The sequence below is a fragment of the Erithacus rubecula genome (assembly GCF_903797595.1).
Source record: "Erithacus rubecula genome assembly, chromosome: 2".
NCBI lineage: Eukaryota > Metazoa > Chordata > Aves > Passeriformes > Muscicapidae > Erithacus > Erithacus rubecula.
Window position 1 is genome coordinate 69,111,129 of NC_136685.1, and position 71,289 is coordinate 69,182,417.

General features: G+C 43.4%; 2 protein-coding genes across 5 annotated transcripts; one reads left to right on the forward strand and one right to left on the reverse strand.

Moving 5' to 3' along the window:
- Positions 1 to 6,129: 6,129 nt before the first annotated feature.
- TAF5L (TATA-box binding protein associated factor 5 like) lies at positions 6,130 to 25,541 on the reverse strand. Of its 2 annotated transcripts, none has more exons than XM_079330380.1 (5): positions 25,408 to 25,541; positions 21,299 to 21,443; positions 16,641 to 16,745; positions 13,157 to 13,881; positions 6,130 to 8,153 (listed from the first exon to the last, which is right to left on the reverse strand). In XM_079330380.1, the coding sequence occupies exons 2-5, from the start codon at positions 21,438 to 21,440 to the stop codon at positions 7,356 to 7,358; spliced, it is 1,770 nt and encodes a 589-aa protein (XP_079186506.1). In that variant the 5' UTR covers positions 21,441 to 21,443; positions 25,408 to 25,541; the 3' UTR covers positions 6,130 to 7,355. The 2 variants fall into 2 exon arrangements, with proteins under 2 accessions (XP_079186506.1, XP_079186507.1); XM_079330381.1 differs by lacking the exon at positions 25,408 to 25,541 and adding an exon at positions 25,137 to 25,153.
- Positions 25,138 to 42,720, forward strand: URB2 (URB2 ribosome biogenesis homolog; the record flags this gene model as incomplete). 3 transcript variants are annotated; one of them, XM_079330280.1, is made up of 10 exons in its annotated part: positions 25,138 to 25,154; positions 25,979 to 26,144; positions 27,322 to 27,498; positions 28,721 to 32,087; positions 33,481 to 33,641; positions 34,803 to 34,913; positions 35,789 to 36,031; positions 36,398 to 36,488; positions 38,109 to 38,248; positions 42,007 to 42,720. In XM_079330280.1, 9 exons carry the CDS (start codon positions 26,019 to 26,021, stop codon positions 42,202 to 42,204), a joined length of 4,614 nt encoding a protein of 1,537 aa, XP_079186406.1. In that variant the 3' UTR covers positions 42,205 to 42,720. The 3 variants fall into 3 exon arrangements, with proteins under 3 accessions (XP_079186406.1, XP_079186404.1, XP_079186405.1); XM_079330278.1 differs by lacking the exon at positions 25,138 to 25,154 and adding an exon at positions 25,668 to 25,767 and having other exon boundaries at positions 25,978 to 26,144; XM_079330279.1 differs by lacking the exon at positions 25,138 to 25,154 and adding an exon at positions 25,684 to 25,812.
- Positions 42,721 to 71,289: the final 28,569 nt, after the last annotated feature.

The window sequence follows — 71,289 nt, forward strand, 5'->3', positions numbered from 1 at the left end:
CCTGGGCAGCCCATTCCAGGGTCTAACCACCCTTTCTGTGAAGAAAATCCTCCTAATGTCCAACTTTACACCTCCGTGGCACAGCTCAGGACTGTGTCCTCTTGTCCTGTCGCTGGCTTCCCGGGAGAAGAGGCCAGCTCCCACCTGGCTACGCCCTCCTCGCAGGTGGCTGTAAAGAGTCATAAGGTCACACCTGAGCCTGCCGTAGGCTAAACAACCCAGTTTGGGAAAAATCGGTGTAGTTTTGAGGCAACGCTACACAAGGCTGTCAAAAGGGGAAGCACTCGTAGTATATTTTAGTGAGAGGGTTGGTGAGTTCCCCTGTTGTGGCCTGAGGAGCCCCACGCCACTGCAGGCTGTGTGCCCTGTGTGCCCCAGGGGCCAGCACTGTGTCCCCACACCAGCCCCAGGCTGGCTGCCCCCACCTCCAGGGCTGGGCATTAAATGGGCTCTGGGACACAGGACAGAGCAAACCTCAACCTGGGTGTGATGCCAAGGGTCAGGTTCTTGCCAGATCTGCCACAGTGCTCCCCTGCCCCTGCAGGGTGCTGGGAGGTGCAGAGGGGAAACACAGTGATGCAGGGGAGGATACAGGTGAAAGCACCACCACAAGGGCACACCCAGGAAAGTTTGCAGAGGTGAGAATTTAAGTCTTGCAGTGAAGCTTCAGATGCTATCAAGCCTGTAGTGTCCCCAGGTTATCAGACTGGGTGTATGAAAGCTGATGGGGTTAGATGCTGTAGATCAAACTGCAAACATTAAATATCTGTTTCGTTATTGCATGATACTGAAATAGTTGTGTAGCCTCTCTGCATCTTCAGGGAGAAAAAAAACCAGGCACTTCAGGACAAAATTCTTTGCACTCAGTGAAGCAAGCAGCACAAAAGCAACAGTGCATTGAAATCTCGTAATACATGCTCTTTCAAAGTGCTGTTTAAAGGAAAATGAAGCATTTCCATTGTGAAATTAAACCTGAATGAAGCATACTGTTCCCAGTGCCAGGTGCACCCGAGTAGTGAGGAGTGCAGGGTGGGGCTCCATCATCTCTGCATGTAGAGGTCACTGTGGTGTGTGATCTCTCTGTCCAGTAAAACAATCCATGGAGACAGTGATTTAGATAGACTTGTGTCTATCCTATGCTGGTTGCTGAATGAGAGCTGTTGGAGAACACAGGATGTTTTCTCTTTAGAGACTTTGGAATTGTGAGACTTATAGATAAATAATTTTGGAAAGAGAAAGCCAGGCACTGCCCACCTCCTCCAGGACAAGGAGATATGCCTAGCAAAGGCAGGAGAAAGTTTAGGTGCAGCACAGCTTTACACTCCAGTTTGGTTTAGACTTTGTTTCTGTGTTAAAAAATAATATATGAAAACACAACTACCTCCAAATTCACAGATGGTTATACAGTCATCCTAAATGATCATGAAATATTTGCAGTAGTGGAGTGGAGTTGCCAGGGGGGAAGAGAGTGCCTAAAATTCTGGCTATTCTTTTCCAGTCTGTTAACCACATGCAGATTGCTCTGCTATTGCCTTTAGCAAAAATGGCAAAAAGCAGCAGCAGTCCTGCACATGTCTCCGACTAAGCTAGTCACCAATTAAAAAAAAAAAAAAAAAAAAAAAAGCAAGGAAAAAAGATAGAAAAATCTGTGCAAACATGCCTTGTTTCAACTCCAGTAATGGGTTGAAGTTGCGATGTGTTAACCTAAAATACAGCTAAGTCACATGTGCACTCACAATTCCAGTCCCTGGGAGCAAATGTTTAGGGCTTGGTGGATTCCTGGTGTTGAAGGACACGCAGCTCTGGAAGGATCTGTGCTGGTTCTAAAGGGCAGCTTGTCAGTACATGAGTTTTGTTGTGCTTTTCTGGATGCCAGACAAATGGCCATTCTCCACATGCAGTTGGCACTGGTTTGTCTGGAGTTGTGTTACAGCATGACCCCAGTTTATCACTGCAGCAGCACACAGCAGTTTCTGCCCTTATTTGCCCTGTCCTTCTCCACAAACTACAAAGCATCAAAGCATGGTTTTTTATTTAGTAGCCTTTCTCCCCTTAGTGTCCACCTACTTCATCATTCCAGGAAACTCCCAAGATTCATGTGCAATCCAGCCTTTGGATATTTTAGTGATGCATTATTGTATCTCCAATAGAACTATGGCACTCACTGCTGTCTAGGTAGCCCGCTTGTCTAAGAGTGAAAATAGAATATGATTTGGCATCTTCCAAATTAGGGTCACGGGGTTCAAGATACCCCTGAATATCCCAAGGAATATCCCAAGATCAAAGGTTTCTTCCAGATGGAAACAACATAACTCTGTTAAATAATTTTAAGTCACAGGAAAAACAAACAAACAAAAAAACCCCCAAACGAAACAACAACAAAAAAAAAGCAAGTAAAAATCGAACGAACAAAAAAACAACTAACAAGAAACACCCCAACCCAAACTCCAGGCTTGATATTTACAGGCCATTTACAAGGAATGCAGGAACATCATTTCAATGAGCTGCCTGACCAACCCACTGCTGCCCTACCAGGGCTGCCAGAGTAAGTGTTGATGCATGATTTGCAGCAAAGTGAACAGAAGCATAACTACTCAGTGGGGGAAAGGAGTGATAGCAAAGAAATAGAAGTGGATACCATCAGGATCCTGGTCTTGTGTCCTGACACCCATAGCTCCTGAGCTGCCTCCCAGCCATTCCCCAGAGCTGGGATAGCAATCTCAGCATACCTCCTCCCTTTAGCAGCCTGGTAGAGGGATTAGGATGGAGTTACTTCCTCCTGTTCTCAGGCAAAGTGTCAGAGGAGCACTATCGATGTGCTGATTTGCTGGTACAGCATAAAACTCTATAAAACCCAGTTGTTAGCTGATTCCCCGTATGTATGTGCTAAAATATTGTTGTTATCAGGCTTGTCATAAACAGAAGACCACAATTTCAATGCAGATCATGAACCTGTGCGAAGATAATTTTATCCTAAAAGGAACTGCAAAGACCTGCACTAAGTAGAAAATCAGGGTTTCTGGTAAAGCAGGCTTCTGAAATTGCCTCCTTCTTCCCCTAACCCTCATCTTAATGCAAGAGTAACACTTAGTAATATCAAGTTATTTCTATAACTTCTACAGCTTCCTTGTTCAACAACTTCCTTGTCCCAAGGGACTGTTTCTTCAGGATAACACACAGGAGATAACACCTTGCCCTAAACTGTGCTCTTAGAATGTATCACCTTCTCCATTCACCTGCTGCTCAGTGCTGTTGTATAGCAGTATCCATGAAAGAGAAAGCCAGACAGAGGTTTATAATTGTTCAAGGAAATTACCAATCCAGAGGAAATTTTTTATTAGTATTTTGTACTTGAAGTATACTGAACACGGTGAACATTGTTATTTCAGTCAGTTTGGGCTCCTATCCAGTACTTAAAAAAACCCAAAAAACATAGCTCATGTGCAGCATGCCAGGATAGTCTTTGGCAAGGGACATCCAGGCACTTAATTTTACTGTCACATTGGTGTCTTGTAGTGGTACAGTTTTAGAGCCTAGCTCACCATAAGCAAATTAGACACCACTCAGAAGAAAGGTCATTTCAGGACTTTGTTGAAGAATCCACAGAGCCCAGAGGTCTAACAAAATGCAGGAAGTGTTATAACAAGGTTAGTAACATGGCCTGAAGTCCTTTTTCTTTTTCTTGGTGAACCCAAAGGACCTGTTAATGGAAATACCATTTCTGAAAAATGTTTTCAGACCTAAAAACATTTGTAAGAGACAGTCTTTTCACAAAGTGACAAGAATGGGAAAGAATAGGATGAACTCTACCATTTCAGGAATTAAGTCACTTAGACTGAACAGTATGGCAATACACCCCTTGGGAGATGCCTGTGTTGAAAGTGAGAAGGGAAACTTTAGAATATGAATGGGTGTAGCAATGAATGGGTATAGCAATTTATCAGAGCACATACCCTTTCCTTTCCTTAGTATTGTGACTAAGCATGGACTTTTACCTTAGCTTTGTCTATACCTGCTGTGTTCTGGACTACCTCACACCCTGGAAAGGGGTTTTCTCTTCCTTGTTTTTATCAATTCAAGAGGTTTGGGAACAGAACAAAATTATCAGATAACAAATGTCAAAACCAAGGAAATATTTTTTTCCCCTCATAAAATCAAGGTGTAGAATTCTTGCTGCAGCAAACTGTGGAAGCTACAAGTATATAGCTGATTAATAAAGGAGATGAGTCTATTTTAAATGCATCGGCAGCTACATAGCCTGTAGTGCCAGGGGTCTATTAAAACAAACCCCAGACCCCAGCACACCTAACTCTGAAAAGACAGGATTGTGTAAACCATGAAAGGACTGCTGTCCATTTGTCCTCTTTTTCTGAGTATCTCCTGACAGCCACTGGCTTGTGCCATGCAGTGCCTGGTGCCCTGAACATCATCCAAGAGGCACATGAAGTAAAAAGTTTTGCAGGGGAAGGAGGACCCAGTTACCCAACTGAGGGTGGACACACAACCTGCAAAATCCTGGTATGATATTTCTTAACATCATAATTTGAGTGCTTAACTATGCCAACTTCAGTGCTTTTGTGGTTTTTGATATATATTTAAAATAGAAAGTGGCCTGTGCAAGTATACTTATTTCTGAACTAGACAGCTAATAGAGACTACAGTCCAAATTTTGCTAGACTTTATGGTGTTCCTTCCACTCATACTTTTCTCCCAATTCTGCTTTAAAATTCAGCCTGTCAATCAACTGCAGACGTTTTTTTTTAGTCTAGATTATTTCTTAGCTTCCTTCAAAGAGCACCATAATCTCTCCACACAGTACACTGTTATTTATAGGTTTGAAGCATGTAATTAGTGATTGTTTTTCCAACTACTTAGAAATCACTTTTACATCTTTTCATTGATGTGCATATAACAGGATTTGCTTCTGAAGTCTCTTTACTCGTCCCTTCTACATGCAATACTTCAGAGCAACCAAAGCAATAACAAAAAAAAGTAATAAAAAAAATAAAATGTTCAACTCCGCTGTAGAAGTAAGATGTTAATGGGAAACTGTTCTCTGCTCATCTTCTTTTTTCCACCCCCTACTCTTTCCCCTTCCTTCCCTCCCCTCCCCTTTTGGTTGCTGTTTGCACTACTTCAGGACCAAAACTCCAGCTGCTCCAAAATCTAAACACTGCTCAGAACATATGGCAACAAACAGCAAAATGAGTTCCAGTGAGCACTGGTTGGCCATATCCTTCCTGGGTATTCACACAGGCATTCAGCCAAAACAGTCATTTCACAATAAAATCTTTGGAATCTACACAATCAAGCAAAACCACTCAGAACAGCTAGAGGGGGTACTGCAGGTTGAAGAACACCATGTTTGGTCTGGTGAGTGGTATTGGCTCAACAGAGCTGAAGGAGGTCTCTCTAGAGACCTGCATAGCACAAAGTATCAGCAACTCAACCATCTTACATACATTTTTCTTCAACATGCCCAATCCAGGTCTGGGATTAAGATGCTTCACACTTCTGACAAGCAGCCATCCGAAGATTAGCAGTGCCATTCAACTCCAGGTGTACAGAGGGGTTTCTGGTACTCCCAGCACTGAGCTGCAGCACATGCTGGTATTAATGTCAGAAAGGTCAACACTTTTCTGGTAAAAGACTTTTGTAGTTTACTGTTTTGTAAATGCAAAATAAAATAAATGTGAGTAGTTGTCTGAACTCTTAGATTGTTTAGATGTTCAAGGTAATTTTCTCATGAAAATCCAGAAAGGCTGAGGGAGAGTGATGGGAATTATCATTTAATACCCACAGCCTGTCTAGAAGACATCTGCTTGAAAGAAGCATTTTGAAAGATCAAACCACAAGGTAAAGGTCATGCAGTGCTAAGAATCAGGCTGCCTGGTGCACAGTGCTAACCTCAGGGGGTACCTAGATCCTCCACATATGCATCAGCTGACCTACAAAGCTGTATCAACATCCCACTCCATGACGTGTCCCATCAGCTCAGCGAACCGCAAGTAGGGTGACATCAAAACAGCACCACGTGAGCGAGACCACCCGATTCAGCCCCAAGTCTGGATCTGGCTCAAGCAGGGTAGGGGAAGCTGCTGCCCTCTTTTCATACAAGTGAGAGTGAACTTCCCAGAAAGGGACCAAACAATTTGTATTTTTCTTTTTAAACTAAATGCTTTTAATAGAAAACAAAATACAAAATAACTCTTTCCAGAAAGCAGAAATATTTAATCTCTCAGAATGACAAACTAGAACGTGCTTTTTCTGCAGATCCTTGTAAATGCTGATGATTTATCTCACAAAGTGTTCATGAAACTGGTATTGCAACATTTGAGAAAAATCCAACACTGGCAGAGCTGCCTCTGTGTACACACAATAATTTAGTAATACTATTTTTTCCCATGTCACTTTGTGTGTTTCTCCTCATCCCCCTTTCCCTAGACTGCCAACTTCCATTTATGGAAATCTTTCTGTGAGGTGCAGTGGTGGGTTGCCATGCCCTGTTTGCATTAGGAGTCCAAACTTGGCTGTTACCATCCTATGGTGCCCTCCCTCCAGACAAGGCAAGTTGCTCCTTATCCTTAAAGCCACCACTCTGTCCCCACTGTCCTCCTATCCTCAAACCACAGTGCAACCAGAGTCAGAAAATTTCCTAATTAATGAAACATAAATACACATAATCACAGCTAGTACCAGGAACCAAATCCAAACAACAATGCAGAGATGGGCCCCAACTGAGGTCAGATTTCCTTGCCCTTACTAAGAAAAAAACAAGGGTATTTTCTACCTTTTTAGTCCAAAATATTCCAGAAGTTCTATAGGGAGCTGAAGCATTTAGGACCACCATTACTGTAGAAAATACACAATGTTCTTTTAATAGAAGAGTCTTAAAAATGCTGGTCCTCTGCAATACCAGGAAAGCAAAAGCAAAACAAAACAAAAACCACTGGGCCAGTAGTTCTCCACATACTCAAGCCGAATTAACAGCAGGTAAGATGTGCCCATCAATCAATGAAGGATATTTAAGTGCAGGTCACCAGCTTATCTGGTTGGCAGTTTCACTCGTCTGGGCCAGGCTTTCAGTTTCCCCAAGCTACAGGATTTACTCCCCTTTTTCCCATTCCTACAAGTACAAAATTAGAATGCATATGTATTTTCATCAACCCTCCTTTTTTTCCTTATTCTGTTCAACAGCACAGGCATTTTTGTGACATCTTAAAGCATTTGCATCGCTTTGAACATGTCTTTCAAGAGGGCAGAGGAAGAGAAGTGTTTCACAGTCAGTAATCTCAGTTTGCAATGGACTCTGGCATTCAAGACACCCACCCACTTCCCTAAGACAGAAAGCAAAATTAATGTTCCTGATTTTCTTGTGCAATTCCAGTCACTAGGAGAAGATTACAGGCCATAAACTGTACGCTCAGTACATTATTCATCTGTCCGGTATATACACCAACCAGCTCACTGGAAGACCCGTCCGCGGGGGCGTTGCAGTAAGTGTTCCGAATGTCCCAGACCCGAACCGAATTGTCCATCGACGCCGAAGCAATCAAACTACTGTCAGGGCTGAAAGTAAGGCTGGTTATGTTGTCTGTGTGCCCCCTCAGTTCTTTGTAAAGAGTTCCTGATGCCAAGTCCCACAGCTTCAGCCGCTGGTCTTCGCCCGCCGATGCCAGGTACTTACCGTTGGGGGAAAAGGCGAGCGCCAGCACAGGGCCCCGGTGCCCGGTGAAGAGCCGCACCGAGTTGCCCTGCTGAGTGCTCCACAGGCGCACGGTTTTGTCCGTGGAGCCCGTCGCTATGTAGTTGGAATTGGGGTGGAACTTGATGCAGTCCACGTCCGCCAAGTGTCCCGCGTATATTCGCAGCGGGTACGTCCGATCAAACGACCAGAGCCTTGCCGTGCGATCGTGGGAGCCGCTGGCAAAGTACAGGCTGCAGGGGCTAATATCCAAATCCCACACAGGATAGGCATGTCCTTGGTACAACACAGTGTTTGTAAAACTTCTCAGGTCCCAGTATCTGATGGACATATCCTCAGAACAAGACAAGAGTCCTGAACTATCTGAAAGGAACCTCGTGCTATACACAGGTCCACAGTGTCCTCTCAGGATCTTCATTTCTGTGCCTGCGTTGTCATCCTCTTCCTCCTGGTCATGAAGAAGAAAAAGAAACAAGGAAGGAAAGCATGTTTATTCATTCAATAAACATAAAAACCTCCACGAGGAAACCAGGAGGGTGTTGATGCAGAAGGAATTAGATTATTAGGAGTTAGATGTGGCACAATTTGTGTAACTCGGAGACACAAACATTGCTGATGCATTTCTCTAAGTGAATACTGAAAGAGATGGTGAGACAAAACTTTCTATAAAGGCATTATCTTTAATTTTGGTAGCCTTATGCTCAGTCCGGACGGCATCTTAACCTGAGACTGCAGGCACAGAGGAAAAAAAATATTTAATGACATTTTTCCTTTGGCTAAAAACATATGCACAGTGTCTATCTATCCACTCTACAAAAACACGTGGCTAAGATGTTGAAAACTGATCTTGGAATCTACTCTTTTTATGTTGTCATTGTTGGAAGTGGATCTCACAGTAGAGGGAAACAATCACAGATGTCTTAAACAAAAGACAGGAGAAGAAAAGACAAAGCATATTTGACAAGCTGTCTGCTTAACATTCTTTCTCAACTCTGCATGTGAACAGAAATCCAACAAGGCTCTAACATCTACTTCTCCCTGCAAGCTCCATCAGGTATGCTTTCACATCCTCACCCTCCAAGAAGAGCCTTCAAAAACAGCAAATATATGCAGCTTATTTAGGTCAATGTATCTATTTTGGCAAAGGAGAAGATGAACAATCACAAAAATGCTGGCACTGGAGACCTATCTTGTTTAAGTACCAGGCAGACAGTCAACAAATAAAGGTTTTTGTGTTTAAAGACTGTTCAGTGAGGTGAGCTAAAGGAATCTCATGATGGAAGGTAAGAGTCTCTACTAAAAGCCTGCTCAGGTAGCACCTCTTGACACTCGAAGGCTACAGACTACACAGGTTTCAACAGATCTCAAATGTCCTTGCCTGACTAGCTGGGGTCTCACTGATAGTGCAAGATAACCCTTGCTTAGGGTGCACCCTCCCTCAGGGCTGTCAGGCAGACACATTTCCTCAGTACTGAATCAGTAACACTCATTCACAGAATCTCCACACATCAAATTCAACACAACATCCTTTTGTTTGTGAGTGGTCCCTTTAATATTTATAATCTTGAACTGGCCCATTTCCTGCAGAAGGAGCACTTCCTGCTCCAAGAGGAAACCCAATTCCCCAGGGCTGCTGGACTGTTGACAACCAGCAGAAGTCAGAGCAGCAGAAGTCGGTGAGCAGCTCTCTATCTCCCACCCCTCTGACCTCAGGTCCCACAGACAGTGGCTTCAGATTTAGCAATAGCCTGGAAAGTGCTTCTCATCCAGTTGGTTTCAAATTTCACACTGGAGGTGAGCAAACTCTGACTTGGCTATCTCCTTGCCTTTCTCCACCTCAATAGCATGTTACGTAGTAGGCAGCAAGCCATATTTAGCAATGTTGCTTCTCTTCATGTCAGTGCTCATAGGAGCTTTATGATGCAGCTGTAAGCCAACTTCATCTCTGCTATGGAGGTGAGGCAGGGAGAAACTGCAGGCTCTGGCATGCAAAGCCCCATTCTTATTCAAATTGCTTTTCTACCTCAAATAGAGCAGGGTTTACTAGAATCCACAGCATCTCTAGGCTGTGTTACCACATAAAAGGCGAGCAGCTGATACCTGCAGCATTTTATACAATTTAATTATGATCATAAGATTCCTCACAAGTTACCAGTGGAAGCCCATTCAAGCTGCTGGTGTATTATACTACAGTTTCTGCAAATTTTGCAAGTCCAAGTACTTAATTTTGTGCATTACACAAGGCTACATGGGCTGTCTGCAAGCAACCTCCTTTCCCTCCTTGAATTACAGTATCAGGAGATTTGACAACACCTTCTGCAGTGTTGGAACCCACCCTCCTATGTGGCCACAGGTAGCAAATCTTATCTTTCTGACACTCACTTAGCACAACTGCACACTCCTGTCACAGCTCACTGAAAACAGTACATCCATAACACTTCTGAGTCACCACATTTTTCAGTTTCCTTCCCAAGTTAGTCTGCTGACCAGATTAGCAAAGCAGCTGCAAGTGCAGCCATCAAGTCTCAAAAAAACAATGATAGTCTCAAAGAAAACCAAACCATAATCTCACATTCTTCCCTTTTTTATCTAACCAGTAACAGGTTTTCCTGGGTGTCATCATCTCTCATCCTGCAGCGCTCTTAAGATGCTAAAATGGAAAATCTCTTATCTGCCTATAGCAGAGATCTCTAGCAGGGAATGATGAGGAAGGATGGCTGTCTTGGCAGGATATTTTTTACTGCTCCTTCCAGAATTCCTTCCCACCTGCCATCAAACAAGGTGTCTGCATCATCCCTACTCACTACCATTTGAAGGACCACTGGCACTTAAAAGCAGTACCTTAGAAGCAAAGCTAAATGGGGTCAAGTCTTAGTCTTCACAGGATTTAAAGGGTGACACTACTGTGGTTAGGAACAGAGCATTATTTTCCAATGTTGATTTATGGAGTACCAGCAATGAGCATGGTAAAACTGCAAAGAGACAGACAATGCATCCATTTGTACAGCTACAAAACCCCATTTTTATACTGGCCCAAAGTAAGACAGACTATAAAGGGGCATTTGTGAGATGCTACTGTAATGAAAACAGAATGACTGTATCTGAAAATAATAAGCCTCTCTTATTTGCAAGAAGCAGGACTACACTAGTTAAGTACACTGCAGCATCACACTGAGCAAAATTTAGTAAAACTGCACCTAGAAGATGATTTTGACCTTAGTGGCAAAGGCTTCACATGTGCTATGAAAAAAATCTTGTTCTAACAGATTTGCTAATTCTCAACCTCATTAATATACATATCCCTTCACAAGAAGAATTAATAAAACCAACAGAGTAGGTTTAGTGCCACCCTAAACAACGTACAGTGAAACTAGCATGATTTTAGGCCTTTATGACTTCATAAAAGGAAGGATTTATTTCCTTGCAGAAAATAAAAAAACAGGCTGAAGACAATGTATTTAATGCATTACTATTTAAAGGCATTATCCAAAGCTAATTATGCAATACAGAAATCAACCAAACCAAATTTTAACATCCTCACAAGTTATTTTACAGAACTCACAGAAATAAGGTCAAAGCACATTCAGAACTTTTGTTTTTCATCGAAATTGTATCAGCTTTATCCCTGTGAATTGCTACTGATCAGACTGCAGTGACAATGTGAAATACAGCCCCTGCTCACACTGATCTGCAGCTCAGCCAAAGTAGTCTGGTTTGGTCTTGGTATCTTTGGCTTCCTCTCCCATGGCATCAAAGCAAGCCCTGGCCTGTTCCCACCTGCAACGCTGTGGATGCCTGTGTATTTTCACTTAGGGCTCCCAGATAACTGAGTTAATTTCCTTGTAATCAAGGGACTTCCATTCGCATTTGGTAAGCAAGTTTGTGTTCAGACTGGTATAGGTATCCTCCCTCAACTCTGAACTACTGCTCAGGTCACTATTTGTTTTGTCAGTGGTGGAAATTATTCAGGGCAATGATGACTTTGATCTGTGGTTTTTGACCAGTTTTTGGCTTTAGATCTGTGCACAAAAACTGCAGGGTACACAAAACATCAAAGAGCCAACAAAAGCCATTTTCAGGATTCTATTGCCATCTCCTAATACATGTACAATAAGAAAGTCTATGACTACATGCCAAAGAAAGCTAATACACTCCTGATAATCTGGCAATTGCTCATTTTTCCACGGTACAGAGGCAAAGAAAGTGACATGCTGATTTACCAGACAAATTCTCCTCTGTTGCAGGTTGCTGACATTTGGTTTCCATGAGGGGCAATACACAGTTACATGCCTATGACCTCTTGCAGTTTATAATGAAAAGAAGTCCATAGCTCCATTTTGGGCTAGTCTGACTCACTTACCTGCTCACTCTGCAAAAAGGGTTAACCTGGGAAGCAGTGAATATGCTGCTCTGCTGTCTCACCTTGATATCTGCCTCTTTTCTCAAGCTGTTTAACAAAGCAATCCCTAATCACAGATCCCTGAATACACCAAGCTCTCAGCATGCTTCCAAAATAAATAGAACCTTGCCACTAAGTATTTTTCAGAATAAAAAACAGTGGAAGAAAGGGTGTCTTTCCTGTTAAACACTCAACACAAGAACAAATAAGGGTTTTTTTTTTAAGAAGAGTGAATAAACAACAGAAGAGACCAAGTATGATCTCTAATCAGGTGTAAGTTGCTACTTGGGCAGTTGTGTGTAGGGAGGAGAAAGGGTGTGACTAGAAAGAAAAAAAAAAGGTCAAGTTGAAGATGCCATCTAGCATTGCATATGAAGTGAAAGTACACACATCCCTGTCCTTGTCTCCAGCACTCTGCAGTAAGAAGCCTCTGAAGTTTCTACACTTCAGATTCCTTAACAGAGACATTTTGCATAATTTTCCATAACTCTTGACCTCTGATAAATGAAGGTGATACCTGAAACACACTTTTGGACATACACATGTGATCAGACTTCTTCAGCTCTTTCCTTACTTTGTCTGTATAGTCCTCTTCCTGTGTCTCTGCCCTTCTCTCCACCCTTCTGCTTGGTTGTTCTGAGCTACTTTCCTTCTAGTTTTCATTTGGCACTGTGTTTTCATTGTACTGCCTTGTTTCATCTTCCCATCCCAAAGAAGGCTCCATGCTCCCCAGGGAAGGGAGCCTGCTCTAGTCACCTGTTCTTTCTAGGCTGCCTGTCTACTGTCACCTGTTCAAGGACAGCTGGAGGGAGGGGACCAACACCAAAGGCTAGCAAACTCTGACCTAAGCACAGACTGACTTCGCCTCAGTTTAGCATTTACAAACACTGCAGGGAAGAACAAGGATGAGAGTAGATTATAAAATCTGTGCATCAAGGCAGACAGCTTGTGCAACAGCCTCAGAGTTCCCTAACACATTTCTAGATACTCAACAATCATGCTCAAAACAGGTCAGCAGAAGAGGAAGAAGGGGGAAAAAAGGGTATCCAGACCTCCTCATCCAGGATGTCACAAGCCAAACGGATGCGGGACACATCAACAAGGTGGGGCTCAGATTTCAACTTCCTGGAGCGCAGGCTCCACAGCTTCACACACGAATTATCAAACCCAGCAGCGAGCAGCTTGCTATTTGGTGAAATCTCTGCAGTGTTCAGCAACTGCTCCGTGTTATAGAAGGCATAGAAACAGATGGTGGTTAAGGAAGGGGGCCCATCCTTGACACGTTTAATGCTGTCCTGCAGTAAATCCAGCGCTGCCTCGTTCTGCAGAATGGAAGCTGGCACGTCGCTGGGCTCCAGGCCGTTGCTCTCGTTGCGTGAGGAGCTCCCACCAGCATAGAGCTGGTAGTCAGTCCTCTTGGCAGGCTGCACATCCAGGTGAATGTGCAAGGTCAGGACTTTGCACAGGGCGTTGTTGTTGTCACTTTGGAGGTAGCGAAGAAGGTAGTTGTAGCTGTCCTCTTGAAGGCGGATGACATATTTGTTGTCCAGAAAAGCCCGGAGTTTCAAGTTGGACAGGATATCTTGAATAGTCATGGTAGTCTGCAACTGTTCAATGATATCCTTCTGGCTGGCATTCTGCAAGAACATGCCATGGAAGCGGCTGTAAAAACTGTCCACTGTGCTTTTTAGGCCATTCTGGACCATGTTCAGATGGAGGTAGACGAAGAGGGGATATAGAAGAGGCATCACTTCATGGCTGTGCTGAGAATCTGAATCTATATTAAAAAAAACAGCAACAAACTTTGAATGATTTCTCAAGTCACTTCTTACTGGGAATAAAACAGAGTGAGGATGACTACTGAAAAAGCCTTGACAGCGACATCGGAGAGCAAGCAAAAAAAGAGACATTCGTTGGCAAATCTAAGCAAACCTCTTCTGTCACCTAAAGGAGGCACAATAGAGATTGCCACATCAGTGTCAGGACAAAATGCAGGGATTTCAAAACCCTTTTCAGGTTTGGGACAGCTAATAATACACCACCTCAAAAAATGCATGATAGTTGAATTTTCCCCATTTATTTCAAAAGAAAAAGTATGCCCTCTGTACCTTTTGTTTACTGTGATAAATGAACTTTAAAATGTTTGAGTTATATTTAAAAGAACATTCTAAGTGTTTTAAGCCAAAATTATTTACCTAGCTTGTCTGGCCTGAGCTTTGGTGGCTTTTTTTTGTCTCGGCTTCAGTCAAACATGAGTGTGGTGCTTTGGATGGAACTAATTTGTCTTCAGGGGAAAGGAAGCTACAGTTTCCAAAATGCACTGCAATATGCTGTGCTCTTGTTTTATTTCTGTGCCTGCTCATGTACATGCTTTTCTCTCCCTGCCAAGGCAAATCCCAGCAGTAATTCCTAGTACACAGTGTAACAAACCCCGATTAGGCTGTGCTGTACCTTGCAGAGGCTGATCTGGGCAACAGCTCCACCCCTCCTTCCCCAGCTTCTCTGGGGCTCTTTGCCAGCTGCAGGGAGCTGTGAGGAGTGGAGCCCTGCCGAACACCATAGCAACAAACAGGGCCACAATGACTTACTACCACAGGCCCAAATGGTCCAAATTACTGGAAAACAAATAGGCACTGCTGATCCTCCAACTTTTGCTGATCCTCAAAATGCAAAAGGCATTGCTGTTTTTCAACATGCTCTTCCCTCCTGACACTCAACAATGCATGTTCTCTTTCTCCCTTTCCATTAGGTTATTTTTCCTTTATGCTGAGCACTCTTCCAGACTTTCACTTTTTCTCACCCTGTGCCTCTCTCATTTCTAGAGGAGTAACTACAGCATACGTGTGGTGTGCAGTATATATATATATATATATATATATATATATGCGTACTTGAGCATCACTCTCCTTCCTGTCCCACTGAAACTGGGCCAAAGCCAATGAAAACAGTGGTCTGCATGCAGTAAAAGCTCTAAGCAGTCAGCAGGTCTCTTTTTTCTCCAGGTGCACTAGTCCAAAAATGAAACAAGAAGAAGGACCTCACTTTGCAGTGGGGGAAAAAGGGAAGAGATGGGAAGTTGACAGAAACAAAGGAAACGTTTCCAAGGAACATATGAAGAGGTTACAGGAGCTGGGTCTTCTAGCCTGAAGAATAAGGGAGTATTCAACTGCTTGCCTCCAGTACCCAGTGGGACATTATACAGAAAAAGAAGTCAGTCTCTTCTCAGAGGTACTCAGTGGAAGAACAACAGGCAAGCTGCTGCAAGGGAAATTCTCACTGAATTGCAGCAGGGCCCCAGAGAGGCACATCAATCTCCAGAGTGTTTGATTTTTTAAACCCGACTGGAAAAGGCTCTGAGCAACCTGATCAAACACCCATCTTGCCCCACTTTGAGTAGGTGGTTGAACTAGAGACTAGTGAGTTAAGTTAATCCATGTCACTAATCCCCTGCATACTCCTCAGTGGGGCAGGCATCACAGAAATGGGAAGTGTCCTGCTGTGCCTTGTGGCTGGTTGGGAAGCTACTCCCTAGAATAAACAGAGGTACTTCACGTGTGTAAGACACCAAACTAGAGCAATAGGAACAAAAAAGACGGAAACAGTCAACCTGAACACCAAAACCTAGCACCTCATCAAGCATTAAGCAAGCACTTCACCAAGCACTGAACAGAGCCACTGTACTTCTAAAAATCCATTAAACCATAAGCATTGACTTCAAATACTAAAGTGCAAAGGTATTGAACTGCTGTAGGTGCCAAGGCTCCAATAATTCACTATTTTCTGCCTTTGCCTTCCTGCCCCCTTCCTTTCCAAAACTATCAGAAATAATATCCCAATGTTATGCACACTGGGATCAAATCCCTACACTGGACAAATGTTGTGTGTAACAACTTCACTTTCCTTGGTACTGTTCTTTTAAAATTCTATCTGCTTTCTTCTTCCTATGCTGGGGACTTATAGAAGAAATAAGGACATTCCCAGGAGTACCTTTAAAAAAAAAATCTAATAATTATATTTAAAAAAATGATTTGTCTTCTGCATCATTAGGAAGTAAGATTTTTTTTTTTTACTTCACTGTATTGCTCCAGTCTCAAAGGCAGTACAGCTAAACTTATGGGAACAGATCCTCCCTTAAAAATCTGGATCAGCACACAAACAAACCAATTATGGATAAAATTAAAAACCTTAGGTGACAGAAGTACAGTCATTTCTCAGTTCACATAAAACACTAATTTCTCAGCCTTTCACATATAACACTAATTTTCCTTCCTGTCCTGTACAAATATGGTGTTGTCTAGAAGACCTACAAAGGCCAAAAGCTTGCATAAGAAAGGGCAAAGAGCCAGCCATCTACAAAACTCAAAGCTTGTCAGCACACAGAAAACAACAAAAAAAAGAAAACTGAAATATTTCTATTTTTACTAAAATCTCAAAACACCATTAGAGACATGATTTTTAATTTTATTATATTGCCCTTTACTCATTGAGATGACAAAAAAAGTTAGCTACTTTCTTCTTCCTTGCTTCCTGATTTACCTGTCAGAAAATTGCGTAATCGTCCAAACTGTACTTCATATTGCTGAGGCTCCGCCAGGCAGGGAGCTGCAGACACGACGTTGGCACAACCAGACTCAGATTGGACTGTGAAATAAAAAAAGCATAACTTACATGAGGGTTTAAGGATTTTTACATGTGTCTGAAAACAAAGCTGGTCATAAAATCTAAGGTATGCATCCACTCAGATGACATTTTATCTTCAAATCATCCAGGTATGACATAGTCCAAAGCATCTAAACATGGCATTGGCCACTTAGATCATGAATGAGAAAATACTGAAATCCAAAACCCACCCTAAAAATCTCAGCAACCTACCTGCTCCACCCAGAACACATTTTAAAGTTCTCAAATACAACCTTAAATTCCCAACAAATTCAGAGTAACAACCATCACAGACCCCTTAGAAGTTTTAGAACTGTGGTTCTACAACCTTACATTCAGAAAAGGTAAAGCAACATACAACTTTCTCCAAAATATAGTTTATTTTTCAGTGAGTCCCCCCAGCTATAATGAACAGGTCTAAAGAGACACAACTTCAGATTCTTAAATTTCTCATCCCAGTCATTATAATTTACAACAAAATATAATCACTACCATTGATCAAGTCCCACAGAGGTGGTGGAGAAAACACTGAATCTCTAAGCAAACCCTTTGTAATTTTTAACCAAAATGTGCTCCTCCCTGAGAATTTTAGGTTAAGGGGTAGTTGGCAACTAATCACAAACCCAGCTGTTAGGTCTCCTCAGACTGAGTTAAACTGTTTTTCAGAACCAGACTCTGGAAAAAGCGGTTCTGAACTGTTTAGAGAGCATTGGCTTCTCCTTCTCTGGCACCAAACCTTTGCTGTTCTGCTAACGGCCTGGAATCAGGCAAGTGCAAGTTTACAGACATGCATCAAAAAACCCCAAGCACATGCAAATACCAGTGTTTAGAAACTCAAGTTCTGCTGTTCTAAACAGAGTATAAGAGGGCAAGGAGTTTCATTATTTTCCTTTCCAATATTTTTTCCAAATAATAACTCTTGTCCCCTTCCAAACCCCTTATTTTTATTACTTTCACTTCAATTTATTTCAGTCTCCCTTGCCCTGCACCACCTTCCATCCTCTGCCTTTTTACTCCTGATTGACTGGGGGGCTTTTTGTTCCAGCATTTGGCTCATGCACAGAGGCACAAGTCTGACAGCCCTGGAAGTCTATAAACAACATTATCAAATGTTCACACACTAGAGAGAGATAGGCCAGCCTCCAGCTCATCTCAATGCCTCTAATTAGAAAGAGATCAGCACCTGGTACACAGGCAGCCTGTCACTATTATTCCCCCATTCCACTCTCTCTGGTAAGACACAGGTTTACCTTCCTCCAGCTTATGTAAATACAAGAGGTATGTTTGACGAGGAGCTGAATTCAGCTTTTGAAACAGACATGGGCTGAGCTCATCATTCTCTCTTGGGCAAAAAAAACCCAAACAAAACCAAAACCAGATTCCAGCACCAACATGATATAATCTCTTAAATCAGTTTAGATATAAACAAATATAACTTCCTGAAAGGCACAGCTACGCTGAGGTTTCTACAGCCTGGCTGCTTCAGAAACTCAAAGATGGTAAGAAGTCCAGGCTCACATACTGGAATTACTTAACAGCTAAAGTAAAAAGCTCTGCTATTAGGATGTAAAATTGAATATAATCAATATCCAGCATGAGAAAGTAAACTGCACGTATGCCCATGCAGTAACTCAAGAATACTTAGTGACAGTTTCCAATGCCACCCATACAACTCTTTGTAAAAACAAAGAAATACAGAGCCTGTCTCTTATGCTATTACATCCAACAGTCAACTTTTCACAGAGATCTGGTGTTTCTGCAGGAATGGGAATGGCCTGACACCTTGCTCATGCTATGCAAGCACAACTCATTGGCCTAGACTTTATAAGATACTTTCTCCATGCCACAAATTCCTCTGCATAAGCAACTTAATTCCAAGACTAAGCTTCATGCTCCAGAAAGTGGAGTATCATCTTTGTCTACCTGTCCTGAAACAGTCTGACTGGGCAACCATTATGGCCTATTCTTTCAGTAATGATGCTAGAGTTCATTCCCACCCAGAAAATGGTAAATGAATCCTAAATACCAGACAGTTCTAACAAATTCTTATTCTTTGCCTTCCCAAAACTTTAAACCAATGAGAACTGCAAAGAAGATCAAGAAGTCAACTGATTACAAAATAAGTAAAATTTCATACACATTTTCCACCTGGTAGAAATAAAAGACAGGCTGTATCTTTCTCATACATTAATAAACCTACTACAGTTTCTTTTACACCTCCCCAGTGGTCATAAGAACATTTATTGGAAATATATGCTTCTTCATATCCAGTAAGCATGGCCAGCTATGCAACCTGATAGGAAATTCAAAGGAAATCACTCCAAACTCAGGGATATGGACAGCACCCTCCTGGTCTCGTGTGTTGGCTACCAGCAGAATTGCTTCCAGCTAACAAATGCAGGGCTACTGGAAATGTTGTGTAACAGCAACTGAATCCTATTTAGGTGAGTGTGATGATGTATAATTGTACATTATTTCAGCTAGTCATGTGCTAACAATGCTATGGACACTATTAGAGGAACCTGTTCCTTGGTCACTCACTCTGTCCTCAGACATTGTTTTCTAGAGAAATATGGGATAATTACAAGGAAGCTCTCTGCTGTATTTTACTGCAGATATAATTGCACAGAATCTTAGATAATCTCATCTGGGCTACCTCCCCTACTGAAAAGGTTGGACCAATAATTTTCCGAGGTCTCCTCCAAGTCTCCCATTCACACAGGCTAGTTGATTTAAAAGTCAAATGAAAGAGGTGAACATAAAAAACAAGGTGAGCTTTGCTAAGGAAAAAGCAAAAACATCTTCAGAAAAACACATTTGGTCACTTTCCCCAAAATAAAGCACAGCAGGCTTTACAATCTGGTCAGTTTTTACTGTTTAGAAAATTAAGATGACTGCAGCAGAAAGTACTTTCAGCATCTGTTGTCAGATCAAGTAACAAGCTCGGGGTTGCTTTTCTAACAGTCATTGATGGAACTGCAGCATGCACACTGACAGCTCACTGCAAGCACATTTGACAAAAAGTAGTAAGCAGCTGAACACATGAGAGCAGCCCATTTTCAGTTCTAAAGAAAACTGATGACTAAATTCTCAACCACCATCCACAAAACCCGTGCACTAGCAAAAGGATACAGACTAATACAATATTTGGTAGCAACATTTGGTGGAAGATGATTAAAAAGACAATATCCAAACACACAGTCATTCACACTCTTTACTGATAATTTTTTTTTCTGCATAAGGCCACATACTCATGCAAGAGCTTGTAAGCCAGTTCATCTCCACTACTTCAGACACTTCTGTATCCTGCTCATATGGCTGGTATCACATTTGGAGGATGTTTTGACACTGACCTTTCTACCCACTTTTCACATAAAATCGCCAATTGAAAAACAATTCAGCAGTTTAGTTTCATTATTTTCCCCATCTTCCCCAGTACTTTTTCAGGGACTGCAATAAACTTCTGATAGTTAGGCTGAAAAAAGCAAGGAAATGAAAAGTACTAAGCTGTTAAGTTGCTTCTAAATAATGAAATATTGTCCAATTTCCTCCAGGCCACTGAGGAAGTCCTCCTTGACTTCCTCCTTCACCTACAGGTCACTCATCTTTGGATGGCTAACTGTAGTAAAATACTCTAAAGGTGGAAAATCTCTTCCTGCATCCAGCCTTATTTAGTCACAAACACAGTTAGATAGTTACTAATATTTTGCCAGATCAAGTCCTAATAGAAGTGATTCCATCACTCCTTTTTGTCAGAAATGCTGTCAATCTAAGCAGTTTCATTGACAGAAAGGAGTTTCTCCTTGTTTTTTTACCCAAAACGTCAGCCCAGTATTTTCTATTACTTTTACAAGTAAATTTAATCTCTGTAACATTTGCATAGCTTTTATCCTTCCAATACCTGTATGTGTGCTTGAGCAGCAGCAGTTTGTTAAAACAAAAATAATAACTACAATGAAAACTGTCACACACACAGTTTGGGAAGCAAGCAGTGTGGTAGGATTCGTAAGTCCTTAAGAAAGAAAAAGTTTATCTCCCTGTGTGTCTTGTCTCCTCCACTGAAGTTTTGGGCTTTTTCCCCAAATGACAGAGCAGACTCCTCATAACTACAAAGTTGACTATGCCAATAAGAGACACAGCCTTATCACTTTAATTTCACATGATATAACTGCTGGAGTACAAAGGTACAACAGAATTTCCTGCTTTTACTTCCTTTCTCATCTAGACTCTTCTCCCCTCCATTCCAAAGCACCACTACTCACCAGATTTCATGTTATTTGGGATAAAACATATGTATTTTCCACTACCCTCACACAGTATTTCAGCCTGGTGTTTCACTGACTATGAATGTCACCTTGTTACACTTCCACCCACATTTTCATTTTTCAAAAGTTCATCATTCATGTGAACTTAACAGTGAGAAATTTCTTAATTTCAAAAGGAGAAATGTCCATATGTACAGGCAAATTCACACAGCTGCCAGCACACATGCTCACAACTCTGCCAAGCAGTCATGGAAAATACGATAGGATTACCTGTGAGATTAGCTGCCATCTCTTCAGCAGTCTGACACAGCCTCAGCCCTTGTTTTAGGGGACCTTCTGAGTCCACATACTGACGGCGCTTGAGGTAGCAGGACACTGCCATCTGAATCTGTTCTGTGCGTACGCGTTTCATGACCTCAAAAGAAAAGAAAGAGGTGATGAGGCTTACGGGGTAAGCTGAGATCAACTTAGACTGTATTTTCCGTATCGTTAAGTACAAAACGGAACCTTCAGGGATTTGTCTCTAAGTTCTATGGCCTAACAAGACATTTTGTAGACTCCTGAAGATATTCTGATACCTAATTATACTCATTTCACAGAGGAATCAAAAATTGTTTTGAGGATTCGGGACTAAAACTGCAGTGGTGGACTGAAGCATTTTTGTTAAAAACAGCTCATAAAAGGGGAATGTCTCTCCTCTCCCCCAAGTTTTGACAGCAGCAGTTTGAATAACCTTCAGTCATTTTCTGGTTCCTCTGCTCGACCAACCAATAAAAAAAAAACCTCCAGAAGATTCAGTGGAATGAGAAATTAACATACAAAGATGGACATTTTGGAAAGATAATGCTTTATATAGCAAATCTATTTGGGGAGTCCGAGAAGCAATAGTTTATTGGCTGAACTTGAAGTCTCAGAAAGGTCCCCAGGAAAAAAAAGAGGGAAATGAAAAGCAGAGCCCTCTTTGTCACCTATCTTGACCTATCCAGGCTTCCCTCCTACAAAAATTTGAAATTAAAAGAATCAGTTGAAGGTTTTTATAAATACACATTTAGGAAGGCATCCTCACAAACACCACTTGGAAGTACCACAAAATTAAAAGGAGCCCTATGCTATCTTTTAGCCCCTGGCTTATAATAAAGGACTCCCAGTAAGATGAATGCAATAGCTCCCTTGTCATTTGGGTTGTAACTGACCACACCAATCCTTCACAACAGCCATTGACTTCACACATAAGTTTAGATTACCTAAAGGGCTTTAAATAAAGCAGAACTAAGCCACAGGGCTTTTTTCCTATCACAACAGCAGGTAAAGCCTGCCTGGAGATAGTTCAACACCTTACAGCCCCACTACTAATGACATGAATGTTTCCTGAGTGCTAGTGCTTCCTGGTTTGAGCAGTTAAATTGGATGAAACATACTTCTCTGGGAGAGACAAGATGCCCTTCCTCCCTTTGTAAGAACAATCATTCTTACCAAAAGGACAGCTTTAAAAATATTATTGTGAGTTATTTCTAATACCCATGCACACTTTAGTGCCTATTCCACTTGTTAGAACAATAGCCCTTCTGTGAAGTTAGGTACAACTGGATGAGAAGGCAAGGTTTCAGCAATAGTTCACTTTCAACAGATATGTGGAATTGCAAACCTACATGCTTGGGTGAAAACCGTAAAAAGATTTCCACCTGTTCCCACAGGTTAACTAACTGTTGAGGGTGGGGAAGAGGCATCAACAGGTGTGAGTTTCCAAAGCATTTCCAGATAGACCCATTAAACCAAAATGTTTTCAACACCTTTTTTCACTTCGAAAGCAAACTTCCTTTTCATCTTGCCTGCAATTAAAGAAGTCATATCTGAGACACTGTCTCAAGTGTAACACTTGTGCTGCACAAAACTGTAGGAAAGACAGAACTCTAATCGAGACCACAAACAAGAGTGGACACAAGGATGAACCAGCAACTTAGCACCCTCCAAAAAAACCACCTTTAACTAAGCTTCACAATATATTGTTACCATTCTGCATTTCAGCCAGCAGCATAGACTCATGTGCAAGTGATTTACCCAGGTCCATACTCAGGCTCATTGCTCCTCAATGTAGTACCCCCTGCAGTCACAGTAGGGGATGTTACCAGCAGTATCTCAGATTTTTTTCCTAACTTCCAGGTGACACAACAGGAACTACCATAAGAAAATGCATCTTCACCAAGAAACACTCATTGGCATCAGACACATTGTCACCCACATTCTAATTTCAGCTCTTTGCTTCTTCCTTTACTTTGCTTTGGCACTTCACATTCAGAGTTACAAAGAACAACGTCACCGAGGCAGGAAAAGCATGCATGAAAAGTGGAAGAGCAAAACCAACACTCCTACAAATATTCCTTATTGAGCCCTTTATCAAAATTAGAGTGTATCATAAAATAAACATGAAGATGGCCCTACCAAAATGCCTTCAGCCTGGTTCAAGATATGCCAATTCACAACAGGTCAATTACGCACAATTTGAAGGCATAAAAGGACAAGCCTGCCATTTTTAACTTTCAATCTCAAGACTCTAGCTCTCATAACTGAAGATAATCTCCAAAATATGCAACAAACTGAAAGCATATAGAGTTCTCTGTCCATGAAATGCATAAAGCTTGAAACAATTGTTCAGAAGTCCCAGCTGTCTCATTCTCTTCGAACAGCCAAAGAGAATAATAATTAGTAATGCTATTAACTAATTTTACTGATAAGCAAAATACATAAGGAAAGAGAAAGATCTCATTATGAGACTGCAGAGCTACAACGCAGCATTTTCTGCAGCGTTCCAAACTGGAGCACTGAAGAAAGGTTAAGGTAATTTTTTCTGAGGAACCATAAACCACTGAAAAAAAAACCAGAGTGGAGGCTAATAACACAAAACACATTGCAAATTCCTCCTTCCTGGAAAAGCTTGAAATTAGTTGTGAACTGAGCACTGGGCCAAGGAAATTATTTTCCCGCCTAAGCTACGTTTCAGGTACAGGTTTAGGCAGATTCCACAGCCTTGAAATAATCCCAGTACAGACATACTGAAAAGAGCTTAAATACTAGCACTGGAACCACTGCTTTTAAAGGTTCAGTATTCCTGTGCTGACACTGAGACTGCAGCCTCTTTCCTCCAACAGACCGAGGGAAGACCTGTGAGCATCAGAGAGCTAAGTTAAAAAACACCCAACCACCAAACCAATAAAAGCATAAAACAAAAGCATCTTTTGAATATTCTCTAATAAGAACTTTGTGTCAGGCCTCAGTTGTGAGAAGCAAAAAATAGTATTTATTTTACCCTTTATCACCACAGGTGGAATCTGGGGCCTACCAACAATAATAGGCCTCAATTTTTTAATTTTGTGACAATAGGATAATCTGAAATTGACTAAATTTCAGAATAAATGAGATAAGGATAAACCGATAGGAAGATAAACATAAACTCAGAGCCAAGGGATGCAGCACATGCAGTAGCTGCAATTCACAAGAACAAGCGAGTAAACATAACAAGTTGACTTGGAGAGAATGGTGGTGCAAAACAGGAAAATAGGATATCAGGAATAACGGAGAAGGCTTTTGCCTGAGCAGTGGCATTCATGTGAAGAGGCAGAGAGGGAACAGCTGTGATTTCAAAAGAGCATGAATCCATTTGCATTTGGACCGAGATGTGGCTCACCATCCACGAATGACGCTTTGCCAATTCCACATTGTCTCCCCCCGCTCCCCCCCGCGGCCCCAAGGCGGTGCCAAGCAGCGCTTCACCGATGTCCTCTGCGGGACCCGCTTTCCTGCGGCCACTTCACACGGCCCCGGCTGCAGCCCCGGCACCGCGGGCCCTTCCCGGGCCGAGCGGGGCCGCGGCCGCAGGCACCGCAGCCTTCCGGGCCCTGCCGGGGGACAGCAGGGCCGGGAGCAGCGGGGCCCAGCCCGGCCTGCGGGCCGAAGCGCGCTCGCTGAAGGGACGCCAAAGTTAAAGCCTTCTCCTGTCAGTATTAAAAAAAAAAAAAAAAAAAAAAAAAAAAAAAAAAAAAAGAAAAAGGAGGAAAAAAAGAAAAGGGAAGAGAGATGGCGCGATAAGAAGACGCTCACTAGACCCACGCACTTTCCAAGGGAAAGAAGGGTATCAGGCGCAGAGGCCCCCGCGAGCTCCGGGCGCAGGGCACGCGCCCGGCCCGTCCGCAGCGGGGCCGCCCCAGGGCCGCGCCCGCGCCGAGGTGCCCGCCCGGCCTCCCGGGAGGCGCCGCCAGGCCGGGCCCGCGGGCCTCCGCCACGAGGCGCCCGCGGGACGCCCGGGCCCGCTCCCGCCGCCGGCACCCCTCCCCCGCGCCCCCCGCGCGGACCCCGGCCGCGGCCCCGGGCCGGTCCTCACTCACTGAGCATCGCAGGCGGCGGGAGGCGGCGGGAGGCAGGCGGGGGCCGGCGCGGCCGGGGGGCGCTGTCACTGCGCCCAGCGGCGCCGGGCGCTGCCGGCTGGCGCGCCGCCGCTGCCGCCTCCCCTGCGGGCCGGTGCCGGAGGCGCGGCCGGTGCTGCCCGGGGCCCGGCGGGCGGCGGCGGCCGCTCCATGGCCCGGCTGACACACGCCGGGGCGGGCGGGAGCGGGGCCGGGGCCGCGCAAGCGCCCTCTGGCCGCCAATGGGCGCGGGCTCCCCCCAGCGCGCCGCCTCCCGGGCTCGGCGCTCGGCTGGCGCGGCTCGGCGCGGACCGAGGCCGGCGGGGAGGGCCCGGCCGTACCGGGTGCGGGCAGCGGACAGCGGCGGCCCTGCGAGCGGAGGGGAAGGCGAGTGGGAGCGGGGCTGGTGTGAGAGCCGGGCGCAGGGAGCGGGGCCGCGGGCGGGCGGCTGGCGGGCGGAGGGCGCTTGGGCCCGAGCGCGGCCACGTGGGGAGAGCCGGGTGCGGGGCGCTGCCCGTCCGAGCGCCTTCTCCTTGCCTGGCCTGTCTTCCAGACGCGGGTCTGCCTCTCCGCTCTTCCCACGTGCCGCCCCCATGGCAGCCATCTACTCCGGCATTTACCTGAAGCTGAAAAGCTCCAGAACTTCTTGGGAGGACAAACTGAAACTAGCCCGGTTCGCGTGGGTTTCTCACCAGTGCGTCCTGCCTAATAAGGAGCAAGTGAGTACTCTTTAGTGGTGAGCAGTGATGAAAGAAAAAAAATAGCGATGGCGGATTGCTGCTGTGGATGAATCAGTTCTTAAAATCCAGACCTAGTTTGATAGCACTGTAAATATAGTCCTGATTTCGGACTGTGATCAGCTCTTGATTTCTTTGTCGTTACATGAAATGGTTTTATAACAACGTATTGCAGGTAGCTTCAGCACAAAAACCTGCATTCGTGCAGGATGGAAGAAACTTTTTTGTAGAGAGGGTTGTGTCTGTCTTCAATCTCTCAGAGACACAAGAAATCATTGTGTTCAGAGCTGTCATTGCCATTGGTATTGTGTCCAGTACAGGGTGCTCCGAAGTCAGGTGCTTTTGGTCATAGTTAAAAACAAGAACTTCAGGATGAGAGGACTGACTGTGAACTATGTGTGTGTTCTTTGGTGCTCTGAACTTGTGGATGAGCAAAGAACACACAGTGGATTCATGGACTGCTGCTTGGAAGCTGATTTGGATTTCTCCTGTTGGAACATACTCTGTCTCCCAAGTCTTTTGTTTTGACCCTGTTTCCTGAAGGTCTGTGCAATGTTTCCCTGGGTTAGGGGTTTCTTGTCCTATTCCTCCAACCCTGGTAGTACTTTGGGGTCTAGAGTTTGCACATTTGAGATCTATGTTTTGGGTTCTTGTTATTTCAGTTACTTAAAATATTAAACTTAGCCATACACCATAACTTCAGTTTTAAAACAGTAATTAGTAGGTTTCAACCTTTTCCTTTCCTGAATTTCTAGGCAGTGAATTTAAACATATGAAAAGGAGGATGTGAGTGGAATAGCAACTGTCAGAAAGTGAAAACCAGCTGATTCTCTGAGCACTGAATTAAAAGACTGCATTTGCTAACCAGTATCAACTGTTAGAATTAGAATGTTGTCAGATTAAAGATGTTCACTCCTGAAAGCTGTTTTGGGATAGTACATGGAAGCACAGTTCCAATGTTAGGTGATGAGTGTAAGCTCTTAGGAATTGAAGCCTTTGGGGCAGACTTCTCTGCTCACTCAGAGGCTGTGCTTCTTGGATGTAGCACAGTTCTCAAGGCACAACTGCTGTAACTGTGAAGAGGTACTGCTTTTGTCCTGTTTTTGCTTTTTCCTGTTTTGGGTTGTTAAAGATTTCTTGTTTTCCCTTCTGTTGACAGGTTTTACTTGATTGGGTAAGCCGCACGTTGGTTTCCAACTACAACAAGAAATGTGAATTGGAGGATGAAGTTGTTGAAAAACTCTGGGCATATCTTGACAATGCTATTCACAGTAAAAGACTACAGGATCTCTTAAAGAGTGGGAAGACAGTTGGTCTCAGTTTTCCAATTGCACAGGTAACAATAACTGTGGATATCTGATAAAATTCTGGATAGCAATATGTATCTCTTACAGTACATGACTCTTCCTTGCAATGTCAGATGTTGCATGAAGTGCGTATTAATCTGATAGTTTGCAGGACCTACACTGAAAGTTTCTCTATTTGTGTCCTGCAATACAGTTTGTATTTGTGCAGCACTAAGGTTAAAAATGGCAAATTAGTAAGTGGCTGCAAAGGCAGTGAAAATGCCTGGGAAAACGACCCTTTTAGTTTTGATGAGATTGAAGGGAAGCAAGAAAAGATTGTCTTTACATGTAGAAATCAAACTGTGAAGTATGGAGAATTGCTTGAATGAAATCTATGCTTCAGAGATGTTATGCAGAAAGTGTGCTAAATTTAAACGTGGTCTGGGTATGAAAACCTGTCTGGATGAAGATTAGGTCAGAGGTACAGGACAAGATGCCCATAACACCAAGGACAGAGGTGGTAGAGGGTCCAGTGGGAAGAATTTAAGTGTCTGTTTCAGTCCAGCAGTGTTCCAGGGGAGGAGATGAACCATCCACAATAAGGTGTAAGGAGACAGGAGAGGTTTTTAACAAAATAGAGGCAGATTTGTAAATTGTTACTGAATTTTTTAGAGACATTATCTGAAGGTGAGAAAAGGGAATGAGTGAAAAGTGGATTGAAGGAGAAGACAGCAGGGAAATACACATAAAGTTTGAGAAAATGAAGAGAAATGCAACATTATTACTCTAGAAATGTGTATCCCTCAAAGAGAAAAGAGAATAGTCATTCACATTCCAGGTACCAGGACCTGAAACTGTCTAATTTTCAAATATAAAAATGATATTTAGTCATGCACATCCTTACTAAATAAGCACCCTGTATCAGAGCAGGAATGTGTATTGTGTGTGTTTTTTTTTTTTTTTTGGGAGCATAATTTTGGGGGCCATTCAAGAAGGGAAGAAATTTATCCCTGCTCCATTTCTGCAGGATGAACTATTAGTATCGAGTAGGAATACTTTTATGCTATTGCTAGTAGCATGCATGAGGTCTTCCTTACTCATCTGGTGGTGCAAATAAATTCAAGGACAGTGGAGCTTCTAGTTTGAAACCTATGATGTGAGAGGCCCAGCAGTAGCTGTTGGGAGCCACAGCTCCCAGAAGGTGTTGCTCGTTCATTATGATGGGATTTATCTTTCTATGCTAAATTGACTGGTTTTTGTTTCTTTTTTCAGGTCATAAACAAAAGGTTATTAGAGGCTTGTTCTGAAAAAACACAGCAGAACATCAGCACCTTGCTGAGCTGCTCCAGTGGCATCCTTTCTACTCCTTCACTGTCCATCATTTACACAGCAAAGTGTGAGCTTTTGGTTGATCTCCTCAGCACGCTGTCCAAGCTGGCATGTCAGCAGCTGGCTTCTGATGATGCTGTGAGCTCCCAGTTGTTCAGCGTCCTCCAGCTTACCTTTGCTCAGTACTTACTGATCCAGAGGCAGCATCCCAACCCAAAACTTGTGTTTGGGCAAGTAACAAGTCGCTTGCTCCAGCCATGTTTGCTCCTGAGGCACTTGCTGACTGTGAGGAGCTGGACACAAGCAGATGATAACCACGTGCGTCAGCACTTGAGCAGAGAAATAGGAAGCCAAATAGAAGCTTTGCTACAGGTTGGGTTATTTCAGCTTGAGCTTTTCTCATCCTACAAAGAAGAGCTGCTTCCAGAACAGGATCCCCAAGAGAAGAAGAAAGTAGGTTGGAAAACTCTTTTGCTGCCAGCCAACACAGTGCAGGGCAAGCTGGGCAGTGACTTGTGTGAGCCTGCCCTCCATGGAGTGGTTGTAGCTGGTTCAGTGTCCCTGCTATATAAGCTCTTTCTGGACTCGTACTGTAAGGCAGAAAACCACCTGGTGTGTTTCCACATGCTCAGCAGGCTTTTTGGCTGTCTCAGGCTCTCTGACCTGCAAGAGGCGGGGAGGAGCGATGTGCTCTCCCCTGTGGATTGGAGCACAGAGCTGCTTGCTCTGGAGCAGCTTCTGACCCTGGTGCTCAGCAATGATATCTACAATGTCGCCAGTGACCGGATCCGGCACAAGCAGGTGCAGTTTCAGTTTTACCGGAAGCTAGCACAGGTGCTGCTGACACACTCCCAAGCTTCCATCCCTGCCTGGTTCAGGTGTCTCAAACTCTTGCTGTCATTAAATCACCTTATAGTAGAGCCAGACCTGGATGACTTGGTGTCGTCAGCTTGGATTGATGCTGAGGCCTCTGAGCCATGTACAAAGAAGCCGCAGGAGACTCTGATCAGCACCATATTCCAGACCTACTCCAAGCTGAGGCAGTTCCCACGGCTCTTTGAAAAAGTGCTGACTGTCATTTGCCAGCCAGCAGTTGATGAACTGAGGCCGTCTGTCTTCTCTGCTGGCCTGACAGTAAAGCTTCGTGAGTGCCTTCTTGAACTGCCACCCAACCAGATTCTGGACATTCTGTGTCTCTTTGTGGAGAAGTGCCAGACTCTTATCATTCCAGCTGTTGAAGGGTCAATTGACATGGCCTTGAAGCTGATGTCATTGTGCTCGGTGCTGCATGCTTTTCTGTTCAACATGAGGAGCCTAGATGATGTCACTCCTTACCCCGTGGTGCTCCGCACTCAGCGTTTGATGGCAAACATACAGAAGGGAATAACTCAGCCACTCATAGAGCTGCTGCAGGCTCCTAGGAGAAAGAAAGAAAAGTCAGAGCTTTGGCTAAGAAAGGCCAGTGATGCTGCTCTCCTCCTTGTTTACACTTGGGTTGAGGTAGACACTCTGTTTGGTGTTAGCTGCAGTAAATACGTGTCTCCAACAGCTGAAGTTGCTGTTACTGAGCCTTCTGCAAGGCACTGGGGCATTTCAGCTTTGCCTGGTGTGAAGGAGAAGTGTTGGAGGAGAGTTACTGAACTTGTGAGTGGTTTTGCCTCCACTAGTAAATACTGCTTAGAACTGCTCACACTCCAGAAAATGAAGGCGATGTTAATGCAGGCTGAAGCTGACCTACAGGCCTTGCAGCATGCTGCAGCTTTCATCCTGGAGTCTGGAAGATCTGCCATGAACAGAGGAGAATCTGAACCGTGGGATGGAGATATCAGCGTGATAACTGAGCTTAGCTACCCCACAGCACACTGGCACCTCGTCATGTCCAACCTGACCATCATGTTGCCCTATATTTCCTTAAAAGATGTAGAGTACATTGCAAAAGTGCTTCTAGAGACGTTGATGTTGGCTGAAGCTGAGGAAGCTGCCACGGCCCAGGAGCCTTCCATCAGCATTGGAAAGATATCCCTTGGTTTTATCCACAGCTCTCTTCTACCAGAAATGAAGGTCCTGCACTGTGCTTTTCTGACCCATCTTATTCATCAATTTGCTGTGGTTCTGCCCACTGCTACCAAGGATTCAGTAGATCTGCCACTTCAGCAACTCTCTGTGGCTAATATTCCTTGGCATGAAGAAATTCTGGCTCCTTGCAAAACTGTTGACCCATTGGAAGTACCATCAGAAAACAAACTGCTGAAGGATGAGCTGAGCTTGTCTTGGAAAACACTGGAGAAAGTTGCCCAATGTATAGTATTGTTAGCAAAAAATGGCTGCCCTGTCATCTTGAAAGAACGTCAGCTACAAAGATGCTTGGGTTTGCTAAAAATTGTTTCTCTCCTGAAATTAGACAGTTTTCTTCCCTCTGACTGTACCCGGTGTTTTCTGGTGCTGCTGTCCCTGGTAGTTAATACCAGGGTTGGTGTCTCTTGCAGCAAGTTGTTATTGCTGGAGGTTTTAAGGACTTGCCTCCACCTCCTGAGATGCCTGCAAGCTGGCCGGAATGCCAACTCTGTTTTTAAGGTGTTACATGCCAGTGATACTCTTGAGGCTGTCATGACCTCCCAGCTTACAGCTAGCAAATTCTTCACTGATGTCTTTACTGGTCCAGTTTGGGCACAGTATGTCCAGGAAGTCCAAGAATTTTTGGGGAACTTTCTCCAGATGATCATTGAACGAAGACAAAGTGTGAAGCTCAACTTGGAAAAGTTCATGTCTTTCCTGGTGAGCTGCAGGCCAGACACAGGTGCAGCCAAAAGCAAAGACTGGAAAAACTGGAATCCTGCAGCTGAACAGTTGCTACTTACAGCAGTCACCACACTCTGCCATGTTGTAACACTGCACCTCCAGCAGCTGCCAGAAAAGAGGCTGCATTCTGCTGATGTGTTCTCTTCCCTGTTGGAACCAGTAGTTCTGCAGATGGTCAGAACCGTTGAACATGGTCTTCAGAATAACACCCCAAACCAGTTTTTGCCTTTAGCATTCATACCATCTGTCACTACTCTCCTCAGAGCAGATCTGAGCCACCCTGTCAAGGACTGGCAGAAGAAGCCCAGTGCGCTTTTGGAGCGGCCCCATATTAAACTGTACCAAGAGTTTTACTCTCAGATACTGAGAGAGCTGCCCTGTGCAGGGAGTAATCTGCAGTTCCTTCAGCTTGCATTGCAGTTCCTGACTGTCTTCTGCTCCGTGCCAGAGCTGTATCCTGGAAAAGAAACTGCAGTTACGGTTGTTTTTGCTATAAAAAAGCTTCTCTCTGGTATGAAAAGTCTCTTTCTCCACCTTCTTTTCTAATTTTGTGAGTTAAAAGCCCTTTAGCAAAGTGTACAGCCTCTTTAAAAGTCTGTATTTGTTGGCTTGTGTTAAAGCAGCAGGCTATCCTTTCTTAGATGCATGACAGGAAAATTTTCAAGGAGGCAATATTGTGGTACCTGGACTACAGTCACCTTCTAGTTTGGTAATGATGTTCTGATGGATGTTAACATCTTAATAAAGTTGAGGTTCTTAGTTACTCATTGCTAGTAGAACATTTTGAAAATAACTGGAACATGGTAATGCTTCTGGAGATAGGGCTGAAGTGCAGTGTCCTGCTCATGTAATTCATATAGTAGGCACCACTGAAGCAGCTAATCTGCACCAGGTCAGATCTTAAGAGTAAAATACTCACCTGCTTTTGTATCTGGTAGGTGAGTTTACACAACAGTGGAAGTTACCTAACTGTTAAGGATGCTGAACACCATGTGGTAATTCTGATAAATTCTATGGGATATTGGCAGGCTGTTCCTTTATCCTCATCAAATAAAGAGCCAGGGCTGGAGATTACATGAAAAACCTGATACCAACTGTGGGACCTATTGGCTCCTTTATATTGTCTCATTCAGAAGGAGATGAACACAGAGCAGGCATTACTGTTCTCTTTGACTTCAAACTGTTGGAATTTGTCAAACTTAGTACTGGCATGCTCTGGTGCAGTGGTCTCCAAACATTTTTGATTGCACAGACCTATCATTAAAAAAACTAAGAAATTGAACATACAGCCTGAATATAATTTACTTATAAATTATACATGTGCTACTTCATTATGTACATTACAAAGCACACATACAGAAAATACTTTAAAAGCATGAGATGAAGATGAAATAAACACTGTTTTAGATATCTTTTTATATTAAAGATTTTTTTTTTTATAATTCCCACACCACAGTGAATTGTATTGTGCACACCCTGCTTTGGAGACCACTGTTCAAGTGAACTACAGTTGTGATTTCAGTGTCTGTGTTGCCATTAAGTAGTCATAAAATAAGCTTTATGCTTCTGTGATTTGTGATGGATCTCTGGCCACCATTTGTAGAAAAGACCTGTGGCTTGTTTAGCATGCTCCCTTGGCTCGTGCAGCTGCTTTGGTGTGTAGTCTTTCTGTAATATTGAAGACTTTTTATTGCTATGATGACTGCTCTGTGAACCTGAGGGTAGGATATACTTGAGATCATCAAGTCATTGCACTAGTGGGGGAAAGGTGAAGTATCAAGCCCTCTATGTATTTGAGTGTTGAAAAGGTATCCCCAGAGCTGTTGTATTTTTAGTTTGTCCTGTTCTTACCTGTGGAAGTCCTTGTCTTGGGAATTGATTACTTTTCTCTCTTGAATATGCAGGTCCTGCAATTACAATCCAGGTGATCCAAAGTGTGGAGATGGAGCTGACAGAGGTGCTTATCAAGGTGCTGGGAAACTGCTCTGCTGAGGAGTTTTATGCCATAATGAGGCTGGTCCTGCAGGGACTGGAAGTGAGGAATGTTTGGCAGCAGAAGGCTAAAGTAAGGCATGAGCTTAATGTGTTGTCAACTTCCTTCTGTGGTCTGCTATATCTTGAGAAAAGGTTGTTGGTTGAATGACATATTTTAAATATATTTTTCTTCTTCCTGCTTTATTTTCATTGGTCAGGTCAAATTAATTTACATGGATAAGGGCTTGGTGACTGCTATATTCTGTATATAACTTGAGAGATGGAAAGATCATCCAAACCTACTCAAGAAAACTTTCTGTCCAGCTTAAGGGCTCAGCAGTCTCAATTCCATGTATTGACAGAAATCACCTGGCTGTGGTGTTACAGGCCATGCTGAAAGCTCTTTCCTACTTGCTGCTCAGACCTCTTGCACAACAGATACCAGCAGTCAGTGTTTTTCTGTGACTCTTTTTTATAAGGTTAAAGGCACTTTTAGAAGTGCTGTTTTTTTTTAAGTAAAACCAAAACTGCATCTGTGCTTTTGGTACTTGTTGCTCTAAAGACTATTCAGCAATAACCAGGTAGCACTCAGTATCTTTTCAAATTCTGTTCCCTCTTCAGAGCAGCTTAAGCACCAGTGGTGATGTATTTAACACTTATGGCAACCAAGTCAGCTGTATGCTCCATAGAAAGCCCAGTGGCTTGAGAATGACACTTGAATTAAACTTGTGGGGTTGTCCAGCCTTGTCTTTTTTGTTAGAAAGTGACGTGGATGTGCTGCATCAATTCTTGATGCATCGTTTTGAAAGTTTATCTGAAATTCCTGAATTCCTGCCACCTGAATGTAGCTTGCAATGTGCTTCTTCTATCACTCTGTATAAGCAACTAGCAAGTAAAACCCTGCTGCCAAAAGCAGTATTCTTAATTTATAGTGTACTGGTATCCTTGTATTGCCTCTGTGTTATCTAGTGTCAGTTGCATGAGAAGGCTTTCCTTTCTTAAAAGTAATGTAAGCCTTTTTGTACAGTAAGTCGATTGTGGAGCAAATGTGGTATAAAATATATTTGGGTCAGTATTGCTCAGTGCATTGAATTCTGCTGAGCTGCTGCTTACTTCACAATTTCCAAAGAGAGGTATTGGTGGGAGGCCTTTCATGTGTCAAAAGTGCACTGGCTTTGAAAGAGCTCTTCTGTACTTGAAAGGAGCCAGTGTGCCTTGTACCCCTGACTGATGATCCGTCTGCTTTCTGCAGGAAGTATTGTCAGCTGTTACTCTAACCAAATTGTTGCTCAGCTGCCCATTAACTGGAGACAAAGAGAAAGCATTCTGGTTTGCCAGCCCACAGATAATCACAGCTTTAGCTGTAAGTATCTCTTTACTGTAACTTCATCACCTACCCCTGCTATCTGTTAGAGTCTCTAGCAGTGCACAGAGACACATAGGAACAAAAACTAAACAAATCCGTGCCAGATTCATCTGAACACTTCTGTCTAGACCCTTTTCCTCCTCCTTCCTCAAGTAAATCTCCTCCTGTGAGTGCAGTGTGCAGGTCATCCATTTCTTATATGCAGTAATTTTATGGAGCTACACCATGTAATGTGGAGCTTGGGAGAAACTTGTTAGACTGCAGGGTAGAGAGTGTGTCTTCTGTCCTTCCTGCTGTCCAAAGGAGAAGGTAACTGTGAGCCATGTGTTGCCTCAGAAGCCAACAGCAGCAAAACAAAATTTAAAAGGTCCTTATAGAAAATAGTAATTATATAAATTCACTGATTTATGAAAAGGAAACTAATCAAACTCAAGTTTTCAGCCCTTCATTTGTACAGCGTATGAACGTAGTGATGTAGGTTTTTCTTTTCTTGGGATGATATCTCTAGGCAAGAATTTATCAGAGGTTGGTTCTGCAATGCCTGGGAATCATAAGCTTGCAGTTTCTGCCCTTTTTGGTATGTCTGCATGCATGAACTGCATCATTGTACTCATGTGAAGAGGTGCAAAGAGGTGCTGGGCTCTGGGGGGCTGGGGAATAGTTGCTAGCAGTGTTTATTTGAAATGCATCAAATGCATCCTCACACAGAGCACAGTTGCATGAAAGTGGCTCAGGTGCAGGAGTCTCCCTACCAGTCCAGCTAGCAAAAGTCTAGTTCCATTGACTACAGGCAGAGCCTTAGGGTTCTCTGGTGTCCCAACACCAGTGATAAATGGCTATGCATTTCTCATTGTCTGTTTCCTTTCTTGTAGCTGCTAACCAAAGAGGCCTGTCAGGACCAGTCACTGATTCCCATCATAGTTATACCTATTCTAGAGACTGTAGCAGCTCTGCTAAGGCAGGGAGAAGGGGTTCTTGTGAATCCACATCACGTTTCATTGGCATTCAGCATTCTTCTAGCAGTCCCTCTGGATCATCTGAAGACAGAAGAGTATCGTGGTGTCTTCCTGGGGGTCCATGAAGTGCTCTTCTCTATTGTGCAGTGTCATCCAAAGGTGAGGGGCTGGGAGAAGGGGGAAAAGCTTGAAAGAGCAAACAGTGATAGAATTTTTTTAGTATGGTTTTGAGATATTTTGTCTTGATAGTATGAAAGTGCATTGTACTGTTTGTCATTTAAAAGGCTGGGAATCTCAAAATCACATAAATTCAGTTGTTCTGCTTTGCTTGGTTTTGCATTGTTGTTCTTTGACAGGGGATTGCTTTTGAACATCTGATGCTAGGTTAGAAAAAAATGTTTCCTTTTTCTGTGATTGATTCTAGAAGCATAAATGGCTTAGGATGCAGAATGAAAAGATAGTTTCTACCCTCTCCACTCCCTCTACTATGTAATCTCAGATGTTTTTATTTCATGTCTTTTTCAGGTGCTCTTGAAAGCAGCACCATCTTTTTTGTGCAGTTTCCATCGTCTGGTTGTTTCTGTCATGCACGAAGGACGTCAGAAAGGAGACAAAGGTACCATATCTTTTCCACCTTTGCATTATATATATATATTTTTTTATATATACATATATATATATACACGCTCTAGAAGAGGTGATGCTGAGCAGGACAAAGTTGTCAAAACTAGCTGTGGCATTGAAACTGTCAGCCCTATCTGTCCTTTATGAAAAATTGGGGATGAGCTTTGTGGTGTTATGAGCTTGGGAAGACTACTGGGGCTCCTGGGGAGCTGCATGCAGACAGCATTGCTTCTGGTGAATAAGTTATTCTTCACTGACTGGCTGGAAAGTAAAGAGGAAGCAGTAAGGCTTGCTGTGCTCTATTTCTGCTCTGTCTATCAACCTCTGTGTCTGCAAGCATGGTGGCTTTGTGGTCCAGTGATTCATGCTAATATGTGTGAGTTGTAACCCCAAATAGATGCTACTAAATGGAATTTCTTGAGATTGGAACTATGTTTGCTACAGAGCTGTGTTTGTCACCATTCTGTGCTAAGTATGAGAATTCTACATGTATCTGAAGCATCAGTTGGGATTAGATGATAAATGTGTATGGTCAAGGATTTGGAATAAATGTAATTAAATATCCTAAGAGGAAGGGAAAAAAGCAGACTTCTTACTGGAAGTTATTAAAGAATTTACATAGTCAAAGTAGACAAGTCAGAGATGTCCACAATGATTAAGATTGTCAGGACACAAACACCCTGTCATTAATGGTGGAAAGTTTGAGACAAGTTAACTTCATGGCCTGAAACTGTTTGTATCCCAACTTTCTGCTGATATCTTAGCCTGTGCCATGTTCAGATTTATCTCAGCTGATACATTGCCCACAGCTCTGGGCAAATATTAGTGTGTGTATTCGCTGTAGAGGAATGTATTAGCTGAGACTCAGTGATAGAGGAAAAGGTGTGTTAAACTGGTGCCAAATTTGGAGAATTTTCTTGCTTCTGCAATATGTTTACACAAGGAAATCATCACAGGAAGCTTACAGGTATGTGGCATCCTCAAGCTGAAAATGATGCTGTTTATCTTTATAGGATTGTTCTGTTTTTGTAACAGATAACATGAAAGTAATTTCTGGATTTCCCTTCTCCCTTGTTTGTACTAGCTCTCTTCATTCTCTGCCTACTGAGTTAATTCTCAGCTGATTCTCTAGTCTCACTTCAGATGTCTCCAGTGATATAGCTTTTGCTGCTATATTCCACATAATAGATCTCATCAGAAAACTTTCTTACTATGCTGTTTTTAAGAAATGTCTTCTGATTTTCTCTAGGTAGGGAATACAATTTTCTTGTCTCCTTGTTCTCTTCTCCACAGTGCTAGTTGAGACTGAATTGTGGAAGGGACCATAACTGCTGTTTTGAGCACTTCAACATCTATAACAAGTAATTTTTGTCTTGCAGTGCAATGAAATTGAAATCAGTGTGCTCTTACAAAATAGCCCTTCTAAGAGATGTATTTTGTGTGTTGTGGGGGGCCTCTAGCTGTGGTTTGATAAGAAAAGATGATAAAATAGGCAAGCTGTTCTTGGCCTTGTGTAGTTCAAGGATCATGGAAGACTGAGTGATTCTTTAGGCTTTTTTCCCTGATATTTTTAAGCCTCAGATGTCAGGCTGCCTCTCACTTTGTGTTTTAGGCAACATGGATGAGTTTGAAGTGATACTGAAATGTGCACATTTGGTGGAACGGATGTATACTCATATTGCTGCAGAAATGGAGAACTTCACTGTGTTTTCTGCTTTCATGGTGGCCCAGTATGTGACTGAACTGCAGAAGGTATGTTCTTATTCATCTTGAAAGTGACACAGTATTGTACTAGCTTTGGAGTTTCTGTTTCAAAGGCAGCTCTGTTAAATTTTGTAACATTTGTGAAGTTACAGAAATTGTTATGCCTCATGGAGATACATGTTTGATCCAGACCGTTATATTATGCAAGAGTTCTTGAGAATCTTTCTTACCAAACTCCTGGAAAATTTTCTAAAGGTGTGGGCTGTGGGTTTTTTCTTTTAAGGTAAAACAATGCAGTGCCCAGGTACAAAGCTGATTTGCTTTAGTGCCATGTTGGGTGTTGATTTTCATCATAGAATCATAGGATGGTTTGGGTTAAAAGGTTGGAAGTTAACCTTTAAAGGTTATATAGTCCAAGTCCTCTACAATGAGCTGGGACATCTTGAAATAGATCAGGTTGCTTGCACTCACTTCCAACCTGGCCTTGGATGTTTCCAGGGATGAGATATCCACTACCTCTCTGGGCAACCTGTTCCAGAGTTTTGCCACCACCATTGTTAAAAATGTCTTCCTTATACATCTGGTAGTTAAGTTTATCTCCCATATACTTTCAGTTGTCCAGGACTCACAGTAAATAAGGCCCCATCTGGCAAAGTAATGGTGGATCATTCTCCTGGAAAATATCTTTTAATATGGTCTAAATGAATAGGTGAATGGAAAAAATGTTACCAGGGCAAGAATTGTTAGCTTTTCAGTAATTCTCCTTCTGTACCAAGGATATCATTCTGATCCTTACTGAAAGCAACTACTTCTGCTCTTATGGATGACAGACTTGGATGAGTTTCTCATCCAAAGATAACTTCAGCTTGTCATTTTCTTCAGCCCAATAGATTTAGATTTCACCAGGGTTTGAATGCTGCTTGTGTTGCAAGTACCTGCAAACTGATTATTTGTGATTCTGGCCTGGGCTGAAATACAGAAAGGAAATACAGTCTTTGTTTTTAGGCCTTCTTAAAAAGCCCCAAAACCTAACCAGTGCTATGTTTCTGAAGGATTGTGGTGTAACTAGTGTAACTAAACATGGAGGTTATTACAGAGGTTAAATGTTGCTGCCTTCTCTGTTGCTCATCTTTTTTCTTTTTTCTTTTTTTTTTTTTTGAGAGGGGGAGCAGGGTGGGGGAGCAAAACAATGGGAGATGTCAGATTTTAAGCATATTATTTAGTGTTCCTGGTTCACTGGTTATTGTTTACATAATGTATGTAGTAGTTCAGCAAAAAGAAGATTGCTGTTAAGACAACTTCTGTTCCCTTTAACCATCTGTGAATTCTGTAATCTGGTCATCACTGAATGTAAGTCTGAAAGCCTGACTTGAATTGTTAAATGACCTTCCTAAGTTTAAAGGACACTTGTCTCAGTGTTAGCAGCAGTACACAGTCTCATGAGATTTCTAGGAAAGTTTTGTGCAAGATATTCACTGGGAAATGGGAAATGATGGATGATAGGTGAAACCACAGATCAGTAATGTATGCATGGAACCTTTGGTTATGGAAGGGGGAATTGGTGTAGTGAGCCACCAGACTCTGTGGCAAAGGAGTGTTTTCTGTCTGACAGAACAGATAGATCACAAGTAGGCAATGATTTATTTGCTCATTAGACTGCTGAGAATTGATGGATATCAGAGGAAAGAGAGGCCTCAGATGCCTGTCTTAAATGGGGCATGTACACATCTTTCATGTTGCTCTGCAGAGAGAGAGAAAAACTCTTTGAAACATTCATCTCTTCTGAGTCAGGATCAGTGCTTTCTTCCTGTGATATGAAGACCCTGAGGGTCCATCAAAGATAACTGAGAAAAACATGTTAGTGGTTTTAAGTCTTTATATAGGCATCTGCATACTTACTGGAACCCTTTTAGGGGTCTGTGAACTAGAACTGATGAAAACTACTGGCCTAAGGAGTCACTTACCCTAAAGTGGTTGTGTAACAGCTCCCTCAGTGCTTCCTCTTTATATCACGAATTATTTTGTATTAATCTAGAAAGATTACTTACTGAAGTGGGTGGCATCTCTTTCATACTGTTGACAGTGCTTTCTGCTTGTTGCCTGTGAGCTGTTGCTTAATTCAGCAATAGTGAAATACCTCTTCACACATTTAATGTCTCACATCAAGAGCTCTATAATGCTTGACAAATTGGTTGTGCTAACTGTATAGACCATAAACCACTTACAAGTATAATTAACTGCCAGCCAGTAGTGGCAGCTGTTTAAATCTTTGGTTCTGCTTCCCATGGTGTTAGTGGTGTTTATAGGAAACTGCAAAGCAAGAATGGCCCAAATAAGGCATGGGTCCAGATGAATTTGTGATGTGAGGGCTGCAGTTCCATTAACTGCAGCTCTGAGATAGCTGCTTATCCCAAGTGGGCCATCTGGCCCATATTGTCAATAGCTGTGGGTTTTCCTGTCCTTGTTATCTGCAGTCATTTCTCTGCCCTAGGAAGGGAGAACCCAGCCCAGTGCATTCACTGGGAGCTGTGATGCTCAGCTGTTCTCCAACTGTATTGCATAGTGTAGGGAGAAATAACATCTGTTGTAAACAAACCAATTGATCAACTGACAGAGAAGGGAGAAATTTACAACCTCTTGGACATGCAAACTCTTCAGGGTTGCAGATCTAAAGGAAGTCTTATGTGCCTTGATGCCTGCTATATGTTTTTTCCTGCTATGTTAGTGGATCTAACAAAACACAGTAGCCATTCCACTTTAGGGCAGAAAGAGGGCGGGAGCCTGTCACACTGATGAGGAGTACACTTCATTAGTAGAAAGTTTATTAGTTGCCTAAGGAAGAAAGAAGCATGAATTTTAATGACAGCTTTTTATGTAATTTTCATTAGGCCTGGAGTGCAGAGGCTCACATCTGAAGGCATAAAGCTAATTTTGGGATTCAGCAAAGATAAGACATGGTTCTGCAGCAAAAATAGTGTGATGATGCCAGAGGCCAGCACTGTCTTGAGCAGTGAAGTATTTAGCAAGTGATTTGTGAGCACAGGACAAATTTCAATTAGCCTGGAGCAGTAGAGGACTCCAGAGTCAGCACTGATGTTCCTTGTTGTTAGTGGCAGTCCTGCTGATTGTGGGGTTGAGCAGAGGTAATGTTGGGAGCAGGGTGCCGAGTCCTGAGTCATTTCTTGTATTCTTCCAACTTTCTGCATGACTTCTGGCAAGGTACCTGATTCCTGGTGTTAAAACAAATTAGGGAAATATACATCTCCTGAGATTTTTGAAGGCTTCTTTTATTAAGGCTTGCACATTGAAGTACTCAGAAAAAAAAATATTGGATAAATATGAAATTGTTAAGTGATAAGTTAAAATTGTTTGACTACCCAATGTAAATGAGAGAGCAGCCTAAAGGAAGTGCTCATTTGAAACTGACTTAATAGCATACAGCCTATAGGAGTCATACAGAATCTACTGAAATGTGTAATCCAAGGCAAGTAATTTAGGGATTTTTAAATTAGAGTTGTTGTGGTGAGGAGTGTCTGTGTGATTCCAGGATGATTAGTGTCTTTGCCACTGCAGCAGTGTGTATAGTACTCCTATGGATTTTAATGCAAGGACTGTGCTTGTTTTGCAAAACATGTTTGCAAAATCCAGGAAAATACTGCACAAGTCAAAATCTTGAATTTTATCTAATGGGCTGTTCCAGATGGTCTGATGCAAAAGATAACATTGTCAGCATTTAATGTTCACTGACTGTGGAAACTGTGCTTTCTTGCCTTTCAGTCTTTAAGGCAATTTTGTTCTTCTTGTAGGTGACTCTGCACCCAGCTGTGAAGGCACATCTCACAGAAGGAATATATCACATCCTTGACCTTTGCATTGAACGGGACATCAAGTTCTTAAATACATCGCTCCCAGCAGGCGTGAGGGAAGTCTTCAAGGATCTGTATAATGATTACAACCACTACCACAAAGCCAAAAAGCAGGGGGAGGAAAAGTACACTGCATGATGAATCCTGCCTGGTGCTGCCTGATCAGTTATAAATTGATCTTGCAGCACTTATAAGATGCTCAGCTGCTGATTGGTTTGGAATGACGAGTAAGATCGAACCTGAGGAAGATCCTAAACATGAATTGTGTTTATTCCTGTACAGCCAGCCTTCATAATGGGGAAAAAGGGAACTGGGGAGGGAGGATGTGCTGTGGTTCTGGTCCTGTGTTGTGCCTCTGCTGGCCCCTGGTGAACTCTCAGGGAGCCTCGAGCTCACTGCACTTTGGCAGCAGATGTCAGGCTTCAGGCTTTGGCACATCATGGTGCTTTCCTGTGGAAGCAATAGTCTGGTCTAAAAGCCAGTGAGGGATATAACCCCTGCTTTTGCTTACATGGTAAGCAGAATTAAAGCAGTTAAAGCGCTTATTTTTGTACCATTATTTTACATTTTGTAACTGAGAAATTTGTCCATGTTACACAGCTATATGGTAGTGCAAACCTGTAGAAGTAACAGTAAAAAATTTGAAAGATTGTATCTCTTTGCTTGATTGGTCTTGCTGTCCAGTCCAGCCCTGGACAACCTGGTCTGACCTATTGAATTTCTTTCCCAACTATATTACCCTCTGATCTCATGATAATCAAAAAGACTGACTACCTGGAGCTCTGGTTGATTTACTGTCATTAAGCAATTACACTTAGTCATCTGAGCTGTCATCACTCTTAGTGTACATAGCTTGTGACAAATGTTAATTACCACTGTTACTGTCTGAGACTCTTCTTGGTCTAAGCTGAGCCTTGTTGCTTTGCATTCAGTCTAGGTTAAGAGTAAGCCCTTGACTTCTTGCAGCTCAGCTCAGCTTGTGACAGGAAGCTTTATCAAGTTTTACCAAATAGCTCCCTTTCATTAGCTAAATGACAAGTTATTTTTTTTTAAATGATGCATACTAAAGATCTAAATTTTTATGTAAATGGTAAAACAGTCTTCACACGTACATGTAGGTAGTAGAAAGAACTCAATACTCTCATATGATTATCTGCTTTAATCTATAGATAGGGGATGGGCAGAAGGAGACTGAAATGTGGCTTACCACTTTTCTGGGTCCATCTGCCTCATAGCAAGGTCCAAAGGATAAAGTTTGTCTGGGGCAAAAGACTCCATGTGGCTCAGATGAGGGAGGTGATCAGGGCTTCCTAAATGTCATCCTTTGGACTGGAGATGACCCTCCTCTCATCCTGAAAAAGCATCTTGGAGGGCTTTGATACTGTGCGAGTGCTGTTCAGAAGTAGTAGTGCTATGTTATTGACACTGTTCTAGTCACAAACACAAACCACAGTGGCATTTAGGCTGCCATGAAACAAGTTAACTCTATCCAAGCTGGATCCTCTGCAGCACTGGGCCACTTCTGTATTTTATTTCATGTGGGCCAGCAATAGGAAGGGGAGTTACTTCTGCCCCACCAGGAAGTGGGACAGTGGCATAGATCCCAGAAGGGAAACGTGGGAGCTGGAGACATCCAAAGGGGCATCAAAGAGGGCAGGTCTCCAGGATGGAGACAGTTAATACACGAATGAAGGAAGGTTTTGAGCACTGGGAGAGGATGTGGAAAGAGCAGCAGAAAAAAAGAGCTGGGTTTGGAGCGGGGGAGGAAGTGAGGGAGGAAGGAAGTGAGGTAGCATCTCTGGCGTGTAAGTGTCAAGGCTCCCCTGATGCAGCCATATGGTGCAAGCCACACACATAGCTCAAAAGCTTCTGAGTGCAGACCACAGTGAATAATGTTAGCCAGAGGAGGTAAACTGGTTGAGCTGAGATCAGTTTTATGTAATTAATACTAACCTTTAAAATGTTACCAATTTTAACTTCTTGGCTTGAAAATAAAAATGTGTAAGTGACTTAGATGTATAGGGGTGATGGAATTAACAAACCCCCACTGTCAAAAGGGCACAGTGCTTGAATGAATGAAAATCTGAAATCCTGCCACAATTAAACCTTTATTTCAAATACCCTGTGCAACTGCCACTTATCCCACAGCCCCCTTCCTTCTCCATGCAAAGCAGTGAAGTTCTGAAGCACAAAGCAGTGGTTCTGTGTAGAAGTGACAAAGGGGTTAAAAGGAAGGCTGTCTTTCACTTGCTAATCCCAGGTCTTTGTCCAAGAACTGCTCCCGATTTTTTTTTTTTTTTTTTTTGGCTAGAATAAATTAAATCACTGGCAGAGGACCACCTGCTGAGAAAGCAGGCTTTGTGCTCCCGAGTGCATTCCCACGTGGGTGCAGTTTTGCTCTGTTGTCACACGATGGGGCCATCCTGCAAGGGTACAAAGCACCCTTGTGCTGTCTGAAATCAGTTTTGGAGCCCTTCCTCCTAGGCTGGGTTCATTTACGGAGCTCTGAACATCAGGAAGGTAAAGGGTTTGGAACAAACACCATCTCAGGGGTCAATGCCAGGGATCATGACCTTTGATTCAATGGAGCATTGCTCTGGGTGAGTCAATCTCCAGGCCTTACAGGCTTCTGCCAGAGATATTCTTGGCCAGATTTCCAATTGTTGATGCAGCATATCTCTTATGAGGGCTTTTCTTGCTGCAGCATGGACAGAAATTCCTCCTGTAGGCAGAACTTGAAGACTGTCATCTCAGGGTCCTGCTGGCCATGCCACTGGCTCAGCCTGTGACTGTGTGGTGTTTTTTACTGGTGCATGGGCAGTGCCCAAGTCTGCTGTGCCAAGACTGGCTCAAATAGCAAGAAACAGGAAAGGCAAAAGCAGTCAAGACCAACAAAAATCACACTGGGTTTATTAACCCTGTGGTTTTTTGTAGCGGCTGTGAAAATCAGCTGATCTTTCTACTTAACTGGTGGTGGGGCTTAATACTTGATTTACTTGCAGTTGTGGATAGAAATGTTGAGACATTTGAGATGTTAGAAATTGTGTTACTTATTCAAAAATTATTTTCCTGATCATACCTTTTGGGAAGAGACTATGTACTGTGTGTTTTCCTTTAAGCTTGAAATGAATCAGTAGCTTCCTATTTGTTTACTTGATGCAGTTCTGGAGCTTCTGGATAACAGAAGGCTCCTTGCAAAGCTACCTTTATGGATTAAAACATAATAATATGAATAAAGGAGTACTTTGGGAGATTTTTGTACCTGAAACATTAAATGTCTTCAGTGACACAGTTTGCTGATGATATTGAGTGGGGAAGTGAGCACTTGGGGCAGGAGAGCCAAGCTGCAAGAAGACTGTATAGGCTGGAAGACTGGGTTAACAAAATCTTGTGAAGTTCAGCAAAGACAAACATAGGGTCTTGCACCTGGGAAGACATAATCCAAGAGTCCAGCACAGGCTGGGATTTGCCAGGGTGGGGTGCAGCTCTGTAGAAAGGGACCTGTGGGTTCCAATGAACAAAAAAGCTCAGTATGAGTGAACATGCAGCAAAGAAATCCAATGGGATAGTCAATCCCATCGACAAGGGCATCACCAGCAGAGAGAAGTCATTATCCCACTCTATTCAGCCACACCAGGAATAATGTGATCAATTTTATTGCCTGCTGTGAAGGTCCAGGGAAGGGCCACAGTGATGATCAAAGGACTGGGAAGCTTTCCATGGGAGAAAAGGCTGAGACAACTGGGTTTGTTTGGCCTTGGGAAAATAAGGTTTAGAGGGAGACCTTATCACTGTGCTCCTGTGTTTAAAGGGTGGCTACAAAGAAGATGAAGACTCCCTTTTTACAAGGAATTACATGGAAAACACAAAGGCTAATGGTAAAACTGGGGGCATTCCAATTGGACACAAGAGGAAAATTTTTCACAGACAGAACAATTGGCCATTGGAGTAATCTCCCCAGGGAAGTGGTGAATTCCTCAGCATAGAACAATTTTTTCTTTTTTTCAGCTAAATGACTGCTTTTTTTTTTTCAATGAAAAACATGTAAAAGTGCCATTGTAGGCAGTACTGACATTTGCTGCTGAATAATCAGTGATGTGTTCTGCAAGCAGTCAAAATTTCCAGAAAGGAAGAGGCTCCTGTTATTGTACTTACCCAGTAATATTTATGTCACAGACAAGCGGAAGTGAAACCTGACTTGCTGTGGAGTGGTGCTGATTTGTTTTCATATATCTTAAAAAAAAAAAAAAAAAAGATTTTTTTTTTTAATTGACTTTAAAATCTGAAAAAATTGTGAAAGAAAGTGTGTCCCTGTGACCTTCTCAGAAGTTTTAGTCTAGGAGAACCCTCTAGCAAACCTTTTAGCAGTTCTTTAAGAGAATCTGGGAAGAATAAATGAACACCCTCCAAGTGACTAAGCTGTATTGCCATCCCCTTTCTTCCAAAGAAGGATACCAACATTTTGGTCAGTATAATTTTGTTATTTTTGTGACCTGTTTCTGAAGGTGGTAGCAAGCAAAAATGATCAATTCAATTTTGTCTTTTGTAGGAATCTATTAATGCAAGCATAGAGTGACAAGAGGTACAGGCCTGGCATGGCTTTCAAGTGGTGACTGCTTACTCCTTTCCAGGTGTAGACTTGTTTATTTCAGGACAGCTTCATTCTGACATGTGCTCCTGAGGCTTCTCTTTTAAGATTGGTGGAGATCAATTTCTGCCCCAAAGCAGTTGTCATTATTTTAATTACAATTTGTAGAAGTTGGATTCAGAATTGCTTCTTGAAAGAAGTTCCGCAGATGATCTGCTCTCAGTTAGACATCTTCTTGTGGAGGCTGCTGCAGGGCATGGGTCCTCTTTCCAGCTGGGAAGTCACTGTAATGCCTTTTCAGTTCTTCCTCACAACCAGAGGACAGGTTGTTTTTGCTGGTAGCTGGCAGATAGGATAGCTGGCAGAAAGCAAACAAAGAATAAAAGGAGAGGAAAATTGGAGACAGGTCCTCTGTTAATTCATCTGTTCAAGTTTTTTGTTGGGTTCAGGTGTCCCTGCTTTTGTTTTTTGCAGCCTGTGCTTGAGGGATTGGTTCTCCAGGCTTTCACAGAGCTGTGCTGGGGCTGCTCAGAAATGTGCACAAAGCTGGCACATTGCTGTCCTAAGGATGACAACTGTGGGCTGCTTTGTAGGAAGGGAGAGAACAAAAAGAGCAGGAGTGGAGGTCTAGGATGCATCCAGTCTATTGTCAAGACTCTGCTGAGATGACTTTATTAACGATTTAATTTTGGGTAGGAATCAGCAGCCTACAAGACAGAAAGAAGTTTCTGGTAGCTGAAAGCAGAGCAGCTTTGAAAACCAGGCTGCTCCTGATTTTCAGTATACCTTAAACATCCATTGCTTTATTTGGTCTGCTCCAAGCACCCAGAAAACTTTCTGGGCAACCACGTGTGCAGTAGTGTGAATTGTGAGCGGGCATTCTCTGTCCCAACACAGTGCCAGGTGTGAGAGACAGTGGGTGGGAGAAGAAACAACATTGTAGGAAGAAGTGATTGATTTGTGTTTAGATTTTTATGCCAGTTTTAGTGCAGCACGTGGGAGTTCCCTCCAGTAACCCCAGGGAAGCTTATTCTTGGGTTTGGGGTTTGTTAATATTCCAGGAAAAGAAAGGAAGAGTAAAGGACAGTGTACCAAAGGAAAAAAACCCTCAAAATTTCATGTTGGGGAATAAGCAGACAAATCCATAAAAGACAATTTGATCAATACTGCCATCAGTAAATTATGTGGTCTGCACAAACAAAGCCTCAGCTTTATCAGAGTGTATTAACTCATGGAGAGAAGGCTGATTTATCACTCTTCATCCAGTAATTGTCAGCCCATAATCCCCTGAAGGTAAAGTGGCCATCCATGCTTATCACTTAAGGAGAGACACTAGAACAAACAGATGCTGATTTTAGCCTGGCAAAAAACTACTGCCACTTGAGCACAGCTGGTCTACCCAGATGCAAGTGGCTGCTGCTTGTTCCTGCTCCTGAGGCTCAGGAGTGCACCTGATTTTGAGCATCCATGGCTGGGAGTAAAGCTCAGGGCTTTGTGGTGGCTTTGGTGTTGTACCTGCTGCAGGTCACCTGTGTGCTTTGCTTGCTGAGACCTGCCTTCTTTGGCCATTGACACAGGCAGGAGTCTTACCCATAAGACACTTGTGAAGTTTGCAGAATTTTTAATGCTCTGTGGGCATCTAAGAGAGTTGAGATTTTTTTTTTTTAGACTGCTACAGAGATGAGTGGTACAGCATTATTTAGCTGATCCACAGCATCCCCAGTGATATGCCCAGAAAATATGTTGACTGACTGCATAATTTCTGCCCCTCTTGTCTTCTCACAAGATGTAAGTGAATCTTACTGTTGTTTTAGTGTGCATTTTCTCTCTTCTCTAGGCTTTGTTCAGTGTTCAGTGTCAGTGTTCAGTGTCTTCAGGAGACAGCTATGCAAATGTCATCTGCTAGTACCTGATTCCTTCAGACTGAAATTTAAAATATGCTCATGAAAGTTTTCCTAACCTAAACCCATAATACTGAGAGCCTAGAGTACGTGCCTCCTGGTGCCACATGCAAAAGAAGTGTGAGTAAGAAACCTGTTATTAGCAGGTTGTATTTTGTTTGTGCAGTGACATCTAAGGGACTTTCTAAGCAACTTGTTTTCCCTTGCTGTAAAGGAAGATTTCTTTCTGCAGCAAGAGGCAAATCTGCTCTTCAGATCTCAGCCTGTGCAATGTTGTCTGGATGAGGAGAAACCTGTGGAGTAGAAATAGTTTTGTTTCTGAGCCCTGGAAAACTTCACCAGCTGGAAACCTCCTTTGACCCACATGCCCTTTCCCTGCAATAGCACCACTCCTCTGATCCTGTTTTTGGAGGAGATTTTGTAGCTGTGTTCTCTTAATGCAGGCAGTATCTGGAAGATGGGCTCACCTCTGCATCCAGGTCTGGGGTGATGAGGAGGAGCTGTGGTACATGCATCTTTTTTGCTGCCACACTGTAGCAGTGGAAATGTTTAGAATTAGCTTCTGCATATGATTCCTAGGGACTTCAGGGGGCAGAAACCTGCCCTTAGAGCTCCCAGCACTTTTCATCTTCAAAGGGCATTATAACCATTAATACATTAATTAGGCATTCTGCCCTTCCATCCTGCTAACTAGGTTTATTAGCTGAATGTATTTATCTTTGGGCAGATTCTACAAGCAATTGAATGGATAATTTTCCTAATAACTTTAAGAGCAAAGACATTAAAAGGAACAGGGATGATGAGGAGACCAAGGCAAATTAAGCTCTGCTGTGAAAGGAGAGGAACAATTTGATTCTACGTGCAAATCCACCTACCCCTGCAATTCCCAGCTGACAGCTGTGCAGGCTTTCTCTCTTCTGTCTTCCCTAGCCTACATGGAATTGCACATCTATGTAACATTTATGCTTGCACACACAAATGCAGAAAAAAAAAAGGAGGTCATGGATGACTGGAATCTGCAGAAAAGGAGAACATGAAAATAGCTTGGAATTGCAAGGTGAAGAAAACCTATGTGAATGTTTGACTTTTACATGTGCTTGTATCTTAGGTGTTTTTATGAGAACTGGTATAACCTACCAGCGTTTCACAGCAGGTGAGCTGCAGGGGAGGAGGAAGGTCATGAAAGACTGTGTCAGAGGGTTTAAGGTGTTGAAAACTGTCATCTAAAGCAAATGAAATCCTGTGTTCTTTCTCCATCTTTATCCTTCAAGCATTGTTGCTCATGCCCTTATAGCACGCACAAATACACAGTGTGTGGCTGCTTTCATACATGTGCAGTTTTGCTCATACTCTCACAGTAAATGTTGGTGGAAGGACATAAAAGATTTTCTCTGAAGAAGTGCATGCTCCTGAAAAGTTCAGAGACTCAGTGACTTAGTGGCTGGGATGCTGCACTGTGAATTTAGTGATTTTTTTGCAGTGCTCTGCCATTTGCCAAGTGATTTCACCTCTGTCTTCTTCCTGTCTTGTTTATTTAGATTCACAAGCTTAAGACCAGGAGGGACTACTAGATCATCTTGCCAGACCTCTTGTGTATCACATCACAGTCGATTGAGCCTGAAATAGTTACTGCTGTAGTGAACCCAATAACCTGTGGGTGGTTGCAACATATCTTCCATGAAGCCAAATTTTTGACATTAAGCTGTTCAGGGCAGGAGTTGTGTTCTATCCGTGCTTTAATTAGATATTCTCAGCAGTGCTATTAAACCAGTATCAACACCAAGAAAAATAACACTAAGGGAAATACCAATAATGGTAATTATAATAAAATCTATTAATATTTTAGTGGTTAAGTTTGTTAGGTTGATTGTGTTGTTTTGAATTTTGCTTTTTAACTGTGAATCCAGGCACTGTATATGAACCGTAGCTTTCAGAAAGGAGACTAAGAGGTGGCTTTTCAATTCTAGTATGCAAATACTTCTGCAGAGCAGCAGACCAGGTATTGGAATGGCTCTTTAATGCTGTGGAGGAGGTTGTAAAAAAAAAACCCAAAACCAGCATAGCCAGGAGCTGCTCTCCAGAAATGCAGATTGTAAATTGACCTCCACACAGCAGTAAGGGATTAAAATGTTACTGCTGATGCGTGCAGGATACATTCTCTGAGGTCTCAAGTGTAGATTTTAATAAACATGGAGAATCAGCCCCATTCTTCTATTTCTTAATTCCCAATTTAGGGATCAAGTAGTCTGCCTGTGCCATTTTGATGGAAAGTGGCTGGCCAAGTGGAGCAAGTTGGAGTTTTTTGTAAGAATTCTTTCAGCTAATGTATATTTGACACTCCCACAGCTTAGCTCAAACTCTGCCAGACCAGGGAGATATTTGTCAGCATCCTCTTTTACTGGAAGAGCTAACCTAGTCTGAAATCTTGGAGGAATAAAACCTTGACTTAAAATAGAAGTGTTTGTGACAGGACAGGGTGATGGGAATGGAAGGATTCTTACTAACCACCTGCCTGGCTGTCAGAGGAGCTCATCTCTTCCCCTTGCTGCCTTTGGCTGTCTAGAATTTGCCATGGACTGCAGGCAGGCTGCAAAGGGACTGAGTGAGATGAACACTGAGAAGTGACTGGAGTTTATTTGTTGTGACAGGAATGGTGCCCCCCTCCACCACTGGCAATTGCTTCCTACAGCCCTGGGATGGAGAAATTTCAGCTGGTTTACCCAAAACAGTGCAGGGCTGTATCAATCTCTCTGCATCCTGCTGGAGGTTGCTTTCCCCATGGCAGCATCAGAGAGCAAAGCTGTGGTCTTGCCTCAGACCCTGCAGCTCCAAGCCTGATCCATTCCCCCAAACTCCTGGAGAGGATGGTTAAAAATAAAATGCTGAGTTGCAGAGAAGCGAACACACTTCTGGTCTCTCTGTCTCACTGTGGGACAGTGGGACAGTAATCTTTGGCACACAGGCAGGACAAACACAGCTGGTAAAACTCGAGGTGGGAGATGCAGATAGGTCAATGCAACCAACAGGGGTTGCCTCTGCAATCCCAGGGCACTGCTGGTCCTGCATACTGCAGGTGGAGCTCAGCCCTGTCACACCTCCCACTCTGCCCAGCAGTATGTGTGTGCTGCAGATGGAGGCACAGCACCAGCAGGCAAACTAGCTCTTAGCTGTTTTCTCACAGATGCCAAAGCTCAAAGTGAAGCTTCAATCTTAGCCACTAATTGCCTTGGAGGTTATGAGGGTGCTGTCTTCCCTTTAGCTCTCATTATCCTGGCACCTCAGGGTCTGACATCACAAACATTTTGTTTAAAGCTGGCCAAAGGACAGCCAGATGTACTGCAGTTATTTACACCTTTGGTGGCAAAACAGACATGCCTTGGCTTTAAAGCCTTGCCTTGGAGTTCACACAAGAATGGATGCTCTTTCTTTGAGAAACATGGGAGTTCTGCAGCAAAAGAGAAATAAGGGAGTGAAACTGGACCAGAGAAAAATGAAGTTTATGGCTGCAGGTCTTGTAATGCAGTTTCCCTTCTATAGCTAGAAGTGAGCTTTAAGCCTTGTTCAGTGCATAAGATAAGCCACTAAGGTTTCATTACTTCAGGGTTCACTGATAACAGCCCTGTTGTTAAGGAACCAGATAGCTTGGGAGTCCATCCTTTTGGGACAATTTTAAAAGGAAACATTTACAAGTTCAGATGCAGGTCTGTTTCAGGATTTAGTTTCTAAGCTAGTAGGAAATGTTGAAGTCAAAAGCTCCCTGGAAGAAATCACCAGTGCATCTCAGTTCAAAGCAAGGTCTGCCCTGCTGTTTCTATTCATAGTACTTCAAGAATGTGTTTATTTTGTTTGTTCAAAGACCGCTGGGATGGGAATTTCACTATGGAATGGGAAAGGTTAAGGCTAAAAAGCTAAAACATAAAAGCCCTGCCATGGTAGCCCTGTCTTCCCTTTCTTTTGGAGCCAATGTAGGCTGCAGGTGAGCAAGGCCACAGGGAGACTAATTTCTTGCAGCTGACAGATGATAGCTGGAGTGGTGGACTTCCAGAGCTTTGAAAAGCAGCTCTTGAAGACTGTGTGGCATGTGTCACAGTATGGGTGGCTGCATTCTCCTTGCCTTGGATTCCTATGGGATGTGGCACTTTTCCCTCTCAGGGTGTTGAGCACTTGAGGGGAGCCCTACCCAGCTGTGGCTGCATAAGCTGGGATGTGGTGTGTGCTCCTTGTGCTGTAACTTTCATTAAGGCAATGTCTTCCACTGCTCTCTGACCAAGCACAGGCTGAGGTGGCTCTGTGCTCAGCTCTTGTGGATAGCTGTGCTCATGACCCTTCATCTTGCCCAGGTGCTGACCTTCAGTCCTGGGCAGGGTCATCCCTGTCAGGCAGCATGTCCTCCTTCCTAAGTGCCATGTCCCAGCATCTGCAGCATTTCACCCCTTCGTGCACTTCCTCTGTTTGCACAGCGATTACAGAAATAATTTTTGCCTGCACTACAGCATTCCTTAGGTTCCAGAAATGTGGGCTGTTATTGTGATTGTTAAATAAAAGTGAAGCTGCAGTTCAGTACTGAGGGTGAAATATTCCCTCAGCCAGATGTGGTAACTATATCCATAACTCTCAACTCTTAAATTGGTCTGAGAAATAAATGTGGTGTGTGAGACAGCTTGTGGTGAAGCCAGCCTCTATAGCAAATTTCTGAGCAGCTTCACCTGCTCTAAATGTTTTGAGCTTTTTAAACTCTTGTTTTCAATGTGCACCTTCTGAAATGCCATCTCTTTCCCTGATTCTGCTCACAACAACTTCTGGGGGTCTTCTGCAACAGTATGAAAACTATAAGCCCTGCCATTTGCCAGTCTGATGATGGGCCATCTGCACTAAGCCATGCTCCTGTGTTCATCCTTTAGTTCCTCTTGTCTTGGGTTAGGTATTTTCACAGCTAAGAGTTGATCAGATGTGCTCATCTGCATTTTGTGAGCCAAGGAAAGATTCTCAACATCTGCAAGAACTCTGCCCTGCCCTTACAGAGTGGGTGGGGAACCCCAACATTTTGTAACCATATGGTTTTGGCTGATTTCTGGCTTTAATAATTTCCTCTTGGCAGAGGACTATCCAGCTCTCTGTGCTCTCTACCAGGAACTGACTCATGGAAATGGAGTTTTCCCTTGATGCATTGTGAGAGCAAATATCTATGTGATATTCACATTAGTGAGCTAATGTGCAGGTGATGAAGATTTCTAAATGTGGGGGAAAACCCCATACTTGGCTATTTTAAATTAAGCTTCTCACTTTATGCATCAGCCATTTGGAGATTTCATCTATTCTAAACTAGAGATTTGTCTCCCTCATTGCTCACAAACTGTAAAACTGGTGACCTGAATGTTGTTGCTTTACAGAGGTAACTGGTAGCAGGGAGTGGATACAGTTGATCAGATGCCATGGAGATAAGGCTAATAAAAAGTCCAAACCTTAGTCTTGCTGTCAGCTCTGTGCAGATCTTATGCCCTCTGTTAGAACATCATGGCCTTAGGCATCATCATCATCATCTAGGCTTGAATCTGGGATTTGTGGATCTAAAATCACAACCTGCTAGGAGCTGGAGGCTCAGGCAGGCGAGTGCACTGTGGCCAAACCTGAGGTAAAACATGTTTGCATAAGCCATAATGAAAAAGATTTAAGCAAATACATTTTTATCTCACTTTTGTGAAAGGCTAAGTGTGCGTGCAGTCTGCTGCTGAGGCTTGGCTGATAAGCAGTGTCTTCCTGAGCTGTAGCAACTAATCAAGTGTCTGAACTGTGAGTGGAGGGCACCTCACTGTTACTGTGAGACTGAGCTGTCTCAGTGCTAATTGACATCCAGTCACAAGGAGACAGAGCTGCAGTAGGCAGAGGTTCAAAATGTTTGCCAGAAGTCCAGTTGTTTATAATGGGGATCCTGGCATTTGTGAATCAAGGGGTCTCACAGGTGGATGTCTCTGTTACATGAGAAGTGTCTCAGCAGACCAAGCTCTTTAAATTACGTGGTGTGTCACATGTTCTGTCAAAAATTGAGAGTTTTTGCATGCTGTTTGTTTTCTATAACAGGATTAACCACTCCAAAACCTGGGCTTTCTCAGTATCCTCAGGAAGTTATTTCCTACCTTTAAAGATTATTGTCATGGGAAATTTTGTTTGATCCCAGGGCTGAGTTCATTGCTTCAATTTTATCCTCTTATTTCTGGATAAAAGGAGCCATGGCAGCAGAAGCAGCATTTCGTGCATCCAGGTTTGGAGCCTGGTGCCACTGTTGCCCCCACTGTGGAGGAGTTGAGGATGGACAGTCTTCAAAGCAGCCATGCCTTTCCCTTACAAGCAGGAAATCTGCTGCCTTTTAGATGTGTCATTTGTTGACCTCCTGACTGATCTTAGATGTTTTTATTTCGAGGCACATCCCAGTGTATCAGCTCCATGCACAGCTACAGCCCTAGAAGATTATCTGTATGCTGTTGCACGTGAGCAGGCTGTGCCCAAGGCTGAATTCTGTATTAGCTGACAAGCAGGTGATGTGCAGGGAAAAAATGGGGAGTACAGAGGGTGTTTGTTTGGCTCCTAGGGCTGAAGAAATGGTGATCTGTGCTCGGGAACAAAGACAATTTGCATGTAATTTCTCTGGGCTGCAGTGCTGGCAACAATGGTAGATGTTCATGTGTAGCATTAAAGCCCTGCACAGCCAGGGCTGAATGGGCTCTTTTGTTCAGGACTGGGGCAGCAGGAGCCCTCAGCCTGGACTGGAGCTCTGTGTCACAGAGCATGGCCACAGGCAGCAGGCAGGGAGAGAGAGAAACTGGGAGCTGGTGAAGCCAGACCCATCTTTCCTCCTGCCCGGGGGATGTGTTCAGCAGCCTAGGGATGCCCTAAAGGAGAACAATGTCATCCTCCAGCGTCTGCCCCTGCTGGTGTTCACTTCTGCTCTGCACTGAGAAGGGGAGAAGAGGTTGGCTACAGCTCTTCCCAGAGAAGTGTGGCCAGGGGTCATCCAGGAGTAAGCCAGGGCATGCACAAGGTGCATCCTGCTCCTGCAGCTATCGGTTTCTACTTCAGAGATTGAAGAGTCCTAAATCTATCCTGGCTGGGAGATGGGGGTGATGGTATGGGTGGAGACAGAATGTCAAGTGTGGTGCAGAGACTTGTTCCTTTGCAGTTCAGCCAGGTGTTAAATGGTGAATGCCACCCCAAACTTTGTTGGTGCAGGCAGTAGCTGACTGTCTGATACAAATACCCAAATGGTGGGAGTTTGTCTTGAGACCATCAGGCAGCAGGTGAGAGTCTTCTGGTTTCTTACCAGGAGTGATTTGGAGTCTGCTGTTTTCTGCAGTAGGTGGGAGGAAAGTGTGGGATGTGGGATCCTGTTGTCTGGCTCCACGGGCAAATGGTGTTTGGCTGGGGGATTGACCATGCAAAACTCTGACTTAGAAACCTGAACTTCTCCTGCCTCACCTGCCCCACTGTACAGCACTCACCATGCCAGCTGAAGAAGACATAGTGTTGATTGCTCTGTGTGCTCCTAAGCTTCTTTCCATGGCTTTCAGGAAGCTGATTAAAAGAGTGAAAGTAAAGTGGGGATTAATGGGATCCTGGTGGAGGCTTGGGGGGAAAAAAAGGAAATTCCTTGGAGGGGAAAAAGAAGGATTTGAACAGCTGACAGCAAGCCTCTGCAAACAAACCGGGAGAGTTAGGCAGCAGATGGACTAACACTCTCTGGGCTTGTGCCAATGCATCAGATTGATTTTAAAGATGAAGCACCCACTGCCTGGGAAAGCAAGCCCTTCGAGTAGGAGCTCTTCCTGGCAGCTGTTCAAACACTAGCTGCTGTACAGTTCGCTTTCAGTGCACCAAGAGGCAGTGAGAAGCACTGGGGACTTGGGATATGAAATATGACCAGTGGGAACTATGGACCAATAAAGGGGTTATTTTTGTCGGGAGGATTGCATGGAAAATAATGTCCAGTTGCTCAGAAATGCATAGTGTGCAATTAAAGAACCAGGAGAGATCAAAGGGCCATCAAGTCAAATTCTGTGCCTCCCAGCTTGGTAAGTGCTAAATCTTTCAAGCAAAGGTGAAGACTTCTCTGGAGTTCAATTCCAGAGGGGAATTATTTTGCTGGGCCTCAACTGTAGACCTTGCTGTAGATCAGCTTGTGTCATGAGGTATGACCTCTGTCCTAACTAGCTGTGTCACTGATGTCTCCCCTGATGTGTCTGAGCTGAACTCACAGGGTGCCTCAGTGATGGGCCTGGATAGGTACAAATGCCTCCTTCTCCCACACCATCCTTTTCCTTCTACAGAAATTATATGAGCCAGAGTGCTTTATTTTTCCCTCATGCCTTTTTCTCAAAATTAAATAAAAACCTTCCTGTTCATGAAAAAAAAACCTACTGAATAATAAAACATATGAAGACTCCTAGGCGAAATAAGTATTTTCACAGCAGTTCGTTCCATCAGATTATATATTGCAAATATGTAATAAAGCCCAAAGGTCCACCTAATTTATGAAGGCTGTTCCATGGTTCTCTCCTGTAATTTCCCATTATACATTGTTTGGTTCTCTTTTAAGCCTGCCATACGCTGTTTTTATGGTATGCCTGACAAGAAGACACAGTCTCAGACCCTGAGCTGGTGCCAGCTCCCACATCTTGAATTGCCCCTTGAACATAAGTTTATACAAAAGTTAATCAGTTTTTAGGCTGATTGTACAACATGTGCGGTTGTGATTAGAGACTATATTTAAGACTTGGCTGCCAAAAAGACTTCTGTAATGACAAGATTACAAGTATTTCAGTGAAAGGCTGACACAAATGTGGGGTGGGCTGGGAGTGCCACAATTTATACTCTGCCCTGAGGAAATGCCACCCCCCACCCTGGCACAGCACCTTCCTCCGCCTCTGTTGGTGTTGCAGCAAAGGGTACTTGTGTTTGTCATCCTGTCTCCTCCTCCATCCCAGGGTTTCTGATGCAATAAGACCAGAGTGAGAAAACAAGTATGATGCAGCAGGCCTGGCAAAGCACAGCTGTGGCAAGAGAAAAAGTACTTGGGGGGCTGGCAGCAGGTCTGATATCAGGGATTTCAGAGGCACAGAGATGTGGAAAGGTAAGGAGAGAGCAGCATTAGCTGCTAATTCCCACTGATAAAGAGCTCCCTGTTCCTCTCACTGTGCTGCATGTTGCTTGCAGCTGGAGCAATTTGGAGAAAACCAATATCCAGCTGTCACTCAGAGGCCGGACGGGTTGTGTCTTGGTGTGTGTGACAGCGTGTCTTGACTTTGGAGTGGCCGGGGTCTTGCTGAAGTGAGAGAACCTGATCAGAGAGGATTTGCAGTCAGATTTTCAGCTGTAAGTTAAGACAAACTCATTTCTGTTCACTTGGCTGACAACCATGGGTCTGGGAGCTGGTGGCTTGGCCTTTCACTGACGGGGTGTTTGTTCAGATGCACTCCACACAAATAGCATGACAGGGGCTGACAGGCTCTAACAGCTGCCTGGGCATTTATGACATTGTGTAAAAGAGACATGGTGCTCCCTAGAAAGCCAGAAGGAATTTGGCACAAGTACCACCAGGCTTCGATGAATATCACATAAGCATTCACTAAATGGGCATACATCAAGATTTATCCAGTTGAGTGAGAGGTTTGAGGATTCCCAAAATAGCATCCCATCAACCAAAGCTCTCTCAGTCTGCTTTGCTGCAAGACTATTGATAAATATTAAAATAAAAGTTATTTCCCCCAGTGGAATCTTCTGTTGTATCCTTCCAGTTTTACGCCCTTGACTTCAGTGCAGCACCACTGCTGTGAAATTTTGATGGTGAATCTAGTCCTGCATTTGCTTTAGCAAACTAATTGAATGGATTTCTAGAAGTGGAAATGTCATAGCAACTGACGGGAAATGCATCAGGTAAACAGGTAAGAAATGACAGGTTTCATGACTGATAGCCAGGCATGTTAAAGATATGGGTATTTACTTGGCAGGGATTGTTACTAGAACAAAGCATTTTATGTTTCATGGAAAATAAATGCAAACATAACATTATTTTGTTTTACTTTCTCCTCTCCCAGTCACTGAGGATACTTGATTTCAAATGCTGCCTTCTTGCTCAGAGAACAGAAATGTTTTCTGGACAGACCCTGAGGCTGGTAACACCAATGTCAACCTGCAGTCATGCCTCAGTGCAGTCCATGGAGTTCCTCTGCATTTACACCAGCACTGTAGATGAGCTTCTGGCTCACGAAAGCAATCAAAGCTAATCGATGTGGCTAGAATTTGAAATTTCAAATGCTTCTCTTGAATGGTTCATGAGCAATCCAGAGGCTAGGAGTTATTTGCAGAAAGTATCCAGCAGTTAATTTCAAATCCCATATACATTTGAGATGTTCATAAGCTACTTGCAGACAATTTGCAAACAGAAAAAGAGGATAAAATTCATCAAAATAAACGATCTGCCATGAATTATTCATTTGGTTCCCATCAGTCAAGCCAAATCTCTGCCTTGTTGTTGGTTTCTGCAAAGAGATCAGGGATTGAATTTAGCTTAGAGACAGAAGCGTGCGTTCACCCTAGAGGTGCTTCGGTGGAGCAGACCTGAGGCATGTAGGTGATGAGAATAAGAAAACTTCTGGGCACACAGCATTCCATTCTCTGGATAAACAGCAGATTTTAGCCAGCAGGGCTGTCAAGCAGGCTGCTTCTGCAAGGGCTGTTTTTAAACAGAAAACCCCAGCTACCAAAACAAGCCCTGAGCTTGCAGGGGAGAAGAAAAGAGAGAACTGGGGGTGTCTGATGTTAACAGGAAAGGTGTCTTTCAGCCCATCCTACCAGCAGGCTGAGGGTAGCTTTGTGTTTTAAGGTGGGAGGGAAGAGTATGGGTGAAATTAAGTGAAGTCTGGACCACGGAAAAGCAAAAGCAGGCATCACCTCACCTGAGAATGTTTTAGGAAGTGTGGCTTCCTTCCTTGCATACATAACTGATTTATAGTCGTGGGCACTCTCCCATAATGAACAAAAAACAGACAGAAGAACTAAGTGCTGTCTGTGCAACATCTTGGAGACAGTGGGAGGGCTCTGTACCCCTTGATTATTATAGTGGAATCTATATCCAGATACAGATTTTTTTGGGAAAAAATGGTAGATAATTAAAAGTGCCTCATTCACTGCTGTTTTGCTGAGGCTGACAGCAGAGAAATATAGCTGACACCAAATGCATTTAGATAAATGGCATTGGCATAGCACAAATAAGAGCTCTAAGAGTAAATAAGTTGTCTTACTTTAAAAAAAAAAAAAAAAAAGGTTGAGTTTAATTAAAAAACAATAAGTGCAACAGCAGAAGCCCTCAGCACTCAAAGGGCCCTCATATGAGGCTCTTATACCCTGGATTTAGTTGCAGCATGGACCCATTATTCCTGTTCTTTCAATAAAGGCATTGCTATGCTGCGTGCACAGCAACAAGCCAGACCCAACTCTCCAAAGCCTCAGACCAGTGCCTGAGGTGCTAGGTTACAGCTTTTGCTATTCAGAAAATGGAAATAAATAGGGCATAATAGAGTTTAGGGAGCTGAAATGTCACGTAGCTGAAAAAGGGCGTCTAGCAGCACAACTGATAAGAACGTCTGTTGAAGCACTCTCTCTGCACCTCAATTTGCATCTTACACTTTGCTGTGAGCCCTTTCCTTGAGAACCACTTGGCAACATTTAATTTAGACAAGTGTACCTGTCATCTTTGGCCTGTTGCTTCTGATGCTGGTGCAGCACAGACAGCTTGCTGGGGGTGAGTGAGAGGGGCTGGTCTCCCAGTCTGGGGGAGCTGGGGCTGCTGGCAGCTGGCTACCTGCCTCCCAACCCATGCATGGCTTCTCATTTCAGTCCTGGTTTGGAAAGGAAGGTCTTGTATGTCTCCAGGAAAGAACTTTGAAGGGTCTCAAAGAAAGGTCATGTGGAAGAAATGCTGATTAAATTTTTTAATAATTTTGCCTTCCTTGCAGCAGGTTAGGAACAGGCTCATACAGCCAGGAAGTTGTATTGGAGTTTATTTCCCCTCTATTTTAAGCTTTTATTTCAGTCTATTTGACCTAAAAATTATCCTAATCTACCACATACAGAGTAACATGTTTTATTTTAGAGTATATTATGTGCACACATCTTCAAGATGTTAACCTGTTGTCACCTGTCTAAGGCAAGCTAAAGGGAGGGCTCAATAGGGTGCTGGGGAGCTGATGGCACTGGGGTCACGAGAGGGGAGGCAGCTCCTGTTTTTATGGGGCTACCTGCTCCTGTCTGCCCCATCCTTCCACCCCTTTCCAGAAAGGCTCCCTGGCCCCAAAGGACAGGTACAGGCAGTGGTTTGGCCATGAAAACAGCAGCCAGAGAGAGAGAGAGAGAGGAGTAAATCCCATTACAGAGTTCATTCATCCAGGGATTCAACAGGAGTCTAAAATGCTCAGTTTTGAAGATTGCTAAAAACTGTGCAGGAAGGGATTATTAAGTCAACATGGCTGGATCAAGACACAAACCTGATCCATGTGGGAGTAGGCTCATTTCTCCTGCCAGCCCTTGCAGACCTGTGACCTGAGTGGTGCTCCCTGGCCACGACTGTCTGGACGATGTGCTAAAATCTGGGTGGTCACACTGCACCTTGTGGCAAAGGTGTGGGGGATGCTGAAGACTTGATGATGCTAAATTGCTTTGCCATTAATGACACAGACTCTGTTACCTCAGTTACCTCATGTTTCATTTTAAATACATTTGCTTGCAGGCGGCAGTTTCCCAGTCTTACTTACATTGCCATAGAAACAATCTTTCTTTCACATTCCTCTATTTGTTGTGCATTTGTGTTAAAGGCTCTTTCTTCTTTACTTATCCACTTCATCTTTTCATTTGCTGATGCTTTCTCCATTATGTCCTTCCAATTCCCTCACCTTCTAGCTTGCCATGCTGCAGCTAAGTGTTTTTCTTGGTAAAGTTACCCAGCTCACTGCCTCCACCTCTACAGGTGTCAAAATCCACCTGTGGTACTTCACACAGATAAGGAAAGTGGACTGTGTCCTAGTGGACCTGTGCCTATGCCCACAAGTGTTGGGATGAGTAGAGGAGTAAAAAGTGGGAAAAAGTGTGATATTCTGGTGTCAGTCCAGTTGCCCTTGACAGTAATGAAACCAATTTAAACTTCTGCTTTGTGACCAGGGAATGAGGCTGCCCATCAGATAAGGTACTGTGGGACTCCAAGGATTGTCTCACTTAGGTCATGTACACTGGGAAGAAGCATTGCTAAAACTTCTGTGCTCCATGTAATTATAAGAAGATAAAAATCTTTTGGGGCATGTTGATTAGACAGAGAGATTTTATTATGAATCACTCTCTGCAGTGGATAGCATTTGATTGTTTGCTTCAGAAGAGAAAAGGAAGAAAAAAGGAAAAGGAAGATGTTTAGGGCTTTTCTGATTACAAAGGGTGACTTTTGCTAACACCCAGATTATACCTTGTTTGTCTCCTCCTCTGCTCTTCTAGGCAGGAAGTACCCAAGAAGAAATAAGAGCTATTTATGAGAAAAAAAGAAAAAAAACCCCAAATATATTCAGTGACTGATCACATAAAAACAAATACGTCTTTTTCCCCCCACATTCCTCATGGGAGGCTGCTCTACTGCTGGCAAAAAGACAGGCAATGATGCATCCAGAATCACCTTGCAAGTGCAGGGCAGGGCCAAGGACAGAGTGTAATCTCTTTGAGCACAGGGGAGGGCTTTCTGTGCTGCTGGAAAATCTCTCAGCACTGAACCATCCCACCAGCTGCAGAACTTGCTCCTTTGTCCAGCCTTTGCTGAGACATGCAGTGGGTGAGGGGATGGAGGTTTTTACCTCTGGGTTTCTGTGCTACCTACCTCCCCTTCTTTTTTGTTAGATTTTGTGTTTGAGAGCTTTACATTTACTCTTCAATGATGCCCCTTATTTAAATTCCTCTTCCTCACAGATGCAGCCATTCTGTATGTCCAGGCAAACTGTGACAAGTGTCTGTAGTATATAGGAAAAACCCTAAAATCCTACTTGTCTTGCATGAGAAGATAACCAAAATCCAGAATTTCTTCTCTAAACAGGGATTAAGAAGAACTAACAGTTGTAGGAGTGTTTGGTTTTAACATCAGGAAGACACATGCAGCACAGATTGAATTCCTTCACTGGCCTTATAAAATCCTTTAGGAGTACCAAATCCAGTGATGATGAGGTAGATCAAAGGGGGAAAGCAGAACAAGATTTAACTGGATTCTTCCCACCCTTCAAAGTGCTCAGGGTGTGGAAAGGGGAACATACTCAGGAAAGCTTTTGATTCTTGCTGGGCTACTCCTCATTTTTTCCCTTGGAAGCAGCCGCACACCAAAATCTGTTTATAGTACATAGTTATTAAGATCAAATGTAGCAGTAATAGCATGTGACAGTCTTCTCTTTTCTGAATCAATTTGTACCATATATGAGTCTTAGTTCTGTCAGATGAAGTGAACTGTGACAATGTCTATCCATCCATCAGGACAAATCAAGCTATTCATACATTTACTCTGAGAGCATCTTAGTGTGTTTAACATTTTTTCCTGTGACAGAGTTTCCCAGCTTTGTAATGCCAAATGTAAGAACTGTGGGGTCACCAAGTCCTTCAAAATTAGTGAGAACTACATTGGTCATGTTGATGTCACCTATCACTTGTATTTCCTCTATGTCTTCTCCTTCCAATATTGTTCTCTTCTTCTCTTTTTATTCCTCTCTTAATTTTGTATGCAGGGAACTTCCCTCCTCATGTCATGTATGGATGTCATGCACAAACTCACAGCTGACCCATGAAGATGCTCCAAGTGCTATTAGCTAATGGCAGCTATTAGTGCTGCTGGCTTATTGGTGTGGAAAAGCCAGGGCTTTTAGAATAGAAATGTGCACCTTTTCAGTCTGGTGATGTTGAAGTGCAAGTTTGTTATTAGGCTTGAGTTATTGTAGTGGGAAACTACTTAAAAGAGAGGCCACAGAAGTTTTGCTTGAAGGGTCTGAAAAATGTATTAGTGCTAGGGCAGAACATCTTTGCCCTTCCAGGGAGAACAGGACCAACCATGGGTTGCTGTATCCAGTATATTCCCACCAGAACTTAGATATAAGGCAAAACTAAATTTCTCTCAAAGGTAAAAATGTCTCCCTTTTATAATTCCATTTGAAGTAGCAGTTGCCCTAATCTGGCTTCCAGGTGACTTCTTATGTATGAACATAATTTTTCTGCAAGGGGAGCTCATGGTGTTTATTCCATCACCCCGAACCTCAGCTGCAGCTATTGATACTTCTAATTTTCAGAGTTATTTTTCTCCCTTATCCACTCCAGAGACTTAATTAAACAAGAAGAAGCTATATGAAGGATCAATAACTGACTTGCAGCAAGTGCTGCTTCCATGGGGTAGCACAGTGGCCATCTGAAGCACAGTGCTTTCTGATGCTCAGACCTTTAGGGGAGCATCCTGACCCACTCTGGCTCCATTTCCATTTGCACTGGGCTCCTCCACAGCATGCTGTCTTGTCAATAGGTTTGTCAATAAGGTGAACTACAAATTCCTCCTACTTGAGGCATCCTTCCTTACAATGAGCACAAACACACCCCAAAAGATGACTGCTGTTGCTGTAAGAGAGAGCATTTTCCTGGTATCATACTGACCCAAAGAATGCTAAGGGCTGTCTTCATTCAGCAGCCAAACAGGCTTGGCTGCACAGAACAGAGCACAATAAATCTCTTCAATGGGATCCCAAGTGGTGGGTGTCATGTTGCTGTTCAAGTCTTAGCACAAAGTTTTGTTTTCACACCACTTTGACTGTATTAGGGCAGCTGTATGGAGTTATTGCTCATTCAGAGGTAAGCAGTGTTTTGGTAGTAGAATAAATAGTCGTTTTGCACCTCCCTGCTGCACAAGAGGCTCTGCTGGAGAGGGAAGAAATTACTTAACTTTTTAGCTGAACATTTGTTATTTTTTTTAGTAGGAAAGGTTCCACTGCTGAGGCCAAAGGTGCTACGTGACACATAGCGATGATGCCTTCACCAACACAGACACTGCTGCCCTTGAAGGACCTAGCCATGAAACCAGAGACTGCTGAGTGAAGCCTTTCCTTCTCTGAGCAGACTTAGTGGGGCTGCCATGGACCTCATGGAAATGATGACTATGGTCTGGGAAATAATGACTCTGGTCTTCTCTGGTCAGAGAAGATTGTGTGTGCTGCTAAGTACTGTGATGTGTAGAGCGAGGCTGTAGGCTTGATCTCTTACTCACACTTACTTAAAGTGTTCTCTAACTAAGCAATAAGCTGTGGTAAATCACCCTCTTATATCCTGATGCTTTGGTTATAATGTTTCATTAAACAGCTCTAATTGAATATCTGGAGAAGCTTACATCTCCCACAAATCCTCCTCTGCTAATGGAAAAGTCATGTAAACAAGAATCACTTTATTACATCCATTGTTCCAATAATGCCCCTTCCAAATGGGAAAGACTTGAATCAGAGCAATTTAGTCCTTGTCACAGTGTAGTTTCTCTTCTGGTCAGTTTTACTGGGAGGAGAAATAAAAGGCACACTGAAAACACGTTAGCGTGAAGAATGGCTGCAGCTTGCATGCTCCATGGACTCAGGAGCCATGTTGAATGGCATATTTAAAAGCCTTTTGCAGAGCACACATTGCCTCCCGGGGCTGACAGAGCCACTGAACTTTCTGCCCCAGTGCCTGCAGTGGCAGAGCAGGGGTGGCACACTGGCAGCACGGGGTTGATCAATACCCCAAAGCCATGGGAGGCAGAGCCTGAGTTGCCTCCCAGCACTGTGGCATCCAGTGGGGTCATTCCTAATTTACCCTGACTTGTGAGTTGTTTCAGGCCTGTAGTTTGGGTCCATGTACTCAAGGACACCCAAAGTTAACCCCATAAGGTAAAAAATGCAGGAGTTTGTCATTGCATGAAAGCTTATAGAGAAGGTAATTTATAATCATGAAAAAAAACCCCTGTGTCCCCATTAAATTCCTTATTTCCTGTAATTTCTGGTAGATTCATGCAGTGGTTCTCCTCTGTTCCTAGGAATGGGCAAGGCCAGGTGGATCCTCCTGGGACTGGGGACACACTGGCGCACAGGTTCTGACCACACAGAACTCAAATAATTTCTGATGACTGGTCTGAACTTTTCACAATATTACAGTCAAGAAAGATCCTGCAAGTGGTACTGTTTCTCTGATACTTTTATCTCAGCCTTTGCTTTAGGGTAGCCCTGGTACCAACTTGCTCCTCCAGTGGGGGATTCTTTATCACACACTGAAAGCTACACTGGGACAGCAGGACTTGTGCCTGGACCAAGTGCATGAGTCCTTTATTACCTTGTAAGGAGATGTCAAAAGGCTTCAGCAAGCATTACTTTGCCTTCAGTCATCTGAACTGTAAAACTTGCAGGCAAGGCCCCACCTGGGACTTGCACTCAGAGCTTTAAAACTGCATCCCCCACCCTTCTGTTTGGTTTTCTCAGTGACCTTGCATGAATCATTCAGCTACCTGGGTCCTCAAGTAACCTTACTGTAAAAGCAGCAACATGACCTGGCAAAAAATTGGGTCCTGGCATCACAGCTGCATCCTACATGTGTCCCCTATTTGCTATAGATCACTAGGCAAAACTTCCAAAAGACAGCATGAACCCTCCTTTCCCTGTCTTTGATCATCAGGTGCTGTACTGCATGGGATACTTTGAATTTTCTAGTCTATTTTGGGGGAGGAAGGAGGAAAATGAGATCAAGGCAGTTACTGAAGGAAAGTCAGGCTCCGACTATAACTGTGCTATGTTTAAAATATTTAATTCCACAGTATGAGTCACTATGACTTGGCTGCTATTGACCTGGGTAACCTGAGTCAATATTGCATAAAAGGCCCTCTCATTTTGTCACTATAAATAAAATCTGTGATTATTCATAGCGAATGCTAAGTTTCTATTACCATAAGCAGCCTTACAAGAGCATTATGCTCCAAGATGTGGCTGTGTCACTGCTTGTGGGTCATCTGGAGCTGCCTTCATGGGTGACCAGCTTGAAAGGTGCAGTGCTTCTGCCCTCGAGCATTTTTGCCCCTGCCTGGCAGAAGGAGAGAAGCCTGCTTCCATCAAGAGCAAACACCACTGAAAAAATTGTGCAGCGATTGCAAAAACAATACAAGAAGCTGAGGGAGAAAAAGTGAGAGAAGCTAAACATAGGAAAAGGAAAAGAAAGAAAAGGAAGTTGTCTCCCCCTCCCTGCCTCCCTCAGGGCTAATTCTCATTATTAGCTGCTGTTTTATGGCACCATCCCCTCCTACTCCATGTGTTTTAATTGGGCTGGCACATGCTATGCACATCCTACAGGGACATGGTAATTATTTGTTGGATAACCAGAAATTCTGTGCAGGGATGTGTTTGCAATGAGCCCTGCAGTGCCATCTGGCCCTGTCTGTGACCAGTCCCATGCCAAACCCACGGTGATCCCAGCCCATCCTACAGAGCCTTCTTTCTCCTCCAGAGGGTTTATAAAACTCGGTGGATGGCACCAGGTTCCTCTGAAGGGGCATGAGTTGGCTGAGCTGCCTCGTTGGGCACCTGGGGGCAGATTTCAGTGAGCCCAGCAGAGATGTGGGCTGTCACCTGTGTTGGTGGCTATGCAGACCAGGCTCAGGAGCAGCTCTAGCCAGTGGAGGATGGGGGTGAGTAAGGTTCTGTGCTCTAAAATAGGGATGACACCTTGCACAAGGGGAGGGTAAAACAATGGGCTTGGTGTATTATTTGGATATGTATGAGCTGTCCTTTCTAGTGTTGTATTCCTGTATTTTTTGATGGTAAGGCACCGTGGATGAAAAAGGCAATTAGACAGTGAAGTGTGGCCTCTTGATTTTGTCTGAGTTGTGGCACTGAAAGACAGTCCTTAATTGTCTCTGTGATTGTCAGGGGAGCATAACTAATCTGCTCCCCACCCTCACTCTCAGCTTACAGGACAGAGACTCCCCTCTCCTCTCCCAGTGCAAGAGTATCAGCTGTGAGCAGCCATGGGTAGAGAGATCTTTAGGGGTTGGATTATGGTGCTTGCATTGCAGCTTTACCAGGGAGTCTGTCATGGAGACATTTTAATGTTGATCTCTGCTTTAACAGTATTGAAAGAGGAGAGTGACATCCTTCAACACAAACTTCTGCCCTACCCTGCATCAGGTCTTCTCCAAAACTCCCAAACTCTGCTGGTGCTGCAGAGGGACTGTTTCCACCACCACATCTCACCCACCCCACCTTTTTGTGCCACACAGCACAGATGTCCCACTGACCCACTGTGCCTTCCATCAGCAGCCTCCTGTCTGCAGCTGGCTCAGTTTTCTGTATAAATCACTCTATCAGGTATCTCAGCTGCTCAGCTTGATCATCACACTAGGTCCTCACACAGATGGCAAAGTCTGTGGCAGGCAAAAAGGTCTTCCTCATTAAGTACTTCACTTTTCAAGTCCTTTACTGCAGACATCTCTATGCACAAACCTGGCAAGTAGATATTGTTGGCTTATTTTATGTCTGGGAAAATTAGGTCCATGGGATGATCAACATGGTTTAAATAGAAATAGACAGATGTTAAATGACTTTCCTAGAACATTAAGGTGCTCACTGTCCCCAGAGTCCTTGGCTTAGATTCACTAGCAGAGACCATTTTTATAATAGATTTGCAGTGGGTTTCTTTTAAAAGATTTTCATGTTTGAATTGAAAGACTCATCTTAAAGAAAAACCTGACTATGTGTGTGTCATGGCAAATGCAAGCACAGAGGTTACAAACTTCTGAGTACTGAGCTGGGAAATGCTCAGTGAATAAATAACCTCCTGCTATTTACCAGAGGTTTTGGAACTGGGGCTAAAATATGGAATAGTCACTTCTTTTTTCTCATCCTTACCAGTTTTACTGTACATGTTAATTGTGACCAAATTTACTATTTTTCCTGACTACATTGGGAGCAATGTGAAGTTTTGAGGCTTGACTAGCCAATGGAATTTTGCTAAGGCAGTATGGCACCACTAAACAGACACCCTTGCTGGAAGCTCAGATACAGTTGGCATCCCCCTCTGCTGCTTGCACAGTCCCAGATAAGCTCTGTTGAATTAGCCTCTTCCCCTGGATTGCTCATCTGCTGTATTTCTAACTCACCTTTGGACTCAAATATTTTTACACCAAATGTACTCAGCAAGAATTTACACAGCACTTGCATGCTTGATACTCCAGTGTACACAGAGCTGTAGGGGGACAGGTTTTTGAAAGTGCGTGTTGGGAATATGTTTGAAGATAAAAGAACACCATAAAATTGGGAGCAGTTTCAGGTTTGAGAGGGGCAGCAAGCCCATGGCAATGCTTAGACTGGGGGAGGAAGGTTTGGAAGAGTAGGCTGCTGACCCCAGCACTTACAGGGTCCTACTGAGAGGTTTTCTCAAGGCAAGGCGGAATCACAGAATATCCTGTTGGAAGGGACCCCCAAAGATCATAAAGTTTGACTCCTGGCCCAGCACAGGACACCCCAAGAATCACACCATGTGCCTGAGAGTGTTGTGCAAACACTTCTGGAACTCAGTCAGGCTGGTGCTGTGACCACTTCTCGGGGAGCCTGTTCCAGTGCCCAAACACCCTCTGGGGTAGAAGGTTTAGGAACCTTTTCCTGATATCCAACCTAAACCTCCTCTGACACAGCTTCAGGCCATTCCCTCAGGTCCTGTCACTGGTCAGCACAGAGCAGAGATCAGTGCCTGCCCCTCCTCTTCCCCTCACAAGGAAGCTGTAAATGCAATGAGAGCTCCCCTGTCTCCTCTCATCCAGGCTGATCAGACCAAGTGACCTCAGCTGCTCCTCAAAGCCCTTGATCATCTTTGCTGCCCTCCTTTGGACACTCTCTAATGGCTTAGTATCTTTCTTACATTGCTGTGACCAAACAAGTGTCTGCTTTCCCCTTCTTGTGAAATACTGCTAACACCTGGTGTCTGAGCTGCTGTCCTGGGGACCTCTGAGGACTTTCTCAAGAAGATAGAAATGCTGTCTGAGATACCATACACAGTTGGAAAGGCTTGTCTGAAATATCTGAACTGAAAACCCTCAAGTGGCCCATGCTGGCTGTTGTCATGCTCTGAATCAACAGTCCTTGACACCTGTTAACTTAAATGTTTCCACCAAATTATGCTTGTACTTGCATTATTAAGCTGCAGCTAATATTTTCTTTCAGTTTTTCTCCTAGGAAGTTTTCTAGCAAAATCCTATCAATAAGGAGGATCTTTTTCCAAATGAAAATTAAAGGGTTTTCTTCTCATTTTCCTTCTCACTTGATTTCTAACAGTTACTTTAGAAATACTCAGTCTTCATAGAGACCAAAGGCAAACTCCATCCCTGAATAAACAAATCCATATTCATGTATATGTACAATCCCTATGTACATATATATTCCCAAACACATAAAACACCAAGTGCATGGCATTGCTTGGAGTTATGTGGACGGTTTTGGATGCCTATTTTATTTATTGTACTTCTATTTGAGAGGAAAATTGGATTTGGGCCCGTATATCTCTGAGGGTGCATTATTTGGCTTTTAATCTACATCGGATTGTAACTAAGCACATCGCATATCACAGCTTCTGCTGCCTCTGATACAAATTCTGTGTTTCAAGAATATTTATGCATACAGGATTATTTAGTTTTGTGGCAGAGGTGTTGCATTCTGCACTTTTTTTCTGAAGAGTATTATCGGTGTTTGCTGTTTGAATTGACTGTTCACATCAATTCCATTCCATGGACTGGTGAACAATGACAGTCCTCAGCAAACAAAAGGGTTAACTTTGCATGTCTTTTCCTCTGCTGGAGAAAGGCTGTCAGGGATGGAAAGAAGGAGAAATGGAGGCTCCCTCTCCACTTTTGAGGAAGGGATGAGACCCAGCAAGGATGGGATCCCAGGTGGTTTGCTCCCTACTGTTGCTAGCTTCTGCTACACAGAATGAGAAGAAGGACAATAAAATCTGCTTTGCATGATTTATTATGTATTTATATATCTGCACTGGACCAGTCAGGTTTCAACAAAGACTTGTCTAAAACTTCTCCATTCAACCGTGTTATTTTTTCTACTTGTCTTGTCTCCCTAAGCCCAGCTCCTGTAAATACTTTGGCCCATACTGGACTTTAAAAGGAAGATCAGCAGTGCTGAGCTCTCTCAAATTCCCTCGAGGGCAGCATTTTCTCCCCTGTGCCCTAGACAGTCCTGTCAGTGCTGTGCTCCAGTGACAAGATTGCTGCATTTCACAGAAATGAGATGCTTTATTAGCACCCGACTGTAAAACACTTTGAAACTCTAGTAGATGAATAATGTTGTGTCATAAATATAAAATGAATATTGGTTTACGGTTCCTGAAATATTAATTTGTGCATGGAGTCACTCTTGGAATGTTTTTTTTTGCTAAATGTAAAGATCTCTTCGGGTTCTGAATGTCCTTGCTTTGGTTTTTATTATTAATATTCCCTCCAGGAGACATTGACTTTCACTTCCCCTAGACATGCTGACTCCTGCCTGCCAGAGTGATTCAGCAGCTTGCCACTCACTTGTACAGAAGGAAAGTTTTCTCCTGGCTCCTTCCACTGGCCTGGTGTGACATTGGCTGCAGTCGAGGGACATATTAGTGTGGCTGGTTGACTCTTCACACCAACTT

What these genes read in the sequence shown, in the direction of transcription:
- TAF5L (XM_079330380.1), bottom strand. Translation starts at nt 21,440, where the DNA reads ATGAAACGCGTACGCACAGAACAGATTCAGATGGCAGTGTCCTGCTAC. An exon ending in GATGGCAGCTAATCTCACAG is followed by an intron (nt 16,746 to 21,298) that starts GTAATCCTATCG and finishes TTTATTTCACAG; the next exon opens with TCCAATCTGAGTCTGGTTGT. An exon ending in ATTACGCAATTTTCTGACAG is followed by an intron (nt 13,882 to 16,640) that starts GTAAATCAGGAA and finishes TTTTTAATATAG; the next exon opens with ATTCAGATTCTCAGCACAGC.